Source organism: Taudactylus pleione, unplaced genomic scaffold (assembly GCF_031769625.1).
Source record: "Taudactylus pleione unplaced genomic scaffold, aTauple2 ptg000136l, whole genome shotgun sequence".
Lineage (NCBI taxonomy): Eukaryota > Metazoa > Chordata > Amphibia > Anura > Myobatrachidae > Taudactylus > Taudactylus pleione.
Window position 1 is genome coordinate 2,643,006 of NW_028284538.1, and position 72,089 is coordinate 2,715,094.

Here is a 72,089-nt window from a genome sequence, read left to right on the forward strand (position 1 = left end):
CTTTATTAAGGAATTTTTATTACTCTAGGAATTGGAGGACTTCCATATTACAATAAGATCTAAGAACTGTGGCAGATTTTCTTTAAATTTATTGGTCTCAGATTAGATTATTTGAATGGGAGAAATAATGTATTATTGTCTATTTGAACCTCAATGATTGTGTTATTTACTCATGCTATTTTTGTCCAATGGAATCAGCTGAAACCATTTTATGATAAATTTATTTAATTTATTAATTTTTAATATATGTTTTTTATTGATTAATAATGGGATACTAATTGTTGGTTAGCGCTTCTTCCTTTTTTAAATTTTTTTCAAAATGTAGCCCCGGTAGTTTACACCATCTGCAGATGGTGTAAACTACTTTAAGCCTATGGAGGCTCCAGGAGCAATGCCAGCTTTAAGCCTATGGAGGCTGCAATCTCCAGCCAGCTCCGGAAACTGACACTGAGCGCATGCGCAGTGTCAGCTTCCCCCAGAGAAGTCTTTCACTTCTGTCCATGTAAACAGCCGGCTGCAGCAGCATGGGCACTCGTCCTCTCTCCCCATCTCTTTCACACAGCCAATTTGCAATTTACACCTCTCAGGCTGCACAGGAGGAAGAATGAGGAGCTATCGCAACTCACGGATGGATAGTGAATGCTAACCCATACTTCGGGATTGACGAAACCTAGTACTGAGACACAGAGTCTAACGTGCTGACGGTATTCACCAGGGACTTCCGCAAGGAGGTTTGGATTTAGCTGCGTCCGACACGCAGGTTGCGGCCCTCAGACTTGGTTCCCTTGTATAGGTAAAGAAAAAAGAAAAGTACTCTCGTGTTTGGGGCACAGTATTCGCCTATATAGATATAAAACTTAACTTTTAATTAATAAATGATCATATAATAAATGGACTAACAAGACTAGACAACATGTAACAAAAGTAATCCTCAATATCCAATATGTACATAAGAAAGGTATCAATGACCGTTTTATATTGAATTACAGGGTAACTCATAAAAGCATTACAGTATGATTATGATAATCCATATAGTCAGACTTTAAATAGTAGGCAATAGTATATGCTGTCACTGCTTCTATATATAATCAAATTTTATACGTGAACATATATAGAAAGATACATAATAATTCGACAGATAATCTCTGGAATGAAAACTGAACCAAACATTCGCCGTGTCAGTATGAGATGACCAGTCAATTATATACCTGATCAATTGCTATTGTTCGTAAGAATTGAATATAAGAAACACTTGAAGTAAATGTCAAAAAATGACAATAATTGCATCTATTAAATGGTAAACATATATGTCACCACATATAGGTGTCAACACACAAGAAATAAGAAATAAAGTATAACAGGTATTACAGCTGATTAAATCAGAATGAAACAGTAATTGTCTCTTATTGTGAGTGAAAGGAGAGAACAACCTAAGTCAATGTATTTATGCATAGATATTAGATGGACTTCAAAGGAATCCACCACTAAAATCTCAACCTTGTACATGCAGTAGATACATTATGTCATCATGTGAGAAAAAATGTCAACAGATCAAGTATATAGTATATCCCATATCTAAAACAGATACAGTTGTTGGATAAAGATGACACAATAGAGATACCACTCACTTAAGGTAAGGGGATAGGTGGCTTCTGTATCCCATGTACCTAAGTATTGAATGGGATATGAGCGGACCCACCACATGTACCATGAGGGTATGATGTAATGTGATAAGAGGGCATGCACTGTCACCTGTGTATATCCACCTATAGCCAGGTATATACTGTATATGCTGGCTTACTGGTGGAGCACTAGGGGAGTGAAAGATGTCCAGAAGTGATATTTAGAAAAGGTGGATAATAGTAAGATGAATAAACATCCTTATCAGGTATAAGAAAAAAAATTGCTATAGTAATCAGCTGAAAGATATGATATAAGGCGGCACTAGTAGCACTGTAGAGGATAGTAAAAGAAGGAAACAGCACTGGTATCTGCAATTAGACCACCTTACCCTACTGCTATCAAGTGACAGCGCAGTAGGAACAGTAATGGTGCGTACACACTGGGCAATTAAAGTGGACGACTGAACGATATCGTTATCGTTCAGTCATCCACTTTATCGTCCATTTTTTACACCAAAGCGATGAACGATAATGACGATGCGTGTTCCCGCGGGTCGTTCATCATCATCGTTCATCGGGTTAACATGCAGGCTGCTGCATGTTATGGAATGGGGGAGAGAGCCCGGCGCTGAATGATATCGTTAATTATATCGTTCATCGGGTGTGCTCAATGTCATGAACGACATTGAGCACACCCTGCCGGGGACACACTAAACGATATCGCTCATGGAGCATATCGTCTAGTGTGTACGCACCATAAGTGAAGAGTGGTGCAGTCCGGATGTTCCTTGAAAATCACAGGGAAATACCTGTGTCTAGTGTGTGCGGTGATAGGTCCAGAGAGCGGGAGTCCCCACGTGCACTCCGGAGGCTCCCAGCAAACAAGCAGACGCGCGTTTCACCTACGGCTTCGTCAGAAAGCTCTGTGATCTAACGGGGTGTTGGTCTCTTTTGTTTATACATCTGGCCAATAGGATGCAGGGCTGGTGAGCAAGCCCATTTCTATTGGTAGTTGGCCTAATGATCACGTATCCTAGGAAACTGAGCTCTGTGAACTCTGTTCCAGGGGAAACTATATAAGGTAAACATCGTGAAGAAGGGCTTTTTCAAAGCTAATAAATGCTTTGTATCAGGATGGAATACAAGATATATATATATATATATATATATATATATATATATATATATATATAGAGTCTAAAAATAAATAATAAAACAAAAAGGGGGATAACACAATATAAATGAGTGCTATATTACAAAAATTGATTCTTGAACAGTATATTAAGTAAATATAAATGTAAATATATTTAATGAATATCTTAGAGGTGAACATGTATGGAATAATACAACACATTGATGATAAATGTAAAATAATAAGTCTGTGATGGTGCAATAAGAACAAAATAATAATACTGTATGTGTACAGTAGGTGAATGGATATGTCCTGATTTAATTGGTTAATGTATGTGTATAAATTGTGAAAACTACTGAAAAAATGTAGTAATTATATAAAATATGATAGTGTGAAATATACCAAAATAAGCTATAGAGAAATGTTTTTTTTCTTTTGTGTTATTAGGATGTGACGATGTGAGGTGAAAAAAATATGAATTGAGAAAAAATATATAAATAAAAGTAAAAAATTAAAAAGTGAAAGATAATAAAAATAAAATAATGTAAATAATTACTTAATTAAGAGATTGCTAACTTATTTAAAACTGAAAAGGATATGGTTGCATCAAATTAAATAGAAAGTACCCCTAATAATGATAAATAGAGAAGAATGAGGGATGTAAGGGATGTAAGGAAAGGGAAGGAATTTGTTCTAGGTCAAGTGATAAATGAAGATATGAACCATAGTATATAAATGAATTGCCACTAAGGGATGTCCCTAATCAAAGGAAGGCCATATAATTAACGTATTCATTTAAACCAAAGGGCTGCACTGTCTTTAATTTGAAGGTCCATTCACTTTCTTTCTGTAAGAGGACCTTAGTCAAATCACCTCCCCTGATGCCTAGTCTCACATGTTCTAATCCAAAGGCTCTAAGGTTTGTTGGAGAGCCGTCGTGTTGTTTCTGGAAGTGTCTTGCCACAGAGGTAAGTTTCTTCATTTTCTAGGAATCAGTGGTGGCATTTCTTATGTTACCAATATGTTTGAGTAATCTATTCTTGAAAGGTCTCGTAGTCATGCCTACATGTCTTTTAGGACAAGGGCATTCTAGACAATACACCACCCCAATAGCATTGCAATTGAAGAATTGCTTAATTTCTAAGGTGTTGTTGTATCTGTCTTTAATTGAAACCACTTTAGTCATGTGAGGGCAGGCTTTGCACTTTCCACATGGGAATGTGCCTTTTGTCACAGCTGCCAACACTTGAGACTCCTGGAGGGAGGCAGGCCTACTAGGCACAATAAACTGGGGTGGTCTTAGGAATGACCTTTCCATAACACTCAGTAGCACAGGATATAAGTAAAATAGAATTTATTCACAAAAGAATGATAATCAGCAAGGCCTCAAATAAAGTCTCAAACAGCACAGAGGTTCACATATGCAATGATAAGTATAGGAGAGAATCCCCAAATATATATATGCAGTCTTTAACATATAAGAACTAACGTGGTAGAGAACCCCGAGTCCAGAATGAGGCCAACACCTCAGGATGACACTAAGGACCTTTGCCAGGGTAGAACCTTGTAGTAATGGAAATCCGAAGCAGAGCGGACCCTGCAGAATAATACAGTTCCGGGACAGGGCCGAGCCCTGTGGTGCAGTGAGAGATGAAGCAAACTTGATCCTTGCGGGGTAGTGAAGTCAGAGCAAGGTTAAGCCCTGTAAGGTGATGAGATTCCAGGACAGGGTTGAGCCCTGCAGCGTGGCTAGAGTTCAGAGCGGGGTTGAGCCCCGTGACGCAGAGAGGATTGTAGCGGGATTGAGCCCCGTGATGCGGAGAAGATTGTAGCGGGGTTGAGCCCCGTGATGCAGAGAAGATTGTAGCGGGGTTGAGCCCCGTGATGTGGAGAAGATTGTAGCGGGGTTGAGCCCTGTGGTGTGGCTAGGGTTCGGAGCGGGGATGAGCCCCGTGATGCAGAGATGACACTGTAATGGTGCAGTTGGCAACTGTAACAAGGATGAGTTCAATATCCACAGGAATGGAAAGACAACAGGCAAAGTAAATAGTGCAGCAAAATGGTGAAACTGCAGTGATTGAGCAATAAGCAATACTTAGGCAATAGGAATGCTGGGCCCTGTAGTGCAGTGAGTGACTGGCATCAGAAGTTCATCTGGAATATAACAAAGTCCACAGCAATCCACAGGCACAGTGGGGATCTGGCAGGAGTCCAAGAAAAGACCTGAAAGCAACGTTGTACAGAAACTGAGACACAGTTCGTAACAGGCTTTATACTAGAGGTCTGTGATCCATAGGAAGTTTCAGAACATGTGACCCAATGGAATCAGGTTTGAAATAATGAGCAATCTAGAATCCCACAACCTGACGACACCTGGGAAACAGATGATCACTTTAACACTCTATCACCTGAATGAGGAGCATGCCAGCAAGCAGGATAGTTCCTCCAATGACCACAATGGAACTTTGGCAAAAGTAGTCTCTTTATGTACAGAAACAGTCGCAGTCCTGATCTTGCTGATTTTTCTAGGATTTGGATTGAAATGGCTTTTTGTTAGATTATCCCTCAGGTTTGTGGATCTCCGCCAGCTAAAGGCTGCCTGTTGAGCCAATTGGTCCTTCAGATCTGGATCCAATAACAGAATATGCCAGTGTGTGTTGAATATATCCTGTAATTGTCTCCATTTCTGGCAGAAGTTCCCCACGAATCGTATTTTGTTGGTATTACGGTCATCCTTTTTGCCAGGAAAGATAAGATTATCTCTCTCCATTTTACACACTTGGAATTGAGCATTTTTAATTGAGCATTTGCTATAACCTCTGTCTAATAATCTTTGGCATAGTTCCACACTTTTTTCAAGATATGTGTCCTTATTAGAGCAATTCCTCCGCAATCTCAGGAACTCTCCTTTGGGTATATTTCTTATAGTTGGAGGAAAGTGTGAGCTGTTGTGATGGAGGACACTGTTAGTGGCCGTATCTTTCCTGTAGAGTTCAGTCTTGATAATGCCTTCGTCTCCCATGATGATGTTAAGGTCCAAAAAATTTACCTTCTTGCTGCTAATATTCTTTGGCAATTTCAAATTGAGATTATTCTGGTTCAACGAGTCAATAAATTGGTGTAGTTCCGTTTCCGTTCCTTCCCAGATCATAAAGACATCATCAATATATCTTTGCCATGTTATATGACACGTGAAGATCCCATTCTCTTCAATGAAAATATACTCCCCTTCCCACCATCCCAAAAACAATTTTGCGTACGTGGGTGCACAAGCCACGCCCATCGCTGTCCCGCGTGTCTGAAGGAAGAATTTATTGTCAAAGGTAAAATAATTTCTTGCCAGAACAAATTCTAGTAATTCCAGTAAAAATTTATGGAATGTGTTAAAGCCTTCCATGGTGAGAAAGTACTTTACAGCTGCTATCCCATGTTGATGTTCGATGCTGGTATATAGTGATTCTACATCCAGTGTGACCAAAATGTGAGTGTCATTCAATTGGACATCATTGAGCTTTCTCAGTAGGTCAGCTGTATCTTGAAGGAAAGATGGGAGACTGATCACATGGTGTCTTAAATGTTTATCAAGAAAAATGCTAGCTTGTTCAAGTAAGCTCGAGATCCCTGAGACTATGGGTCTACCAGGTGGTCTAACCATGTCTTTATGAATCTTTGGCAATAGGTAAAAGGTGGGAGTTTTAGGGTGCTCTACCTGTAGGAATGCCTTTTCGTCCTTGGTAATGATGCCTTTATCGAATACCATTTTGATCAATCTGTTGTATAGCTAGAGGTAGTTATCAATGGGGTTGAATAAAAGTTGTTTGTAGCACGTGATGTAATTGAGTTGCCTATAAGCTTCTTCTGAGTACATTTCAACTGGCCAAATGACAATATTGCCCCCTTTATCAGAGGGCTTGATAACTACCTCGTTCCATTCCTTAAGCTGTCTCAGAGCTTTTCTCTCTTCTTGAGTAATTGTTATTAGAGGAGAAATTCTCTTTTTTACTGTAATACAGTTGATCCATGTCTTTCGATACAAGGTCCATAAATATTTTGACTTCTGGACATATAATCTCCTGAGGGGAAATGGTAGATCTCTTCTTACATAAATGTCTCCTCATTACAGGGGTAGAGCATGGGACTTCCTCATTGTCTTTTAGTAGGTCTTCCAAAGCTTCCATTTCTTCCTACGTGTAGGTTATGGAGGTGGGTATTTCGGAGGTTAAAGTATTCTCCTCCTTTTTCTTACTGCTAAAGAATTTCTTCAGGAATAACTTCCTGCCAAAGAGTCGCAGATCTTTTTCCCAATTGAACCTATTAAATGATATAGTAGGAGAAAACGAGAGTCCCTTACTGAGTAAGTGGATTTCAGTATCGGTGAGATCTTTATCGGATAAATTTATAATCTTCAGACTATCCTCACGGAGTAAAACTTCTTCTGTCGTGTTCTTGAGGATTGCCGCTGGGGTTGGGGAGATAGCCAGGATCTTTGGTCGACCTCTCTTTTTCTTGCTCCTCCACGTCCTCTTTTTGGATTCTGGTATATTTCTCTGGTTGTTGTACTTTCTTCTAAAAAAGTCAACTGTGAATTTAATGATGATTATGATATATTATCTTCAGTTCCAGAAGACTCAGCTTCTGAGGAGCTGTATGAAGTTTTATGTTGTCTAGACTGATCTCTCCTGGTGGTATTCCAGTTGAAAACTAATCCTGTAGAGAAGTCCCGTTTATCTCTCAAGAATTTTCCCTTTTTTCTTTCGATAATAGTTTGTTCATAAGATAATAAATCCTTTGTTTTTCTCAAAACATTTTTGGAAGTTCTTATCCATTTCCCACTGCTCTAATTTGCTGCCTAACTGCTCTATCTCTTTTTCAACCTCTTCAAGAATTAGCATATTTGCTTGATTAGTATAGTCAGGAGCTCACCTGAGCATTTGAGAAGAGCAGTTTCCCATTCTTCCTTTAGGTTTTTTGTAGCCAATCAAAGGTGGGAAACACCTTTTGGTCTTAAGCCTCTAGGCACTATCTTATGTTTGACATAATTTTCAAAAGTGGTTGCATCCCATTTGACTCTTATTTGTTTTTGTAGTAAAGAATTTAGTTTCCTAAAATCATCTTCCCAGTTGGTATTACATGCATGTTCAGAGACCACATTCGGGAATATATCATCTAGTTCTTCAGCTGTCCTACGTTTTGATATTAATTCATTTTTTAAGCTAAAGGCCATGCTTTTATGAATGTTTGATTTGGTATTAATCCGTGCGTCAGGGTGAAGAGATCTGGAATTCACCAGATAAGCAGGATTGTATGTATAGGGAAAAGGGGTATAGGGGAAACCCTAAGCACCGGTACCAAAGACAAAATTGATCATAATAATGTAATAGAAAATGGCAGATTAAACTCCACTATTATATAGAGATATCATTTAGAGGAGTATAATACTCAGTGTAAAGCAAAAGGGAGGTGCACCCTTGAGAGTAAAATGTAGCAGTAAAGAAGGAAGAAAAGTACTCTCTTGTGTTTGGGGCACAGTATCCGCCTATATAAATATAAAACTTAACTTTTAATTAATAAATGATCATATAATAAATGGACTAACAAGACTAGACAACATGTAACAAAAGTAATCCTCAATATCCAATATGTACATAAGAAAGGTATCAATGACCATCTTATATTGGATTACAGGGTAACTCATAAAACCATTACAGTATGATTATGATAATTCATATAGTCAGACTTTAAATAGTAGGCAATAGTATATGCTGTCACAGCTTCTATATATAAGCAAATTTTATAGGTGAACATATACAGAAAGATACATAATAATTTGACAGATAATCTCTGGAATGAAAACTGAACCAAACATTCACCGTGTCAGTATGAGATGACCAGGCAATTATAATCCTGATCAATTTCTATTATGTGCAAGAATTGAATATAAGAAACACTTGAAGTAAATGTCAAAAAATGACAATAATTGCATAAGAGCTCCCAGAAATGCGTTGAAGCCATCAACACCATCTAAGGACTATAAGGACCACACATTCCGGTACTTACTGTTCCGACTGATTTTTTCCGATGTCCCCACTATCTCTGACAGACTGCAGCACAGAGACGGTGTGGATCTGTTGTAAGCCCTGCTTGGAATATATCCTGTTATGTCCTATTTTTATTCTACGTTTTACAAAGCTATGGATTTTATTAGTATGTTTTAATAAATTGCTTCCTGCTTCTATTGGGTATCTGCATTTCATACATGAAATAGATGCATCCCACAGAGCTACAGATTAAAGAAACTGTTACGGGCACTAAAGACAGAATACTAATATAAGTGTCTCCTTTTTAAGATTTATAACTGTGAGTGTGAAAATAATAGAGAGAAAAGGAAAGATACCTTAATGGACATTCGGGTGAGAATTTTAATGCAAGTCTCAGTCTTTCACCCCTCAGAACTAAAGGATACAAGCAGGATTGGATTCAACACATTTTGTGCAGTATACTCATATTTCTATTAGCTAGAGCTGGTTGATCTGTTTTTTTCTTTTATATCACTCATCTTGACTGGCCGACACGTACATTTGGATGAAATTCTCCAGATCCTGATTCACTTGCTCCGTCTGACCATTACCCTGGGGATGTAGGCTGACTCAAACACTTACATAATGCCCTCCAGAATTTGGATGTAAACTGCACCCCACAGTCCGAAACAATGTCCTTGGGGAACCCATGCAGGTTGAAGATCTCCTTCAAAGCATCTGCTAGCCTTGAAGCTAAGGGTATGCCTCTTAATGCAATGAAATAAACCAATTAAGAGAATCTGTCAACCACTACCCAGATAGTATTGAAACCTTGACAGGGCAGCAGATCGGTGGCAAAGTCATTGGAAATATGGGTCCCAGGATGATCAAGCACTGGCAATTGATGCAGGGGACCTGAAGGCGAATGAGGTGAAATCTTATGTTGAACACAGGTAAAACAGGCTGCCACAAAGTCCTTAACATCCTGACAGACCGTTGGCCACCAATACGCCCTAAGGATTAACTTCAGGGTTCTCTTCATACCTGCATGATTGGTGAAATGCGAACCATGTGCCCATTGTAGCAGTTTTGCATTAGAGCTCAGGTGTTACAAATACCTTTCCAGGGGAATTTTGACCTTGGTATTTACTGCCACAAAGTAGGATGGGCTTATCATCTCGAACTTCGTCCTCCTCAGCAGAACTGAACACCCGGGACAATGCGTCAGCTTTGATGTTTTTGCTGCCTGGCCGTTAAGTGATCACCAGATTGAAGCGGTCAAAGAACAGCGACCATCTGGATTGACGACAGTTCAGACAGTGAACGGTCTTGAGATAAGTAAGGTTCTTGTGGTCGGTGGAAACTGTCACAGGGAATTTCGCCCCTCCAACAGGTATCGCCATTCCTGCAGAGCCAGTTTGATGGCTAAGAATTCTTTATCACCGACGGCGTTGTTTTCTCTGGAGCTGAAAACTTCCGGGAAAAGAAACCACAAGAGTTCCATTTACCCTGCTCATCCTTCTGCAAAAGCACTACCCCGAACCCGACCGTGCGTCCACCTGTAGAAAGAAAGGCTTGTCAAAATTGATGGCTTCAGGATGGGAGCAGAGATGAAGCACTGCTTTAAGCGGTCGAATGCTTCCCCTGCCTCAGGAAGCCAAACCCGGGTGTCTTGACCCCGCTTAATGAGAGCGCTGATGGGAGATGCCACAGACAAATCGTTCCTGATAAACTGCCGGTAAAAGTTACAAAAACCCAGGAAACATTGTATTGCCTGTAACCCCACTGGATGGGGCCAGTTGACAATGGCGGAAAGCTTCTCCAGTCCGAAATAATGTAATCTAGCAACGCCAGATCCTTTTACTCGAAGGAGCAATTCTCTAAATTGCAGAAAAGCTGATTATTCCAAAATCGTAACATCATTTCACATACGTGATTGCGATGACTCACAATGTCCTTATAGAAGATCAGGATGTCATCCAGATACACCACTACCTACTTATATAACAGGTCTCGAAATATGCTGTGCATGTACTTCTGGAAAACAGTAGGTGTATTGCCTCAACCAAAAGGCATGACCAAGTACTCATAATGACCATCCCGTGTGTTGAAAGCCATCTTCCACTCATCCCCTTCTCGGATCCTGATTAGGTTGTAGGCCAGACGGAAATCTAACTTGGAAAACACACCCCCTTTATGCGATCAAAGAGTTCCAAAATTAGGGGTAGTGGGTACCGGTCCTTAATGGTGATGGCGTTCAGACCCCGGTAATCAATACATGGTCTCAGCCCACCATTTTTTTTCTTAACAAAGAATAGACCAGCTCCTGCAGTTGATTTAGACTCTCTGATGAACTTGAGCTCAAGGTTCTCCTTGATGTATTCAGACACTGCTTGGGTCTCGGAAAGTGAGAGGGGAAACACTCTTCCAGAAGGTGACATATTCCCAGGTAGTAAATCTACATAGCATTCCCACTCCCGATGAGCTGGGAGTGTCTCAGTGGCTTTATTGCTGAATACATCCTTGAAGGATTGGTATGGAGCTGGAAGAGGGTCCTCTGGAGAGATGGATAAACTCTGGATGACACGGTGTGGAGGTTTGATATTTGGCAAGCACATCTGACGGCACTGAATTCCCCACAACAGGATTTGTGGTCTACTCCAATCTAATGTGGGAGCATGCATGCGTAGCCACGGAAGCCGCAGGATAGGACTCTCAGCCGATATCAACTCTCGATAGAGAGCGCCCACTTGCATAGTAACTTCTGTCATCCAGGAGTGGATAATAGTTCTGGGAAGCTTATTTCTGTCTACTCCAATGATAGAGTGACATCTGTAGCGGCACACTATGAATTCCCAACTCCTGAACCTTCTTTGCTGTAATAAAGTTACATTCGGTGCTGGAATCCAAGACGGCCTCGAGAGTCTACATGGTCTTTTCCAATAACAGAATCACTTCATTTGAGAACTGGGAAGGACTACTTTCCTTTGTGGTGTGATAAAATGCACCTAATTTGACCACCCCTCAATCAGTTAGGACCTCTCATTTTCCAGGACGCTTGGTACAAGGAGGTGACCCGGTTCGCCACAGTACAGACGCAGCTTATTTTTAAACTTTCTTTCCTTGGAAGGGAGACTAGACTTCCTGATCGAAGTTGTGAAACGTGGGGCAAGCTTGAAGCTAATGCGTCTAGACTGTTCACTCTCTTAGGCTCTTCCTCTGTGGTGAAAATCTATTTGGATGCACAAAGATATTAGGTCATCCAGGGATGTTGGCAGATCTCTGTATGCCAGTACGTCCTTTATTTGCTCTGAAAGTCTTTACATGAAGGTAGCAACCAGGGCATCGTTGTTCCAACTTAACAAGCAAGAGTTTGGAATTGCACCACATATTGACCAGTAGTCAAGCTACCTTGCTTCAGTTGCAGATGACCCGATGCTGCGGAGGATACTCGTCTGGGTTTGTCAAATACTTTACGAAAAGCTGCTATAAACTTAGAGCTATTATTAACCAGAGGGTCATTTCGTTCCCACAGCAGGAAAGCCCACGCTAGGGCCTGTACCTGGAGAATGTCTCAGCAAGTAATGCATACACCTGTGCTCCTGTTGGGTGACCTGGAAAATGTATCAGTGAGTAATGAGTATACCTGTGCACCTGCTAGGCAACCTGGATAATGTGTCAGTGAGTAATGAGCACACCTGTGCACTTGCTAGGTGACCTGGAGAATGTGTCAGTGAGTAGTGAGTACACCTGTGCACCTGTTGGGTGACCTGGAGAATGTGTAAGTGACCAATGAATACAGCTGCGCACAGCTAATGACCTAGAAAATGTGTCAGTGAGTTATTAATACACCTGTGCCACTGCTGGGTGACCCAGAAAATGTGTCAGTGAGTAATGAATACACCTGTGCACCTGCTAGATGACTTGGAAAATGTGTCAGTGAGTAATGAGTACACCTGCTAGGTGATCTGGAGAATGGGTCAGTGAGTAGTGAGTACACCTGTGCATCTGCTGGGTGACCTGGAGAATGTGTCAGTGAGTAATGAGTACACCTGTGCACCTGCTAGGTGACCTGGAGAACGTGTCTGTGAGTAATGAGTACACCTGATTGAGAACTACTGCCTTACAGCCCCCATACACTAGGCGATGGATTGCCCCATCCTGTGTTTGTATCAGAAATGCCGATCCGCCGGTCGGAAATGCTAATCGCCCATCGATGTTCCATGATCCGTTGGTGGATCAGTGAAATTCTCCATGTTAAATTTCACAGATTTGCAAATCATGATCATATTTTGATCGTGAGCGGCAAATCTGTGATGCAACATGATGGATTTCTACGATCCTCCGATCCGATAGAAAAATTTGCACTCATTTCCAGTCAATTTTGACCAACTCAGAATATTGTTTTCATCCAGCACAAACACGTGGCAATTCAGCCCCCAACATGGCACAAAAGGAAACATATGTTTTCATTACTCAATAGGCCTGAGGGAGACGGAGTTTGTGTGTCGTTGAAGGCAGGGAAAGGAAGGGTCGATTAGTAGTAAATTTAATTACATTTTTTTTATTCCAAAGCAAATTTTTGAGGGAGGAGGGGAGGCATCTGGAGATTGCCTCATTGCGACAATCCGTCGCTGGTGTATGGGGGCCATATGACTCTTCCATTGCAGCTTGGGGGACTGATTCAGAGGTGCGCACTATTGCTGATGTGACTGTGCCTTTTTATGCAGAGTGACTGCGTCTTTATGCTAATGACGCCGCTGATGGACTTGCTATTGATATGCCCATCGGCTGCTGTGCTAATCCACTGCTTTGAGCATTAAGTTGAACCATCATTCGCACCATCAGAGATTGCACCAGCCCAATCGGTGTTGCCCTCATAGCCACAACTACATGCACAGCACAAAAGGCAGGGGACATGTCTGAGCTGCTGCATGTGCAACAGATTGTACAGGCTTTTGACTTGTAAAATCTGCCGATTGCCCACGGCTTTACCTGTGAAATGTAAAACGGCAATAATATTAATTACAGAACTTGCCTGGTTGTGCATCTGATATTATTGCCGTTTTAAATCCTACAGTCAAAACTACAGACAATGGGCCAAATTTAATAGGGTGAGAGTTTAGAAAATGTGAGAGTTCACATTAAAAAAAACACCCGATTTAACTATTATCCAGATATTTTTCCCATTTTGAAGATACAACTCGACCAATATAATAGTGTGAGAGATTACTGCTAAACTCACATTTTCTGAACTCTCACCCTATTACATTTGGCCTAATGAGTAGATTTAAAAAAGGAGCTGTTTCGTAAATATACCCCTAATAGTATTGGTTTGTATAACATCATAACATCACCTAACATGAAAAAGTCCTTTGCGCGATACAGAAAAATTATCGGCTGCTCTTGTGCATATGCTGATTTGTACAGAATCTCCCAAAGTCTCTACTAGTCCCTACAATACATCACATTTATTAATCTCATACACAATGTAAAATTAAGAAACATTCATAATATAACCGGTTCATAAAAGTAAAAGAATATGATATTTTTGGAGTCAGATGGATTAGTCCTGTGGAAATGTCTAATATAATATAGAGACAGTGTATCTCGATCTTCTTTGTGCTGATGCCATCATAGGCAGTAATGACAGAATGTTAAGTTTTAATGAAAATGATCTCGGCGGGGCACAAAAAAGCTAGTAAATATCTATATAAAAACAACAAAAAGTTGTGGCCCTAGCTATAGCAAACGCATGCATCTGGGTCTCAATATCCAGACTTAGGGGGGTATTTATCAAAGCTGGGAGAGAGATAAAATTGTAAAAAATAAATTACCTACCAATCAACTCCTAAGCTGATTGGTTAGTACTTTATCTTGCACAATTTTATCTCTCTCCCAGGCTTTGATAAATACCCCCCTTAGTTTAAGGAATGTAATACCCCTTTTACACCAGAGAAAAAACCTGGGTTTTTGCTGGGTCTACCCGGGTCGCAGCTCAGTGTAAAAGGGTCCCTGAAAAATAACCCAGGTCAAGTGACCCTGCAATCCAACCCAGGTAGCTACCAGGGTTGGACCCAGGATGGACCCAGATAATGGTGCAGTGTAAACGGTGCAACCCGGGTTATCTGACCTGGATCATGCCTAAAATGAGCGGATTGGTGGTTGTGGAGCATTCACCTCCCACTTTTTATGACCTCACAGGTTTAGCAGGGCATACAGGGCTGACCTGGGAGTAACCCAGGGCTACAAGTAATCAGTGTGAACAGGGCTGACCTGGGAGTAACCCAGATCAAAGGTGCAGTGTAAATTCGGACCTGGGTTTTTGGTGGAAAAGAGGTATAACAATCTGCAATAATGCCGGGGTGGACCTTGAATATACCACACTCAGTCAATAGATTAATTAATATGACGCACAGGTAGCGTCGTGCAGTAATGAATGTCCAGCGACAGACTATTCGAATGCTGTAGTAACAGCCGAAGATAATAGGAATTTGAGTGCTGGTAGCTATAAAGAGGAGCACTGACCTGGCGGCTTGTTTAAAACGTGCAGCGGTGGTCTGTTAGCACTTGGGACTCGCGCGGAAACACACTGATTCCGCGTGAACGGCGGAATCGCTGTTTTATTTTTTACTCCGCAAGCTGCGAGGTTCAGGCCGACTGCGGGGACTCATGCGCGGGGTAATCCCTGCTGATTGAATAGCTCTGGCTCGACAATTTAGCTGCGGGGTTGAATACCCACCTTTGGGAGTTTCCGTACAAATCAGCATATGCACAAGCGCAGCCGATAATCATTTTTCCTTTACTCTTCTGTGAAGGTTAGCACACCTTCTTGACATTAACGGCAGCTGTACATATGCAGGTCTAATGGTGCTCAAGCGCCTACGATAGCGCTTTTTACTTTAATATTCTATCTTTTGCGCGATACAGTCTGATAATAATTGTGGCACTGCCACGTTTATTAATACATAGCCCATAAAGCGAGTACAAGACAATTTCAGCTGGTGACACATTTATTAGACTCCCAGATACTGCTAGCAGACAGTAATAGTTATATGTAAGAAACCTGCAGCATTTGTATTAACTAGTGCACTGGTCCTCAGGAACCCAAACGGTGCATGTTTTCCAGATCTCTTTACAGAAACGCAAGTGAAATAATTATCTTCACCTGTGAATATTTTAAAATGTGTCAGTGAGTAATGAACACATCTGAGCATCTGCTGGGTGACCTGGAAAATGTGAAGTGTTTGGCCCCCATACATCAGCAATCGATTGTGGCAATTCTGCAATTTGCAATCGATTGTGTATAAAAATCTGCAATGTATGGGCTTCACAGATTGCAGATTGCAACCAAAAAGTGATCGGAATTGTTAAATCAGATTGTCCAACATATTGGATGTCACAGACGGATTGGGGCTGTAGATTGCTAGTGTATGGACATGATCAGCAGATTTGCAGACCGTTATCAGTAAAATGATGGAGCCTTTCAAGATTGGCAGATCTGTGTTTGCTGCAATCGATCTGCAAATTACTGAAAACGATCTGTAATGTATGGGCGCAGATTGCTAGATTGGGAAATCCTAAAATCGGGCAATAAATCTTCAAATTGTTTAATTGTGGTTTTCAGATTGCTGATGTATGGGGGCCTTTAGGTAAGGAGCCTGTGCAGTGAAGGGAATAAGCTGCTGCTGTGGGGCAGGCATTTGAGGAAGAACCCGGAGGTCTGTGGTGCACACAGATGGCCATGTGGAGAAGAATCTGTTGTGGAGGGGTCATGTCAGAACAAAATCTACACATGTGCAGTGCAGCTTTCTTATTATTGGAGTTGTACGCAAACCATGGGGTTATGCTGTCCTGTTATATTAATAACGGTGGTGGGAGCTACAGTGTCGTTATAGCACAGGTGGAACAGACTCGGGTATCACGTCATTTATTATACTACAGGTGGAGTCGTCTCCAGTGCCCGGGAATTATGTCCTGTGCTTGGTGAATGAAGTCTTTTTATTATTATGCTACAGGTGGAGGATGTAGATGGTAGATGTAGATGGTAGATGTAGATGGTGTAATGTTATTGTAATACAGATGGAGCAGGCTCTAATGTCCAGTTATAATACATATGGCGCAGGCTCTGGTGTCCTGTTGTAACACAGATGGAGCATCCTCTGGTGTCCTGTTGTAACACAGATGGAGCATCCTCTGGTGTCCTGTTGTAACACAGATGGAGCATCCTCTGGTGTCCTGTTGTAACACAGATGGAGCATCCTCTGGTGTCCTATTTTGAAACAGATGGAACAGGCTCTGGTGTCATGTTACTGTAATACAGATGGAGCAGGCTCTGATGTACTGTTCGGCGGAACTATTTAACGATTGGTTAGTGCATACAACTTACCAATCGTTCGCCCGATGTGCCTGGCCAGTAGAGTAATTTGAATATGTCCACCCACTTGTGACGCCATATTCAATTACTTCTGCTGGCGACTATCGGGTGGTCGGCCATACAGACAGCCAGATTAAACAATTGAGATACGTTCAGAGTCCCAACAGCAGGAATTCCAGTGTTCAGAATGTTGACGCCAGAATCCCGACACTTATCAGAATCCCGGCACCGGCATTCTGACCGCCGGGATCTCAAAGCTAAGTATCAGAGTTATTCACTAAGGGGGGAGGGTGAGGTTGGGTTTTGGCACTGGGGAGAGAGGGTCGGGTCATACTTGCCTACCCTCCTGGGACCTGTGATAGGCTCCCGATTTTTCGGGTAACCACCCGCACCTAGTAAAGTGGGCAGAATGGGGAGAATATTCCCAGGTTTCAGTCCGGGCGTAGGGGGCGGGGACTTATGACGTGATTCTATGAGAATTGCGGGTACTTCCGTATCTTCCTGGCCCCTGGTTACGCTACTTGCGTATCGTCACTATTCGGTGAAGATAAGTAAGTAGCGTGAACTTCAGGAAATACTATTCGGACACTTGCGGGCTCGCTACGCTCGCCACGCTGTGGGCGCGGTGGCTCGCTTCGCTTGCCACATGGATATATTCCCCCTCCATGCCCACTTGGATGTAGACGTTGGATGGTAGGGAATGACGGACACTGGCTTATAAGCTTGTGTCAAACGTAATTTCCTACCATCTAACGTCATTCCCTACCATCCAAGTGGGAATGGAGGGGGAATAAATCCATGTGGCGAGCGAAGCGAGCCACCGTGCCCGCAGCGTGGCGAGCGCAGCGAGCCCGCAAGGGTCAGAATAGTATTTCCTGAAGTTTACGCTACTTACGTATCTTCAACCCACATCCAGCAGGGGGCTGCAAAGATACGGAAGTACCGAATTGCGTAATTTGTCCCGCCCCCTAATTAAATATGCGGCGTTCATGGCAAATTCCCATGAGGGGAGTGGCTTCATTTTGTGACTCATCCAGCCCCGCCCCCAACACCGTCCACCTGCTTCTCCTCCCCGGACTTCTCCCAGGAAGGGAATATCAGAAGTCGGTAAGTATGGGTTAGGTTTTGATTACTTACCTAGAGCTGCCAGGATTGTAACCTGGTCAGGATGCCCGCGTCTGTATTCTGACCGCCGGGATCCCGAGCGCCAGCATCCTGTACCCATCCTGAAATGATATATCTGCTAAATATATCGTCACCACCCACAGCCTATACGAGCGTGCAGGATGATGGTCGCGATGGTCTTGACCATCGCCAGTGCGATCAGAAGCCTGCGGTTCAGTTTCTCAACCGCAAGGCCAGGAGTGATTTTGGCTCTATCAGTGGGGCCGGCTTCTGACGCCCCCGGCACGCCCACCAAAGGGGGCGTGCTGTCAGTCAACATCGACAGCACGTCCCCTTTGATCAGACACGAGCGAAGGAAAGTCCTTCACTCGTCGCGTCTCGCGCATGCGCACGGCGGAGCACCTATTTTGAGCTCCTATCTCCGTCGTGCGCATGCGCAGTGCACACCATCGACCCACTTGCGAGCGGACAGCCGCTCGCGAGTGGGTCTGAATCAGGCCCTACGTTGTTCACAGACATATCGGGTGCGCACACCTGCCAACGCATCATCGATATATCATTTGTTGCTTGAACGATAAATCGTTATGGTGTGTATCCAGCATTACATTATCCTATTGTCTTATTTCAGCAGCAACAAACAGCTCGTTTTCCCACCACACACTGACAGCAGCCCCGCCTCGCTCTCACTACCCCGCCCCCAGGCCTCAAACGCGCCTAGGCCCCTGTTGCCGGGGCGACCCGATGCGCCAGACACGTAAACGGTGACGCGGCGGGGACGCAGCGGGCGCACTGGGCGTGTGCGCGGACTTCCGGTTACGTCACGAATTCTCCTCCAGGACCGAGGAGGCACCGGGAGCAGCGGGATGAGTCGGAGAGAGGCGCCGGGGGAGATGGGGAGCCGCCATTGACCGGAGCGGCAGACTAGCTGGAGATCTAGCGGATAGGGATTCACCTTGTGGGGGCGCCAGAGACAGGTGAGCGGGGGAGGAGGAGGGGACAGGGCGCCACACAATGGGCTGCAGCCCAGGAGTTGCACGTACGTGTGTGGCCATACCCTCCTGCGCAGCAAACAGCTGGCACATACACCAGGAGCAATAGGACAGGGCACTTATAAGGGCTAATCCATGTCTGTGTCACTCTGGTGCAGTGGGTAAGGACCACAGGAGCCCGGATGAGCACAGTATCTACCTACCTTGCCACTTGTCACTGACACCAGTGGAGTCACCCAGCAGCAGCGGCTGATGGTGGCCCCAGTGGCATTGTCATGGCTGTTTCTGGCTGCAGAAAACAAAGAGTGGCCCGCAGGGTCTAGCTGGGATCTGACAGTGTCCGCCAGGCCTGCGGTGGTGTGAGCAGTCACATGAGAAGGCGATAATAGTAATAATCCTGTAAAGTCAGCCATAGGCCCGTCAGCAATGTGTGCCCGGGCGTGTGGGGTGACAAACTGGGTGGCCATTGGGGCGTCCAGGCTGGTTACCTACGGCTTTTTCCGGGGCCTGACGTTGCTGCATGAGGGTAAGGGCATGCGCCGGCTCTCCGTTTGCCAACATGCATAATAATAATAATGTTAGTACATTTACGGTGTTATCCAGACATTAGCAGTCGTTTTTCTGAATCGTATCCAGTAATATGGGCATGTGTTCCAGTGGGGTTGGGAGACGTTACCGTATGTTGGTAGCACTATTTGTATTAAAATGTCTTATTAAAACGGCACAAGTACTGTTAACCCCATATGGAATTTTAAGGTTGGGAATTAGAGGAATATTAACAAACAAACATTAAAGAAAAGGGGGAAAAGGAGCAATACGTGCTTAGAATAAATTATACATTACTTGTGTTGATATCATTTTTTAGACTTTAAGATGTAAAAGTCCATAAATGGTTAAAATAATGCACATGCTCAATGTACCTCTCAAAGCCACGAGAAAAACTGTGAGGAAATAAGAATAAGAAGCTTATTATATGCTCAGTATTCGAGTAAAGCTTTGTTACTTTTAACACCCGGATAGTTTTGCCATTCTGACTTCATGAAAATTCAATTTAAAACCATTATGAAACACTGACAGCTGTCAATTTGACATCAATCAGCAATACCTGAACATTTCAACTAACATGTTGGTTACTTCCACAGCACATAGTAGAGCAGTGTTGGCTAACCTTGACACTCCAGCTGTTATGGAACTACATAACCCAGCATGCACTGCTACAGTTTTGCTATTAGGGCATGCTAAAACTGTGGCAGGGCATGCTGGGATATATAGTTCCACAACAGCTGGAGTGTCAAGGTTAGCCAACACTGTAGTAGACAGTTACATAGTCGGATAAATATACCTTTCTTATTAAAAATGTGTTTTTTACCACTCCTTGCCATCCAGCATTTGAAACGTATTTTGGTTTTTCACCCCTTCAGGTGCCCATATACGGTGCGATAAAGCAGCCGATCCGACGGATTGGTACGATATTGCTGCTCTATTGTACCGTGTATGGGCATGATATCGGACAGAGCGTGCACCCTTGGGGTCATACATCGCAGTTCCAGATCTTACTGCAGGTTCAGTTGATCTGGGGATGTGATGTGCGATCCCATGCAGCGCTATGGGGGGGCTTATCGGGCGGTCGGCCACCCGATCGCAGTGTGTGGGTGGACCGCCCGATATGTCGGCCGTCGGATCCCCCGTCTCGTTGTAAGGTGCGTATCGCAACGTGTATGGGCACCTTAACTAATAAAGTGGTACAAATCTGTTACTAAATTAATATGGCATGCATGGCCAGTGTTCCCAACATATGGTCCGTTATAGCTTTACTCCCTGGCATTTGGTTTACCATATCCCTTCCCCCAATCCTAGTCATTCTTCAAGCCTATCTCTCAATATTTTGTTACTGATGGCTGTGTTTTAGTATTAATGTTGGCATACACAATACAGTATGTTGGCAAACCTAATGCTGTGAGTATGATCATTAATTAGTGATTTTAATGCTCTTCCCATTCTACTTGCATACTGTAATCCAGACAGACCTGCAACTGAATGAATACAGTGACAAATGTTAGGGTGCATACACACCTGTACGATATCGGCCCGATTTAGCCAAATCGGAACGACAAATCGGGCATATCGTGCAGTGTATGCCCAATTTGCGCGTACCCACGGTCGCATGCGATATCGTGCGATTGGCTGTGCTGCTCAGTCAATCATACGATATCGCATGTGAGCCTGTACAAGTTAATGAAGGACGGAACAGTGTGTACCGGCAATCATGCGATGTCCAGGGTGAAGGCAAATCGCCCTGAACATTGGCACGATTGCCGGTCGTTTAGGTGTGTACCCAGCCTTACAGCTTCTGTAGGGGTTGATTCCTTTAGTTCTTATGTACCTCCCAAGCTGATATTGCTTTTTCTGGTCATTAGCCTTGACATTTCAGGAGCTACGCTTTGGATGCACAATCTATTAATCCATTAAGAAGCTTTAACATCTATGAGTGTAGATGCCAATCCATAAGTGAAATATCCTTTTTATGGATTAATTCCAAGTACTTTTTATTCTTGTTTTTTTTTTTTTTTTTTTTAATAAGCTATTAGCTGTGACATTGCTGCAAGTGCATATGCCTGAGAGCTGCTAAACATTATTTATGGACTATAATATTTGTCACCTTAATTTTATTGTATGCAAAATACGTACGTGGCAGGCGATTTGTTTTGGGTGAGTCAGTGATTGCGAAGGATCTAGACCTACCTGTTGTTCGAAGACTGAGCAATGCTGCATCAGATATGTATAACTGTCATTTCTCGATTTTAGAGGATATGTATTATTTGAACCTTTTGGTTAGTGAAGCTAGTTCTTGATCATGCAGTTAAATGTAAGGCGCAATCTCATAAAACATATGGTATTGGGAAAAGTACAAAGAAATTGCATCACTAGTAATAAGGGGTACATAAATATGGAAATTCCTTTGGTTTTTTTTGTGGTTTTTTTTGGCCCATACAGGGGTAAACGTTTTTAGCAGACTGCACTGATGAAGACTCTGTGTACAAAGTGTTAAAGTGCTCTCCATACCCTTTGTTTGTCTATTCAATGTGTGAGGGCTATTTTGTTTCTGCGTCATTCCGCTGTACAGTATTTTATATATCACTAGCTGAAGTACCCAGCGTTGTTTGGGTTTAAAGCTTCAAGTTATTAAGTTGGGCATCCCAGACCAGTTGACACCCCTCTGTGAAGTTTTCATCCAAATTCATCCAGTGGAAAGCCCAGAACAGGCTCCCCGTGTCAAAGTTCTGCCCAGCGTACACCAACGGGAGGTCTGACCGGGACCATAAACCCCCTAAAATCTGGCCAGATTCCAACTTGACCACCACCGTGTTGGTTTCATCCCAGTCAGTGCAGGGGTGCCAAATGCAAAACCAGACAAACAAACAGACCTATTAATTTTATATATAAGATGAGCAGTTCTGGGCTTTTATATGTATAGTCTTCTGGTCCTGGGTTACGGAGGCAGGCCATACCTACAATCAGGACAAATCCAAAAGTGGAGTGGCTTGTACCAGTTGTTTTAGGTTAATTTAACCAATGTTTTCCAAACTTCGTCCTCAAAGCACCCGAACGGTATCGGTTTTAAGGCTATCCATGCTTATGCACAGTTGATCTGATTCGTACATTAGTCAGTTTGGATACACCATCTGTGCATAAGCATGGCTATCCGTATAACCTGGTCTGTTAGGGTGCCTTGGGGACCAAGTTTGAGAAAACGTGGCTAAAGATGTTCTTCAATGGTTTCAGGACCAGCCTACCTACTTCATGACCTCTACAAGAAGGCGCATCTGGCCGACAGTGTAGCAGTTATTTTCAAGGGGCCATTAATGCAGTCTAGTAGCTTATGAAATATTCAGCAACATTGAAATAAATTCTCCAAACCTATGATCTCTGAGTAGAGTGATCAAACCTGAATTTCTTACTTTGTAAAAATATTTCTCCAAGGCTTTGTTGTTTACACGTATCTTATACAAAAATTACAAGTGATTGGTTTTAAATCATTAGTAGTATACAGTGGTATACACTCAGTATTTACCCCAGGTGCCAGTTTAATAATAAACCTATCAGTATATTTTTGCACTGTGGGAGGAGTGTATTTGGGTATTAGGCAGAAGGGGCTCCCTGTGTATGGCGGAGGTGTGTATGTGAAAATCAAAATTGATGTTTGTAAATGGGTTTGAGGTCTCTGTGAAATATTTCCTATAGAAAATGGATTAGGACAGAACCGTTATTTGCAAATTCAAGGACTTCAACTCCCTTTTGCTTTCCAAATTATGCAACAAACCTTTGGTGGTATCGCACTAAATCTTATGAAAGAAGACATTTGACAGTATTCGGAATTGGTACTCCCATCCTGGTTGTCCAAACTGGATCTTTGCAATGTAGTGCAAAGTATTTTTTTTTTTATTTGTGTGTGTTAATATAAATAGGTGTGTGTATGTGTGTGTGTGTGTGTGTGTGTATATAGGTTATTCATATACAGACTGGTGGCAGCAGCTCCTTCACCCACCGCTCACACCAATGTCACTGTGTGCCCTGTGCACAGACTATGTAGCCTATTGTATTCAAGTAAACGTTGATTGCAACTATATTTATATTAATAGTGCTTTCCGACCATTTTTTTTTAAATTCGGTTGTATCTATTATAATAGTTTCCCTGAAAATAGTCTAACTATAAACAAACATTAAACAATCCTAATCCTTAAATATATATTTATAAATAATACATTTGAGTTCAGTCACAGCTGGAAAATGCAGCTTCCACTATTGATGTTATTGATTCAATACCACCTTCAAAATTGTTTAGTTGCAATATACTACAATTATAGCAATTCATCAGTCTCATCTATGGTTCAACATTTGAGGACCTCATTTACATCTACTGAGGAGATGTGAAGAGGCTTATAAGAACTTTTGAAATAACATCAATAGTGGAAGCTACATTTTCCATTTGAGATTAAAGTAGACTGAAGTCAAATTTATTATCTATATTATTTTTATTAGGATTGTTTATTGCATGTTTAGGTGTGTATTATATTGTCAGTGATTAATAAATGTGCATTACGCTTTTAAACTGTGATAATTGTTTAATAAGTGGTTTTGTCCATGGAATTTCCAAATATTATGGGGCATATTCGGTTAGGTGCGAAAAGTCCCTTTTTGCCGATATCGCTGGTTTCCATGCGAAAAAGTATCGCGCTCGTCCCCACTTATCCCCGTATTCCATTAGAAATCAGCGAAAACGGGACCCGGCGAAACTCTTAACCTGCGAAAAGTACTATAAGATTTGGGGAAATCAGCCTGACACCCCCCGAAAGATGCACTGACATTGGGGATCACTATAGATACCTTCAGCAGGGCTATTTGGGGTACTTGATCTCAATAGCTTCTAATTAGGGGTGAAGGGGTGAAGAATAGCGTTTAGCAGTTTTGTATTGCTGAAAATAAGTAATCTCAGCAAATTTGGGGTACATGAAAATGGGAGCTAGCATATTTTAAAGTTATTAGATCAAAATGGGGATAGCGCCATCTGTTCACAATATACAAAATGCATTTATGTATACGAAAATAATAATAAAACCCAGTATCGTCCCTCGTTCTACATAAGGATATATAAACAAATGAAAATAAAAAATGGTGAGAGACCTCTGTATATTAATAGTAATAGATGATTAAAATATAAACATCATATATTAATAATATGAATAGAAACTCGTTGTTGCAATACCTTAAGTGTGCACAACTTGCAAATGATAGATGACACCAAACCTCAGAAGTATAGCTCCGTTGTACACTCTATATCAATAAAGGTGCATACACACGTAATGATTTTTTGAACGATTTGTCGTTAACGACATCGTTATCATTAAAAAAATCGTTCAGTTTCTGAATTATAACGATGAACGAAAATCGTTCAAGCGCGCTCTCGTTTTGTAGTTATCGTTCATCGTCCATTCCAGACTGTCCAACATAACGATTTTCATTAAGGGAAGGAACGTTTTTCGTTCATCGTAAAAATCGTTTATTACACTTCAAAAAATCGTTCACTTTTTCAAGGGAAAATCTGACAGAAAATCGTTGGTTACAAAATCGTTACGTGTGTATGCAACTTAGTTGTAGGCAGGCAGAAACATGTACTCTCCGTATAGCATAGCCTTCCACATTAGCCGTAGGCTGATGTTCAAATGGGCTATAGCCAAAGCCTTTTATATAGATGTTAGTTTCATGCAAGTATCTTCCAAGCTGTTAGTAACAGTATAAACCGCCGTAATCCAACGGTCCCCCAATTACAGGCACAGTCCTATTGTGTATGTTGTTTGCTGTGCATATCTAATTTGCCTTGATTATAGAGTTTGTCAACTGCTCAAAAGAGGGGTGTAAATAAATACCACTAACTGATACTTCTTACCCCACCTGCGTGCGAACCTCTGGAAAGAGACTTGCTGCTTACTGTGGACCCCTGGAGATTAATGCTGAGAGATGGAGTGGCTCATCTCTCTAGCATCTACTATCAAGCCTCATTCAAAGTGGCTTAAATCATGATACACTTTCATCTTCACTGTGGGAATGCAGAGATATCCGCCCAGACATAGTACTTCACTTGCGAAAGACACCATTAAATGTGTGGGTATTGTGGCATATACAGGGAACGGAAGCGGCTGTCTCAGTTTGTGTGTGTGTGTATATGTATGTATGGAGTTATCTAGGTAAGTCTACCATAACTCTTATTCTACTGTTTATTACTGAAATATAAGCTCTATAATGTAATATTTAGCTAAATAAGGTTATCGTGTGTGTCTCACTCCTCTGCAGTGGGTTGACATGTTAGTTCTTTACACAGCTTGAAGACTGGTGTAATTGCAAGGACCACATGGGCATCTGTGACTTGTGGGTGGGGAAGGGGTTTATCAAACCTCGGCTAGCTGTTGCCTACACCACCAAGCAAGGAGATACTGAGTGTTCGGGACATGTTGGAGGTGTCTCATCCTTTGTTGGTTGGAGCTCTGGGTCCCTGTAATATCGCCCATATACATTCCCATGGTGGATATCTAGGAGGCGGACTTTCTCAGTTGTCACACTGTTCATCCAGCAGAATGGGAACTACACCTGCATGTGGTCCAGGAGGTAGTGAACATTTGGAACTGGCCTGACATAGACTTCATGGCCTCCAGTCTAAATAAAAAGCTTCCTTTGTCAGGAACCGGCTCACGGGACCCCCAAGCGGCCTTTGTGGATGCCATGATGACTCCTTGGTTCTTTCGCGGGGGTAACTGTTTCAACCTTTGTCCATGCTGCCCAGGGTTCTTCAGCAGTCATCTTAAAAGCCCCAGACTGGCATCAACCACAGTGGTATTCTCTCTTTAAGAGCGTGTTGGCTGAAGTTCCTTACAGTCTGCCTTTTCAGCCAGACTTACTGTGTCAAGGGCCATGTCTGCACCCAAGTTTGCCTCAGCTGGCTGTAATGGCATGGCTCTTGAGACCCAGATCTTGAGGGCTCTTGGATTATCCCGGTCCATGCTTCATGTTCGCAACCCGGTTTCTTAAAGAATTTATCATCGAGTCTGGAATTTGCAATTGGTGCGAGCAACAGGATTTCTTGGCTGCTACCTTTCGTTTACCACGGCTCTTGTCCTTCCTTCAGGATGCGTTGACCTAGGGCCTCTACGTTTCCTCCATCAAGGGTCAGGTTTAGGCCCTCTCCATCCTGTTCCAGAGGCGCTTGACCACCATTTCAGAGGTTCATTTCTTCAGGTTGTTTTTAGTAAATAGCCATCTTATGTTCCACCTGTCCCTCCGTGGGATCTGAACTTGGTGATGGCGTCTCTCAGAAAGCACCTTTTCGAACCGCTGGAATCGGTAGAATTCCGGTATCGCGCCTTCAAAGTTGTTTTCCTTCTGGCTGTCGCATCTGCCAAATGTGTCGCTGAATTGGTTGCCATGTCCTGCAAACCTCCCCTGGTCAATTTCCATTCGGATTGGGTGGTTAAAGGGACCAAACCTTCTCTTCTACCTAAGGTAGTGTCTAAATTTAATCTCATCCACGAGCTTCTTCATTCGCAATCTATTCCACTTTGGAGTTGTTGGATGTGGTTTGTACTCTGCGGATATACCAGGATCATAAGTCTTCTATTCATAGTATGGTTTCTTTGTGGGTTTCGGTTGTTGCCATAAAGTTAGATTGGTCAGCAGCCAATAGTATCATTGCCCGGTTGGTCACCTTGGCCATCCACCTGTTTTATCTGTCCGTGGACTTGACTGTTCCGTTTTTGTCGGGTTCATTCTGCTCGTGCAGTTGGGGCTTTTTGGGTCCTGCGCCACGGGGGCCTAGATGGAGAAGTTTGTGCAGAGCAGTGACCTGGTCCTCTGTGCACACCTTCACAAAGTGTTTTTCTGTTTCCATACTTTGGCGGTCATTTTAGCTACTGCTGCACGCTGAGACTGTCTGCATCCCGGCTCTGACACAGAAGTCAGGCCGGTACAGCGGTTTTCACAGCATTTACTACTATAACAGCACTATTCAATCAGCGCTGCCAGGGTCGTAGCATATCTCCCTATATGCCCCTTTCCATTTCTTTACAGTCTCTGTATTGATCTCACTGTCCTTTCACGTGTGTGTGTGACAGTGAATTGCTAGTCATGTCTACCAAGGGTTCTAAGTCTGCACAAAAATCATTCTCCTGCAAGAATTGTGCAGAGAAATTCACACAGGGGCAGTCTAATACTTCCCTGCTGTGTGACAAGTGTGTTTCTCAGTCTGACTGTTGTCTCACCAATTCAGCCTATATGGTCTGATCAATTAACATCAGTTATGTCTAACCTGTCTACAGAGTTGGAAGCTGCTCGCAGAGAGAGGAAGGTGATCAGACAGACGTCTTCCGTCTCAGAACCATATTGGGCTCATTCTTTATCCAGGTCTTTTGAGGGGCTCACAAAGGTGATGTCCCAGGCCCCTCCTGCAACCGCGTCTTCTAATGTCCCTAATAAGAGACTGATTCAGAATCCCTTAAATTGGGATGAATCGGAGGAGGAAGAAATGCAGGATCCAGAGGAGGGCGAGGTTCAAGAACCAGATGAGATTCAGATTTTTGAAGAGTGAGAACCTGAAACTCAGGGCGTAGTAGCATTAATTACTGCAGTATGCCAAGTTTTACATGTGGAGGACTTAGAGGTGGCTGCTAGACCGTCTATCTTTAGTAAAAGACAAAGACAGGCTGACACTTTTCCAGCGTCGGAGGAATTGGATGAAATCCTAACCTCGGCGTGGAAACACCCAGATAAGTTTCAAATATCAAAGAAACTTTTCTCTTATTACCCCTTTCCCACAGAAAGCAGGAAATTATGTGAGACTCCTCCAGCAGTGGATCCCTCAGTGTCCCGTCTTTCTAAAAAGACAGTGCTTCCGGTACTAGGGGCAGTTTCCCTTAAAGAATCCTCTGACAGGAAGTTGGAAAACACGTTAAAATCTATATATACAGTTGCAGAGGTATCCCTTCGTCCAGCACTAGTTAGCTGTTGGGTAAACAAGGCTGTAGAAGCTTGGGCTACGCAGCTTTCAGAGGGTCTTAAGACCGGAGCACAAACCGAGGATCTCATTCAGCTGGCCGAACAGATTGCTCAATCGGCTTCTTTCCTTGGGACATATGTAGTCTTTCTGCTAGATCCTCGGCTTTAGCTATCTCAGCTAGAAGAGCTCTTTGGCTGCTACAATGGCAAGCAGATGCAGAATCTAAAAGAGCAGTAGAGGCTCTTCCTTTTACTGGGGTTGTTCTGTTTGGAACAGAGTTAGATAAGTGGATTTACCACCTGTGGCCTGTGAGATCAACCTATCTACCATCCGCTGCTGCAGGGTCGTCCTTTCATGCCCCAGGAAGGTTTAGAGGTCGTTCCAGAGGAGCTCCGGCTTTCTCCCGCGGTTCCAGAGGCCGTGGTAGAGCTTCTGCATCCTCTTCCCAGCAGGACAAGGCTGCACTGCATGACGCTCTCCCTTCTCACTTGGGGGATCCCAGGGTGGGAGCTCGTTTTCTGAGCTTCAAAGAAGTGTGGATCAAATCTTGTCCGGACACCTGGGTCCGGGACATCATTACTCAGGGACTGAAGTTGGACTTCAAAATCCAACCACCTTCTCGTTTTTTCAGGACCGGTTTACCACTGGCATCAGAAAAGCGGGTGGTAATTCAGAAAGCAATACAAAAACTGCTATTGTCTCAGGTGGTAGTGACTGTTTCGACCCATCAGAGAGGTCAGGGTTTTTATTCCAGCTTGTTTATGTTGCCCAAGCTGGACGGATCAATGAGACTCATTCTCAACCTCAGGGATCTCAACCCCAATCTACGAGTGTTCAAGTTCAAGATGGAGTCCCTCCAGTCTGTTATAGCAGGACTTGAGAAGGACGAGTTTCTTGTGTCCTTAGACATAAAAGATGCCTATCTCCACATCCCCATCTGGCCTCCTCATCAGACATTTCTTCGGTTTGCGGTGCTAGACTCTGCAATTTCAGGCCTTACCTTTCGGTCTTTCATCGGCACCAAGAGTGTTCACGAAGGTCATGGCCGTTATGATGGCCCTGCTTCGGCTTCAGGGGGTTATAATTGTTCCGTATTTGGACGATCTCCTGATCAAGGCCCCATCAGTAGCTCGTTTGTTACTGGATATTCAATTAACTCAGAGTCTGCTCTTACAACATGGGTGGATTCTCAATTTCCAAAAATCCTCTCTAATACCAACACAACGCCTGCTATTCCTGGGCATGAACTTGGACACTGTAGAACAAACGGTATTCCTACCTCAAGACAAGGTCTCCTCCATTCAGCACATGGTGCGTCTGATACTGCGACATCGCAGAGTGTCTGTACATCTGTGTAATCGCCTTCTGGGGAAGATGGTAGCGACCTTCGAGGTGATTCAATACGTGAGATTTCATGCCCGGCCATTTCAATTGGACCTCCTCTCCCAGTGGTCAGGATCTCACCTCTTTCTCCACCAGCGAGTTCTACTGTCCCCCAAAACTCGAACATTTCTCATTTGGTGGATGAATCCCTCTCACCTATTGGCAGGAAGACTGTTTGCAGTGTGGGATTGGATTCTCCTCACCACGGACGCAAGTCTGAGAGGGTGGGGGGCAGTGACTCTGGGAAGACAATTTCAGGATCACTGGACTCAGCGGGAGGCAAGACTGCCTATAAACATCCTAGAGTTACGGGCAGTGTTTTATGCGCTCCAGCTGGTGCATCCTCTGTTGCAAGGTCAGGCAATCAGAGTACAGTCGGACAATGCCATGGGTGTGGCATATATAAACAGGCAGGGCGGCACCAAAAGCCGGGCCGCCATGAGAGAGGTAAGCCGAATTCTGCTTTGGGCAGAGGAATTTGCAATGGCGATTTCAGTGATCTTCATCCCAGGAGTAGAAAATTGGGAGGCAGACTACCTCAGTCGGCAGGACATTCATCCGGGGGAATGGTCGCTCAATCCACAAGTATTTCACCAACTGACTCTGCGTTGAGGTTGACCTTAGGCCGACCTCATGGCGTCGAGGTTGAACCACCAATTGCCAGTTTACTGCTCCCGAACGAGGGACCCGCAGGCAGTCACAGTGGATGCACTGACAACACCGTGGCCGTTTCACTACGTATATCTGTTCCCTCCTTTCCACTCCTCCCTCGATTGCTTCAAAGAATCAAACGAGGAAAAAGTCAAAGTGCAACTACTAGTAGCTCCAGATTGGCCCAGACGAGCGTGGTACTCCCACATACGGAGTCTGTTGGTAGACGAGCCGTGGCTGCTTCCTCTACAAGAAGACCTTCTTAAGGGTCCGTTTATTTATCAAGGACTTAAAGCGGCTTTGTTTGACGGCGTGGCTATTGAACGGGCCATCCTCAGGAAGAAGGGTATCCCATCCAGTGTGATTCCTACCATGATTCGGACTCGAAAGGAGGTCACGTTTAAACATGGAAGACTTACGTAGCTTGTGTGTGAACGCCCACAGTTCACCTCCGTCAGATTTACAGGCTGGGTTAACAGCAGGCCTTCGTCTTGGTTCCTTTTAAAGGTGCAGGTATCTGCACTGTCCATTTTCTTTTAGAGAGAATTGGCCTTTTTGCCGATATCCAGACCTTTTCTACAGGGAGCAGTCAGAATTCAGCCTCCTTTTGTGCCTCCAACGGCACCATGGGACTTTGATTTGGTCCTGTCTTTTCTCCAGTTTGACATCTTTGAGCCATTACAGAGGATGGAGATAAAGTATTTAACCTGGAAGATTGTTCTTCTTCTTTTGGCGCTTGCCTCAGCGAGGCACGTGTCTGAGCTGGGTGCTCTATCCCTTCGTCCGCCTTATCTCATTTTCCACGAGGCTAGGGCGGAGCTGTGTACGCAGATGTATCTGCTTTTCATATAAACCAACCAATTGTGGTCCCAGTGTTTAAGGATGAGTCTCCAGCCTCTAAATCCTTAGATGTTGTTAGAGCGCTCCGGATTTATGTCGACAACTGCTTCTTTCCGAAAGTCGGATGCACTTTTTGTTCGGTTTGATCTGGCGCGACCAGGTTGGCCGGCTTCAAAGCAAACTATTTCTAGATGGATTCGTCTGACTATCACACAGGCTTATATGGTGGCTTCAAGACAGCCTCCTGTTTCCATTACGGCGCATTCAACGTGCTCGGTAGGTCCTTCATGGGCGGCTGCTCGTGGGGTCTCCTTAAACAATCTTTGTCGAGCGGCCACTTGGTCAGGCAGGCATACTTTTATAAAGTTCTATCGTTTTGATACTTTTGCGGCCTCTGTTTCAGAGTTTGGCCGTGCAGTTTTGCAGAGTTCTCAGCACTCTTCCGCCCGGGATATGAGCTCTGGGACGTCCCCATTGTACTGAGACTCCAGTGTCCCCTAGTGGATGAAGGCGAAATCAGGATTTTGGTAATTACCGATAAATCCCTTTCTCCGATTCCACAGGGGACACTGGACGCCCACCCTGCGCTGTTCCACCTGCATAAGTTATTGTTTTCCAGGTTCGGACGGTTGTTGGTTTTTTTTTATCCAGGGTCTGCTTGAAATGTTGTTTCTTTTATAACACTATTTACTTCTTTGTACATGAATGCTGTAGCTTTTCTATCTCCTTTCTCCTTATGTTCCAGCTCCCCTCGGGCACAGTTTGTTTAGACTGACCTGTAGAGGGGGGAGGAGCTAGCTACCATTCAAATTTTTAAAGGTTCCAGCTCCCGGTTAACCCACATCTATAACTCACTGTACTGAGACTACAGTGTCCCCTGTGGAATTGGAGAAAGGGATTTATCGGTAAGTACTTCAAAATGGGGCTCTAGTGTGGCTGAGTACCCACAAATGGCTGGGCTTACAAAGAAAAAATATATTTTTTGTTGGACATTTGTGAGATGAAAAAAACATACAAAAACCCTTTGTTACCTTTACTTGTACTGTGTGCATGTTTAAACAAAGGACCGAAGCCACAGCACTGTTAGATATATATATATTTTTAATTTATTTTTATTTATTTTTTTAAATGTAAGCAATGTTGGTGCTCTTGGTGGTGGGATAGCATAGCTTCATTTCACAGTTCTAGGCGAAGTGGCGCCACGTAGCTGCCACACTATAGAATCAGCTGGCTCCATGGGGAATTTGCAGTGGTGCCTGGGAGACTAAGGCCATGTACACACTAGAACGATATCTTTACGATTTGTCATATTGGAACGACAAATCATGAAGATCGCTTAGTGTGTACCCAGAATTGCGCGCTCCCACGGGTTGCATATAAGATAATCTGGTTGGCCGTGCTGCGAGGTCAATCAGACGATATTTTGTGCGGGGCTGTGCAGTTTAAAGAAGGACGGAATGAGGTGTCCATTAAATCAGTGTGCATGGGCAGTCTTGGATGATCCGAGACGAAGAGAATTCTTCCCGACTATCGGCTAGACTGCCAGTTGTTTAGATGTGTACCCAGCCTAAGCTAGAAAGGGAGCACACTGGAGCCGCGAGGGCTTCAACTAATGTTAGAAAACCATTGCAAGAGCGGCTTGACCATAGAACTTGAACAGCTAAGATGTGGTTCCTTCCCATGCAGAACACCTGCCTTACGTACCAAATCACAACTCAAAGGTCCACTTTAGTTAATTAAATGGGGGTCGAGGTTGTTGTTTTGTTTAATAAATATAGATTTAACTCCTTTTTATGTATGTAGGAGGAAAATGTATTTATTGTCATATCTAATAAACATGATTAGCACTATTGTGAATTCTTTCCAGATTTCTTTTAAAAATGTCAAAGAAGCAAATTTGTTCATGCATTTGATGGAATCTGTTTAGTTCACTTACGTTAAACCACCATGTCCTTTCATGTCACTGCATAGCACGTGGTAGTTTTATTTACCTCTGTTGTGACTCATTTCTTTGGTAGCTTTCAACTAAGAGTAATACTGTTTGGATGAAGCCACAGGGGTGACCGCTCACGCAACTATGAGCCGGGGCAAGCGTGACAGCAACTTCTCCGTCTTCGAGATAGGAGACTCCACTTTCACCGTTCTGAAGCGCTACCAAAACCTGAAGCCTATTGGGTCTGGAGCACAGGGGATAGTATGGTGAGAATGCCATTTTTCTTGTTTTGTTGCTTTTTTTTTTTTTTTTTCCCCTCTAAATTGCTATTTGTTTTATGAAGGTTCATAAATAATATTATATTATAATGTAGTTTTCCCAGATAAAGTATCTGCAGTAGAGATGAGTGAAAGTTCTTTAGCAAAATCTTCACCTCCTTCCATCTTTGACATTTTGCTATTTTTAGATATAAAAATGGTAGTCTGTGTACATGTTGCTTTCATTGGGTGAAAAGATCACACTGTTTTTACCAAACAGGATTAATAAAAAAAAAACATTAAAATACTATAAAAATATAAGCTGATAGTGACAGGTGTCGCTATCCTAACACTGTCGGGATGCCTGTGTCAGGATGCTGACCGCCGGATTCCTGTACCCGACCTCGCACATTGAGGATAGGTTTTATGCTTATATGAAGATTGGAGCTTTTAGGAGGAGTTGGAGACATTGTGAGTGCATGGGTTGCCTGATGGCGAGTTCCAGAGAAAAGGTGCAACACAAGAGAAATCCTGGAGCCATGTGTGAGACAAGGTCACCAGATAGGGACGGGAGGAGTAAAGCAGAAGTCCATGTAGATTATGGGGTTAATGTATTAAGCAGTGGTGAAGTTGCCCATGGCAACCAATACAAAATAGACTGGCGTATAGTATAATCTACGGAGACCATATAACAGGAGAAAAGAAATTGCAGGGAGGCGCATTCCCAAACTGGGCATGCAAAGCATGACGTAATTGGAGATGGTGAAAGAATGTCGAATTGGGAATGTGAAACTTTCATTTATCTGGTCAAAAGTTTTTATCTAGTGTATCTTGATAGACATGGCCCAAGTTTCACCTTCAAAGCTGCCAAGTTCAGGGAGTCTAACAGTGTCCCATAGCAGAGTATCTGGATCATAACCCTTAGTTCCAAGTAGACCCCTTACTGCTAACTAAACTTCCATTCACTTGGTTCAGAATAGGGGTATATTTCTTGGCACATTTACCCACAATGAGAAACGGTAGCAGGGAGAATTAGGAACCAGTTTGTACAATATAAAGTGCCATCATTTAGTATTCTTATTATTCTTCTAGATGACCAATATACTATTTTCTGTGCTTTCCGCAGTGCTGCATACGATGCAGTTCTAGAGCGACATGTTGCCATCAAAAAGCTGAGCCGGCCCTTCCAGAACCAAACCCACGCCAAGAGAGCGTATCGAGAGCTTGTGCTCATGAAATGTGTCAATCACAAGAATGTAAGTTCTATAGGTAACAGCAAGCAATACTGGAAGCTTTCAATTGATGTCATCTATTCCTCTGTTTCAGGAGACAATTTAGTTCTGACGGTTGTGCTGGCGCCTTGCAAATACAATAGTTGCAGATTTTCTTCTCGTGCCCCATAGAGGCGGGCAGGAAAATCTGCGTTGAGGGCTACCATGCATTGCTCACAGTTGAATTGTCCCTATAATTTCTATTTTATTTTTCAAACCACTTTGGGAAGCATTATGCAATCTCTCTGCCATCTTTCCCAATATATAGTATCAATATTGGATTTTTATTTTTTATGTTTCCTCAGATAATTGGACTCTTAAATGTCTTTACACCACAGAAATCTCTGGAAGAATTTCAAGACCTGTAAGTTTCACAGCTGATTTTGAATTTCCTAATTGTAATTGATATTGCTCTGTTTTGTGTTGATTTTGATATCATATATTTGTTCCACGTTTGGTTGTTAAATACACAGTGCCTTGTAAATACAATAGTAATACCAGAACTAGTGTTCTACCTCTTGTCTAGTGAGCATAAAAGCAGATCCCACATTGCAATTTTTTGGCGACCCATAGGGCTGTTGCTTTTGGTTCCCCTTTCCATGTTTAAGGATAGCAACATTATTGTGTATTTAAATTTAACCCAAATCTTTCTTTGATGACCATCTACATCTTTAATAGTGCTTGTATGATGTCTGCACTGATGGGTATTCTCTTTACAGGTACATTGTGATGGAACTAATGGATGCCAACTTATGCCAAGTAATACAGATGGAACTGGATCATGAGCGAATGTCCTACCTACTGTACCAGATGCTGTGTGGCATTAAACACCTACACTCTGCAGGGATCATCCACCGGGTGAGTCACATCCTTGTGATAAAGTTTTATTGTTTTCTTCTTTTTCCCCCTAAAATTCATATGCCAATATACACACCTTCCATTGAACCCCGACAAGATGCTTATAGACGTTCTATTGAAACAGCTGCCAGCATGTCTCTATGTCCCTTGCTTGTAGTGCTCAGGCGGACAGACTGTGAAGCCTACTGCTTCCGCCTTTGCCCTCCTTTGATTCAGTTCCTTGCCACTCAGTGGGGGGAATTCAGTTGTTCTTCTCGCACCCGCCACTAGATGGCGCCCACCTGCAGCAATTCAATTGTTCTGCGGTTTGAGCACTTATAGCCGTGGCTAACTGCTGAACACATTCCTGCTTGCAGCCTCTTGAGGTGGCGAGCAACAGTGTGCCATAAGTCTATGGTCTAACATGGACATTAGATGGGGTTTAGCCGCTCTGCGCATGAAAAGTAATGGACGCCCGATCAGAGCAACAATTGAATTGCTTTGAAAGGTGCCCAATAAAAACAATTGAATTCCCCCACAATGAGCAGAACAATGGGTTCCCCATTGACAAAGCTGTGTTTCCACATTGGAGCTGCCAAGTCTATTGTCTCTATCGGACGTGTTACCTCCCTCACCCATCCTGCAGCTGTGTATCCAGCAACCAAGTGAGATCAGGTTACCTGGGTGATTGGAGAAAGGTGGTGACCATGCTCTCTGCAGGAGGGACTGTTCAGTTTGTCCTATACCACTTATCACTGTCTGGGGGGCTGTGCCCATCTGAGTAGACGCATCACCCAGACATGTGTTCCTAACTTGTGTCTTGTTGTGGGTCTTTTAGGCACCAGCTTTCCAGGTATTACATTTTCATTTGACCAAGGGGTTTATCTTCTTTCATGGAAGAAAGACTTTCAAGCCAGACTTTCTGACTCCAGATTGGGCATAGTGCTTCTGTTACATGGTTCTTCATTTCTCACAGCTATGTCTTATCAATATCGTCCGGTAAATCTTGATGCAAAGCTGACGTCAGACAAGGTTTCCAGACCACGCTGTGAGCCAAAAAGATTGTCTTCCTAGATATGTCGGGCTGGATGGCTTACATTTACCAGTCTCTCACTCACAACTGGCACTAATGCTTTTAGCTTTTCTGTTCTCCTTTTCAGTTTGTCTGAACAAGGGCATGGTCCATCCCTTTCCAGTCCAGCTTCCTGTCCAGGCAGTGGCATTTCAGCTTCCTGTTCTGGGACATGTTGCTCTAGGGTATTACTGAATTCTATAGTGTTTAGCGGCTCTTCTGTGTTATAGGTGTGTTTCCCTTAGGCTTGCTACCGCAAACTAAATGTGATAGTGCAGCTGATGTATAATGATCCATTCGACTTTTGGTAGAGCTTGAGTTACATGTATGTAAATAATGTAGCCCATGAGAAAGTCACGCAAAAAAAATGAGGAACATGTCTGTTGAACTGTCCTTTTAAGGATCTTAAGGCAGCTAATGTACTTGCTTAGATGAGTTTATAACTGTTGGAGCCTAGGCTAAAAGCCAGCTATCCTATTGCATATATATTAACCCGTTCACCTGCCTGTCGAGATTTCTCATTAGATTAGCTAAACTATTATCTTAGTATAATTTTGCAGTTGGATATAGGACCTGTTTACAGATAATATTTGTAATATCTATCCCACTGACAATGTGCTGGCCTGATCCGTTATTTCTGCACATCTCTTTTGCTGTGTCTTGTTATAAAGGTAATGTTTTGAACTAACCTATTAGTCTGATTTTTAAGATCGGAGGGAAAGAATTATTTCGTTTTTTTCATTTATTAAATATTATTTTTAATCTGAATAAGTATCATTTTATATTTTAATCTGATTCTACAGCTGTTTGATTGAAACACCTTGGAAAGGATCCCCCTTCTTCCTGTGATCTGTGCTGTATTGAATCAATTGTTTAGCTTAACGCTGGTACAGCTGCTTCCTTGGTCAGGTTAGGGAGCCAGACAGAACGAGACCCCACAGCCACGGAAGACGATTGGTTGGGCTCAGGGAATCTGAAATTTCCCTCACGTGCAGGGTAATTCTTGATTGATTTTATTGTAACTTAAGTGCATCTTCTCTATAAAGAAGACGTGCAGGGAATGCATTGGGATTACAGAATAATCCAGTACTGTATGTTTTTACTGAGCCTCGAGTGAGGGGTAAGGCTGCTCAGTAGAGTTTGCTGTAATTGCACTGAACATGTTAAATCGTTCAAATGCTGTCCAGTCCTGTCATCCTACATCCCCTGCTAGTCTCACTACAGGAGTGGGTCAAGTTGCCAATATTCTGCTTGCTGACAAAGAGCCGCCTTGGATTCAAACCCTTTCTCGGTCGCTTCAGGGTCTGGTGCAGGTGTTTGCTTCTTTCCAACAGATGATAGAATAGGACCGCTCGTCCAAGCGCAAGTATCCCAGACACTTTAAGCCATGTTCTGGATACGACTCGACTCAGAGGTTTCCTCAGACCAGGAGAATAACGTTTGTCGATTTGGACATGGAGACCTCTATGCAGGAGGACTCCTGACCACAGGTGGATGTTAAAGCCCTGGGCAAAGGCGGAGAACATGGACCAAGCCTCTAAGTCAGATGCCCTTGTTTTTGTGCACCTCTGCTCAGTTAGAGGATTTCCTGGTGGAGGCGTGGGCTCACCCCAGTAAGCGTTTCTTGATTTCTAAGCACATTTTCAAAATGTATCCTTTTCCAGCTACTGACAGAGCTAATTAGGAATCGCCTCCTCTGCTGGATGCTGATGTGACAGGAAGGGTAGAGCATCTAACCAACCTTATCTTGAACACAGCCTCCCTCAAGGATCCTACAGATAGGAAGCTGGAAAATTTTCTTAAAGTAATCTTCTCTAATGCAGGGGCAGTTGTCTGTCCGTCCCTTGTGTCTGCCTGGGCTGCGAAGGCCTTGGGATGCTGGACAGATTAGGGGTTCACAGAAACGAGAGAGTTACCATCTCTGGAGTACCATGTCAGAAAAGCCAGTACTCCTCTGAGGAAACAGCCAGATGACTATAGGCAGAGAAACGCGTTAGGACATCTTACTTCTTTACACCATACGGACAATTTGCCTTACGAGACAACACAGACTGAAACCAGTTGTCTCACTGTCGGCTTCCACATATCCCGACACAGCGGGATCAGAATGGCAGCGGATCGGCCTCCCCAGCCCTGTCTGACCGTGCACAGAGTGAGACAGAGGAGAGCATTTACAGCCAAGACCGGGTTATCAGGTTTCCTCTACATGGCCACCCTTCAGAGCGGCAATCCGGACACTGCCCTCTGCACACTTTGGGACGAGACCGGGAGGACCATCGTTCAGGTATATACTGATGAGAATATCACACTGCAAATCAGTTAAGTACCCTTGATTTTTCAGTGTGACTGTCACCATTCTACTATTGGCCAACACCCTTTTCAACCACTGGTTCTTTCTGAACGATTTATCACCAAAGTGCAGGGAATCACTAAAGAATGCACTGGTCTATGGATTGAACATTCATCTTACCGTGTCTGGCTTGATGATATGCCATTTGAGAACTGCATTATCCCCCTTTTTAAGTGATCGATCACTACATTAATTTTTGGGACATGGCTTACAATATATATTTTTTTGCACTATTGCCACATCATGTTTGCACAACAATATGTATCTTTGAGGCTTACACCACTGTGCATTTTATGTCTATTGTATTTCAATCCAATTTTAAACTTTATTTTAATATTATTCAATTTCTTATTAAATATTTAAGAATTCTATTTGCGCTCCCATTCTTGTATCTCTCTTTTCCAATTAGGGGTCAGCCACCCCTTTTGGTGAGCTGTATTTAGATTTCTTTACTCTTACCACAGCGCCATTTATTTTTGCAATACTCCTCTTGATGAGCCTGCCATTGACTCAGGTGTACTTGCTTCTGAGGTAACTGCATCAACTGTCGCATCTAGAAGAGCTTTGTGACTCTAATTGGTGAACGGCCTCCAAAAAGGCTCACTAAGCTCTTCCCTTCTCAGGTGAGGTTCTGTTTTCTTCTGGCCTCCTGCTTTGGCCCTGTACCCCGTCTCAGAGAGGTGTAGGATTTTGTGCTAACCTGTTTCTGGTCCAGAAACTGGATGATCGTTTTGCCCCATTCTCAACATGATTCACTGAACAGGTATTGTCCCCAGGTTCCGCATGGAATCTCTACATTCCATAGTTTTGGCCCTGGAACCGGGGAATTTCAAAGTGTCCTTGGACATCCAGGATGCCTGCTTACACATTCTCATCAGGGAATGTCATTAGCGCTTTCTCAGGGTTCTCAAGGTTCAGGTCCTATTGAGGCAGAAGCGGGTGTCCTTTCAGTCTTGCATGCAGGTCTTAGGCACGCTAGTCTCCACATTCGAGATGGTGGAGTTTGCTCAATTTCACTCCTGTCCTCTGCAACTGGAGGTTGTGTCCAGATGGAACCTCATCTGAGACCTTCTTGATGATTCTATCAAGAGAAGCACATCACTCCTTAATGTGGTGGCTCCACCGCTCTCATTGGGCCAAGGGCCACTCTTTCTGCATTCAGGACCGCATCAGTTTTTGGGGGTGGGGGGCGGAGACTTGTCATCAGACCTTTCAGGGGCGGTGGATGGCTTAGGAGAGCCTACTTCCCATCAGCATCCTGGAGATTCGAGCCATCTACAAAGCTTTGTCAGGCTAAGTCCCTTCTGCACAAGCCAGCCAAAGTGCAATTAGACAACGCGACCGCTGTCGCCTAAATAATTTGTCTCCCAGTTGAAGCACCATGAAGGAAGTGCAAAGGATTCTTCTGTGGGCAGAGTGTTATCTACCGTCTCTGTGGACGGCATCCATTCCGGGAATCCAAAATTGGAAGACAGATCCCTGTGTCCCCTTGGAGGAAAGAGAAAAGGGGATTTTTTTGTCCTTACCTGTAAAATCATTTTCTCCGACTACATGGGGGACACGGCATGCCCCTGTCGCTCCTGGCTTGCAGGGTTTTCCTATATAGTTACCAGTTCTTCTTCTCTCCTCTGTGTGTAAGTTACGTATGTGCCGGACTTCCTTGTCCTTACTCTTCCTCCATTCATTTGGCTTGTTAACTTAACTGGTTCTTTAGTGTTGGAGGTGGGGTAGAGGGGAGAGGAAGGCTGTGCTGCTGGGAAAAATAAAGTAACTGTTTAGTGCCCAGGCTCTAGCTCATCATTTATACCCAGTATAATCCCTGTGTCCCTCATGTAGTCTGAGAAAAGGATTTTACAAGTAAGGACAAAAATCCCCTTTTTATGCTGGAAAGGTTGATGTGACAAGTTTGCTTTAAAGAAGCTTATGTATTGTATCATATATTATTTTTGAGTCATTAATTTGTGCTGTAAAACCGGGAACTATAACCGAAATGACAAAATACACGAAGCAACTTCTGAACAGTTTAGGTGCAAGAATAATTTTCTTTATCTTTTACCATAGGACTTAAAACCAAGTAATATTGTAGTAAAATCTGACTGCACCCTTAAGATCCTGGACTTTGGCCTTGCTCGGACAGCAGGAACAAGCTTCATGATGACCCCTTACGTTGTCACACGTTACTACAGAGCTCCTGAAGTGATCCTAGGAATGGGATACAAGGAAAACGGTCAGTCCCCCCACCACACGCACACACCTTTTTAGTTTTCCCATCCTGGGTCACTTTTATGTTTCCATGCCAGAGTTCATACGTGTGAGCAGGCTGTTTCATCAGTGGAGGCATTCTTTTTAACTTGTTGCTTATTTATGATGTTGAACAAAGGCCTATTGTTACACCTTCATATTGTTCTAGGTCATTGTGTATACCCCATTGATCTAGAACCCATCGTGCTGTTTGTACATAATTACTTGGTCGTAGAGACAGTGTTGATATAGCACAACGTAGGGTTTCCTTTTACCTAACATGCAAGAGTTGGGTGTCTTAAACGGAGCAACCTTTGTAAATTATAATGCGGGAACTAAGCCGTAAAGTACAACTCATTTTTAGTGGATACTGAAACAATCCATAACCTGTTCCTAGCTTTCCATATTTGCCCACGGTCTAGTTGACTTGGAGATATTTTCATTGCTTGAAGCTGCCATTGTCGAGCTGACGAGCCAGCATTATTAACAGTAAGGCTCTGTACGGCAGAAGCAGCTGCAATGCACTATATTTCATGATCATATCCATAGCGCTTAGAGTGTTGGTGGTATATGAAGATTCCAGCAGGATGCCACACCTGAAACACAGCACTGATCTCTCCATTAACCCCCTGTATGGACCAGTAGCAAAAAAGGTTAATGTTCAGCTAACCCCTCTGCATTGCCCTGGGCTCCTCTTGTCTATTTTTTCATGCTGACCTCTCACCTTTTCCAGGTTCTGCCGCACTTGGCTGTTCACTTATTTTCACTGACACTTCTTTCTCTCTCGCTTCTGCTTTTTTTTTTTTTTTCTCCTTCCACCATCTATTCCCCTCCTCCTTCCCCCCCTTGCGCTGTCACTCTAAAAGTGGACTTGTGGTCGGTGGGGTGCATTATGGGAGAAATGATATGCCACAAGATTCTCTTCCCGGGAAGGGACTGTATCCTTGCGCACTTAAAAATAAAATATATGGTTGTGACAGCTGGGAGCGAAAGTGAATAATTTCCTGTGCGTGATTCGGTTCATCCCTTCTTCATATACCAATGTATACTAATATTTTTATATAACTGTTGCCTCCCGGGACCAAAGAGTGATCTTGAGAGACAATTGACTTATTATTATTATCATTATGACCCAAATTTTAATTTGCAACCCAAATCAATCATTTAATGCTTCCCCAGAGGTGGTTGATATAAATAACATAATAGACCACCTACTACTGACATGCATTTGTTCTCTCTGCCTTTTGGATTTGCAAATATGATCACATAAAACTATTAATTATATATATATATATTTATTTATTTTAATTTTACTACTCGTCTGCACTATGCCATTGTGAGATCATATGGACAAAGAGATCACTATTCACTTTGATCCCTGGAGATTTAAGTAATTATAAACTAGATAACCTGATAAAAGTGGAGACGAGCTTGGATTGGAAAGCAAAATAAATTAAATTTTTTTTTTTTTATTTTTTTTAAGATTTCAAAAATTAAAAATAAATAAAAAATATTCACAGGTTATATGATAAAGTATCAGCATGATAAAATAAGTGTTCTTTCTAGCACCCTGCATCTGTCACAGCCGTGTAGTTCCTCTTTCTCTGCTCCGGTGCTTCTAGCACACTCTGGTCTGTATCTCAGCAGTTTGTTGCATCAGCTGAGTGTGTTAGAAGCACCATAGCAGAGAGCGACAGGCAGGAAAGGGGGACTGTAAGGATTGTGACAGGTGCTGGGTGGTAGAATGAACACTAAATTTAAAATTTAAATCACAATAATAAGCATGCTAATACATAATTTTAGGTGCGCATTCATACCCCCCAACAGGGGATTAAATATTTACATATAAATCCTTACCCTACATTGTCTCTTATGGAGTGTGAGCAGCTATGAGCATCTGTGACAGAGTGAGTGGTCATTTTAGTTGACTAAAAGTACACAAGAGATAACTAAAAAAAACAATACTTAATGTATTGTCTCCTGAATGCTTAGAGGTTCATAAATGTGGTGGCCATTCCCACTGTCACGGCGGCAACCAGCTAAGGCCGAAGGCACACGGTAAATTACAAGATTTGTTTTCATGCACTAATATAACACACCAGAATCTTTTGGATTTGTTTTCCTTTAACATATAAGAATATATACAGTTCTCTCCACTGGTGTTAATCATTGCAATAAACAAGTGCTGAATTCATTGGGCCGAATCCAATTGGCCCCGATTTAGAACTAGCCGCGATGCAATGCCCGGGGATATTCAGTTACAGCCCGCCGCAAGCTACGCTTAACGCAGATTTCTGTTCCCCCTCCTCCTAAGGCTCGAGAAGAAATCCACGTTAAGTTGGGCGTTTTGCCCTTATCACGGTTGCCGCAAATGCTTTAAGCCATAACTCTGGGTACTTATCTCGGAATCTGTGGGTTAACGCACGTTAGCCGCAGACTTACCACTTGAGGAAATGGGCTTGTAAGTGGCTCCGAGGTTAATTGAATCCAGCCCATTGTGTTAAGATACGTGTCTTCCCCTATAACCTTTTTTCTCAATCTTGTAAAAGAGAAAAGGGGCCATATGGTACTCCTCAGCACCACTGGTAAATGAGCACGCGCAGTCTGCAAGAGGGAGAGGAGAGAAAAATGTTTGCATTTCTGTGTTGCTGCATCAGCGAATGTTAATTCATTGATAAATATTCACTTTAGAAACTGATTTTCAGCTTTAAAAGTAAAACCACTGCCGTAAGCTGCATGGAGCGTCCATTGTTAATTGACTGCAAACTTCAGCCGTGGTAGTTAGATACACATAGGCATGTTCCATGTGAGTGTAGGCGCTTTTTTTTTTTTTTCTTTTGTAACCTACTTAGTGGATAGAAACTTTGATATATTCCCGATGAACAGTTTATTTCATTTACAGTATAGATGTGTGAGAATGTATAGTACATATTGTATCTACCGTATTAGTTTGTCCTAAATGCATTACCTGACAGCATATCAAATACTACTTTACAGTCTGCAATGAGACCTCTAGCACACGGGGGTTCTCAATCTGCAAGTTCCCCCAATAGGCCATGTTTTCAGGATTTCTTTATTCTCATGCACAGGTGAGTTAATTCATTTTTACTTGCCCGTAATTAATCCACTAGTCAGAAATCCTGAAAACATGACCTCTTGGCTTGAGAGTTGAAGTAAAAAAATAAATAAATAACCCCTGTACTAGCCAATTCCTCTGAGATTTTGTAATTTACAGAATATTTTTGGGGCATTTTTTTCTCAACCTCCAGTAGTTTTACTTTTTGTATTTTATTTTTGAAAAATATTTGTGTTACTCAACCTCTTAGGGGGCAAGTAACTATTCACCAATATTCAGCGATGGCGCTTTCCCAAGAATTAGGCCAAACATTGCATATTATCCTGCAGACCTCTGAGGGAGAACATACAATGTCGATGGCCTTGAGATACCAATATTGTGACAACACTCTGCTGCCATCGCTGCTAATTGATTTGCCCTTTAAGAATGAAGTAGAATAACATGACCTGGCAAAGTCAGACATTCTTATAATTACTCTGTAATCATTGTCCATCAAATGAAGTCTACCAACTTGCACATGAATAAGAAGTAAAGGTTCAACAAAAAATTTCTCTTAGTAATATCAGTACACCTAAAGAGGCTGTTTTTTTTTTTTTTTGCAGTTTTATAACTTGTTAGACATCCGGTGACAAAAAGCAGTTTAACACGGTTGACGTCTGCAGCCAAGTGACAGAGCTTTTAGTGTAAATGATGCATTTTATTTGGTCACTCTCCCCCTTCCCCCTCTATCTAGTGCTCCGTATAAGGCTGCTCCCTGCTAATTGCCTTACGTTCTGTTTTCAGTTGACATTTGGTCAGTGGGGTGCATCTTGGGAGAGATGATCAAAGGTGGTGTGTTATTCCCTGGCTCAGACCGTATCCTTCCCATTGGCTCTTACAAATCACTGTTCCCCCATCCCCCGCCCTCCCCAAACCTAGAGGATACTATGGTGTACCACTGGGGGGCTTATACCAAATAACTGTGTAGACTCACTTCATCCTATACACAAGCTATTTAATGGTGATGCCATAGTAAGTAAAAGGGAAGATGAGCTGTAATTGTATGTATTTGTGTAGTCAGCATTTCCGTGTTCTTGCTTGCTGCAAGAGGCTCTGAGTGTGCTAAAACTCAGCCGCAGTGTTAGCTTGTCGCACCAGCATGAGTGAGCTCACTTGGTACAACACGTTGAAATACAAAAAATTTTGGACGTTGATAAAAATGTGCCTGGTCACTCGCTTGCTGTTAACCTTTTAATGACAAATTCACTATAAAAAAAATGAAAGGTATGCTATATTTTAAGTTATTCCGTAATTTGATTATTTCTATTTTATTTGTGGATACAGGCTGATAGCACCAGTATAGACATCTACTCAGGGTACTAATAGCAAGCCTATGTGAAACAATTATCACCCAAGACAATGACCAATTCTTTGTATGAGCTGTAATTGTCACTATACAATACTACTGCATACTGACACAGAATGCAAATAATCCTATGCTATTTCCATAACTATTTGGAAACTCCTTATTAAGCAAGATGATTGACTGGTAGTGTTCATTCTAACACCCTGCACCTGTCACAACCCGTGCAGTTCCTCTTTCCTGCCTGAGGTGTCTCACTCTGCTCTGGTGCTTCTAGCACACAACAGACGGATGATACAAACCAGTGTGTGCTAGAAGCACCAGAGCAGACAGCGACCCCCCAGGCAGGAAAGAGGAACTGCATGGGCTGTGACAGGTGCAGGGTGCTAGAATGATCACTAGACTGGTATGGTCATTGGAGGAGAATAGAGGAATATGGAGGCATTTAGAATTGCAGGATGATCTTCCCTAGCAAAAGCTGGAAAAGATCATTCTCTGTTACCCTGTGAAGAAATATCTTTCTCAATATGTTTTGGATATTACTGCGCGTTAGAGATGGGAATGGACATGGACTGTAAGACATTTGGGATGATGTGGAGCTAGGATTTGGTGAAGCCAGCTGGACATTTCTCCACACAAAGAATCTCTTCCTTTTGGAAAACTTGGCATTTATGGAATGGTTTATATGTTTGCAGAGAAGATAAATCCTGTGCCCAGCCTCCTATGTGTTAGTGTCAGATAAAGATTAACTGGACCATCAGTCTGTCATGGCTAATTTTCATGGTAGACATGTATCACAAACATGTCTTACATTCATTTCCCCATTCTTTATTCAAATCCACCAATACAATTACTTCATGTTAAACTCCCCCCTTCCTGTGCTTTAATCTAGTGGTATCTGACCAATCTCAGAGCAAGCCTTATGGGAAAACTAACCATGGTCAGGGCAACTCGCAAACAATAGGCAGAGATAGAAGTGAGCACAATAAATCACAATGGAAACTAAAGTCTTAAAGCTAGAACCCCAGGAACGGTTTACTAGGCATGAGATTGAGAAAAGACAAAGTATTACTAAAATTATAAGGATGAGCCACAATCGGACAGGTCCAATGTAGGTACTCTTCACCCTCTTAGTAATGTTCCATACCCACTGGAGTTAAAATTGAGTGTTTGAGGCTGCATTAGGGGCTAGGATTAGGCTGCGGTAGGGGCTAGGATTAGGCTGCGGTAGGGGCTAGGAGTAGGCTGCGGGGGGGGAGAGGTTTAGGATTAGGCTGCGGGAGGGGATGGTTAGGCTGCGGTAGGCGTTAGGATTAGGCTGCGGGAGGGGGGGTTAGGGTTAGGCTGTGGGGGGGAGAGGATTAGGATGCGGTAGGGGATAGGATTAAGCTGTGGGGGGGAGAGGGCTAGGATTAGGCTGTGAGGGGGAGAGGGTTAGGATTAGGCTGCAGTAGGGGCTAGGATTAGGCTGCGGGAGGGGATGGTTAGGCTGCGGTAGGCGTTAGGATTAGGCTGCGGGAGGGGAGGGTTAGGATTAGGCTGCGGTATGGGATAGGATTAGGCTGTGGGGGGAGAGGGCTAGGATTAGGCTGTGGGGGGGGAGAGGGTTAGGTTGCGGGAAAGGTGGATTAGGGTTAGTATACTTACAAAATTCTGTTGGGGTGCCGCTGTCTGTATCAAACTCAAGATGGATAAATATAGTCGGCTATTGAAGTAAAACAGAAAAAACAAAACCTATAAATGTAAGACTCATCAGTGAGTTAACAACACATCATGGAGGACTTCAGCAGGTCCTCTATCACTCCCCAAAACGGGTTGGGTATGGGATCCCGGCGGTCAGGGTAAATCTTCTGCTTTACTTCAATAGCCGACTATATTTATCCTTTCTGAAAGTTGTTTCGAAGCTATAATGTAATCACTTGATGACATCCATGTATCTCAAAAATCTTTTTTAAAGCACATTTTGGTTCCATTGTTGTCCTGAATTGCCAGTTATCTGCTATGTAAGGCTTATAAAATGTATTTTCGCTATATATATGTTGTAAAAATAAAGTGTCAAGTTATCGTTTGTGAGCCTTATGGGTGCCATCGCTAATTATTCTCCCCCAGCGTGAATCCCTTTTCTTCTTTCTCTCTGCAGCAATCAGTAGCTGCCGTTATTAATTAGCTGATGGTGTGGTCCGGAGGTGCTTCACTAACACAGAAAGCATTGAGTGCCTAGCAGTGTTCCGGACCAAATTAGCAGAAATACACTGTGCTGAATGATTGACAAGGGCAGGGCCAATAACCGGAACTCAGGATCTCAGCGGTCAGAATCCTGACGCCGGCATCCCAACAGGGTTAGCATACCTACACTTGTCTGTCTGTAACCCAACTCTCCCCCTCTCCCTACCATATCCCTCCCTCCCTAGTGCCCGAACCTTACCTCCCCCTAGTGCCTAACCCCACTGGTTAACTTTTGAGATTCCGGCGCTCAGAATTCCAGCGCCGGGAATCCCAACACCTGGTGAAGACTGATGTATAACCTTAAAATCTGTATAGATATTTTTGTGTTTATACAGTCGAACTATGTCATTTTTTTCTTTTTAACAAAGCTACAAAGGATTGTCAGCTCATTTCCGAGCAATGTAGTTACACTCCATGGCTTATATATACAAACTAGAATTTGGGGATTTGCTCATCCTTTATTCATTTGTCCCTTTTTTCAGTTGTCTGGTGTCATTATTAGCAAAACGATGCACATTTTGCCCCAAGCCCTGGAACTCCATTAGATCTAGATGAGTAACTACACATTTGTATTCTTCATAGTCTGCTGACAAAGCTAGGTAAGTTTTTTTAGGTAGATTATGTGAAAGGAACTATGGAAATAATTGTAGAGTTTATTATTATAATTTTTTATATAAATTGTTCCATGTAATCTAGATTACTCCCCATGAAATAAAAATATATTTGTTCTAAAATGTTATGGAACTAGGTCTATTTGTCACAATGAAAAGAAAAACATATCACCCGTAAAAGGAAAAAGGAAATAAGCTTCAGACATTTAGTGGATACAGAAGTGAGGAGTTGTGCAGAGCAAAGTGTGAGGGCTGAGCTGCTTTACAGGCAGAAAATTCATGTAAGTACCTTACCCTGTGCTGTACGGGTGTCCTTTATGCACTGGTAGAAGCGTGAGTATGGGGGATTCAGCCCACACCTGCTGTCACTTGCAGCCATGAGTCATTGCGTGGTTGTTTTTATGACGCAGACTGTGAACGCTTTGTCGGTCCATAAAGTGACTAAAACACCTTTCCCCCCCTCCCCAGAAGACCTCTACACCAAAATCATTGAAACAAGTCGGTGAATAATGGATGACTTAATAAATTACACTAAAGATGGGGAGGGGGTTGTTTCTTTTTCCATTTCCAAATTTGACTAAACCCCTAGTTTGTGTGGTATGTTTTTCACATTCTGCACCCTCTCTTATCCAGACAAAGTATATCATCTATTAGACTGGCACCGGTTTGCATTTGAAGTCCTTATAACAAAATTCTACTCCAGCATCAGCTTCATCCTACAGTTATTGGTACAGCTCCTCTAAATAACTTGCCAAAGTTTGAGAAGGGTAAATGTCAGACATAGGCTGGGTAGTGCCGAGATGCATTACCCCATGCTCCTCAGGCTTGCTAACTCGTAGTTCTCTAGGACACAGGTTCTCAAACTCAGTCCTCAGGACCCCGAACAGTGCATGTTTTCCAGGTCTCCTCACAGAATCACAAGTGAAATAATTAGCTCCACCTGTGGATTGTATAATATGTGTCAGTGAGTAATGAAATCACTTGTGCAACTCCTGGGTGACCTGGAAAACGTGAACTGTGTGGGGTCCTGAGGACCGAGTTTGAGAACCACTGCTCTAGGGTGTAGAGTGACAATCAAGAGCACAGGCTTTTTTTTTTACTGTGCTACATAATAAGAGGAGCGCACATTATAATGTAATTCTGGCAGTTTTGCAGCCGGCTTTCATTGTGATCTGCAGCTTTGTAATACGCACCAGGTCCAGTGCTGTTGGTGTTCTGTGGCTGCACTTGCATGGGTTTGTTGCTTTTTGCCTTGCCACCTGTTTCCAAGTTTTTCTTGAGCTCCAACCTCAGATATTGATCAGTGGAACAAAGTGATTGAGCAGCTGGGAACGCCCTGTCCAGAATTCATGAAGAAGCTACAGCCTACAGTGAGGACGTATGTGGAAAACAGGCCCAAATATGCGGGCTACAGCTTCGAGAAGCTGTTCCCCGATGTCCTGTTTCCGGCAGACTCTGAGCACAACAAATTAAAAGGTAAGAGGCATTTTTACGTTTTCCTTTTAAGGGATGAAAAGGTACACGGAAGGCATGATGAACGGAAACTGGAGCTGTATTATCAAACGTGAGGAGCCTCCCGGGCATGCATCAGATCTATGAATACATGTAACGCACAGCACTGCCTTGGAAAAACAGATCAGAAATGAAATGTTTATATCTGCAAACATCATCTAGGTCAAGCACTAGTCTGAGATTAAGAACTTTGTATTGCCTGGTGCTAATCCAGTCCTTACCATGTATGACTAGACTGTGACACCCACAGTCACATGGCATGTGATGTAATGAGCAGAAAGGCTTTGGAACATTACGCTGTGCTCTACCATTGCTATCACATGACAGGCTGTGAGTCTCTTGTCTATGTATGACTAGCAGCCATCCTGCCGTAGACACCTCTCTGGAGAGATTTTGAAAAGCTCTGAATCATGCATCAAAGGTACTTCTATTTAAAGATAGATAATTATGTGCTATTCAGAACTCTGTTCCACCATGCACCACATTCCAAACACGTAGTGATAATTTTATATGTAATCTGCAATGTATATATATCAATGTATGTCCACAGTCTCCTGCTTCCATGTGGCAGTAGCAAAACTAACCCGATTCTGCTTAGTGTCATAAGGAAATTCTGGGGAGGGGGAATATTGATGGGAGTCTGTATTTGTCACTTGGCGGATGGGAGCGTCACATCTTGGTTTCTATATTTGAGCACAGACTGTGCATCGGAGAGAAGTAATTGCTGTTTTTCCACCACAGGACAGCAAAAATGAATCTGCAAAACATTAATTAGGGTGAATTTAAATAACTTGAGCCAACATCCTCTTTACCATTCAGTGTCACTATTGTATGTTTGTGTGTGAGAGACACCTTTTGAAGGTGGTTATTGTACTGCCTGGAAAAGCCTACTTGCGTTGTTTGGGAAACCGTTTCAGCTATGCACCTTGGATTGTAAGCTCATTTTAGCAGACTGGTCATTACGTCCTGTGTTATGGTCCCCTCACTGAAGAGCAACGTGTATATAATAATCTTCTCTCTCATGCAGCCAGCCAAGCCAGAGATCTGCTATCCAAGATGTTGGTTATCGATGCCTCAAAGAGGATCTCTGTTGATGAGGCTTTGCTGCACCCTTACATCAATGTCTGGTACGACTCGCTAGAGGCTGAAGCGGTAAGTTGTCCTCATTTTATCACTCGCCTTCCAAGTCCATGGAGCTTATCGGTGGACTCCTAATATCATTATTTTTCTTATACAGCTGTCCTTGTAGGTTTGATTTAGAAAGATCTGTCTTCTGGATATCATTTTATACATCAATAGCATTCTTTATATCTTCTTATTTTAACCTAAAAGCAATTATTCTCTGTGCTAAAGAGATATGCTTTGGAAGGCACCATGGAGTTCTGTGACTCTCCAAACCTCCAGCAACGTCACAATGTACAGAGTGGTGCCTGTTCTATCACTTGTACTGTTTGTAAACTATAAGCTGCCATTATGTCCAGTTATTCTCATCTGTATATTGGTGGTTCACATTGACTCTTGATTTTTACAAACAGCCTCCACCAAAGATCCCAGACAAACAACTGGATGAGCGAGAACACACAATAGAGGAATGGAAAGGTAAAAAAACACCAATATACATACTTGTAGGAGATGTATTGCACCAATTCCCAGCTTTGTATGTACAGTACAAACATCAGTATGCCTATAGGGGCATTATATTGGAACATCATATACTTGGTCCAGTTATTGTTGAGCAAAACAAGATGGGGTTAGACACGCTGCCTCCAATCTCTCCGCCAACATATGGTGACCAAGTGGTTTTGTGAATGAGTGACCATGGAGCAGGTTGCACTATCCTAGAACAAAGTAGAAACCAAATGTCATGTTAACAAAAAATAGCTAAAACAATGACACAACTTGTTAAAAAAACTAAACAAAATTGTAATAAAAATTTTTTTTATATGGAACTGCGTATTTTTACAATTCTAAAGCTAGAATGTTTAGCATTAAAACTAATGGTGCATCAGGGCTTGTAGAAATGTTTCACAGCATGGAAACAATGTAAATTACATAATTATACTCTACCAAGGAGAGACAATGCACTTTGAACCATTTGCTTTATATATGTTTTGTGTGTTTTTTTTGTTTGTTTTTTTAAACACTTTTATTAATGCTACTGTATAGTGTCAGTGTTACATTCATCCATTTACTGATTCCCATGTAAGGTGCTTTGTGTATATGTTTGTCTATTGGCTTAAGAAGCTGTACATTACACCAGGTGAAGTACACCTAGTTATTTATTGCAGCAATGTATCTGTATATGGAAAAAGGGTTCCGACCTGGAGAACTGACCGTAAGCTGATTTTGCCATCTCGTCCTTTGCAGAGCTAATATACAAGGAAGTCCTGGATTGGGAAGATAGAGCTAGGAACGGTGTGATTCGGGGGCAGCCTGCACCTTTAGGTTGGTTTCCTTTGCACAGAGATGGGGATTTGAGCATACTGTAACTAAAAGGAAAACCCGTTTACCAGTTATGCAGCATGTTAATATGTCAGCAGTTCTAGCTAACCCTTCTATTGGTAAGCCCAGGAGAAGAGACCAAGGCGTATATGTGATAACCAGTGGGCTTCCAAAGACTCTGATTATCAGCAGCTTTGACCGCTGGATTTAGAGCTTCAATGAATACAGAACAGGTCCGATTTAGCATTTATTACTATTTCTGCTTTAAATTCAGGTCACAACTGCAGAGAATGCTCAGAAACCCCACTTTAGCAAATATACCCCCAAGGGTTTTTATTAATGGTGAACTGAAAAATGCTGTTTATATCAAAATTTGAGTATTCATGTTATTCAGTGATGTTCCATAAAACTTTGTCCATCTTTATATTTCAATGTTTTTGTTTTTTTCCTTATTTTATGTTTGTGTTTTCAGTACTTTGATATAAATAGAGGAAACAAAACTACAGTGTAGAATTTTTTCAGCAAACTTAGAGAATTGGTTACAGGTTGGGTATACTTGTAAAGTATCGAACAGCTACACACCTTGTATTTTTAACCAGTGAACATAAAATGTGTGAAAGTGTCTAACTTTCTGCTGTTCTCAGTTGATGGGAAAGTAATCTAGAAAAAATACATTTTAAAATGCAGCTTTTTTTAGTTTGTTTTTAAATATATATAGTTCAAATGTCATTGATCATATTAGCAAGATGGAACAAACATTGCAGTGTATACAATATGCGGGTGGGGGATACGGTAGTGGGTTAGACTGGGTGCTATAGGATGTGTTAGCTGTGAAGGGTGTCTTGTAGGTAGCATATATAATATGCGGGAGGGGGATACGGTTGTAGGTTAGCCTGGGTGCTATAGAATGTGATTGCCTATAAGACACCCTTTACTGCTATGTATACAGCCATGGCCAAAAGTTTTGAGAATGACACAAGTATTGGTTTTCACAAAGTTTGCTGCTTCGGTGTTTTTAGACCTTTGTGTCAGATGTTACTATGGTATACTGAAGTAAAATTACAAGCATTTCATAAGTGTCAAAGGCTTTTATTGACAGTTACATTAAGTTTATGCAAAGAGTCAACATTTGCAGTGTAGACCCTTCTTTTTCAAGACCTCTGCAACTCGCCCTGGCATGCTGTCAATCAAATTCTGGGCAGCATACTGACTGATGGCCGCCCATTCTTGCCTTATCAACGCTTGGAGTTTGTCAGAATTTGTGGGTTTTTGTTTGTCCACCCGCCTCTTGAGGATTGACCACAAGTTCTCAATGGGATTAAGGTCTGGGGGGCTTCCTGGCCTTGGACCCAAATTTTGATGTTTTGTTCCCCGAGCCTCCTGGTTATAACTTTTGCCTTATGGCAAGGTGCTCCGTCATGCTGGAAAAGGCATTGTTTGTCACCAAACTGTTCTTGGATGGTTGGGAGAATGTCCTCTTGGAGGATGTTTTGGTGCCATTCTTTATTCATGGCTGTGTTCTTAGGCAAAATTGTGAGTGAGCCCACTCCCTTGGCTGAGAAGCAACCCCACACATGAATGGTTTCAGGATGCTTTACCTACACATAAACTTAATGTAATTGTCAATAAAAGCCTTTGACACTTATGAAATGCTTGTAACTTTACTTCAGTATACCATAGTAACATCTGACAAAAAGGTCTAAAAATACTGAAGCTGCAAACTTTGAAAACCAATACTTGAGTCATACTCAAAACATTTGCCCATGGCTGTACAATATATGGGTGGGGGATACAGTTATAGGTTAATCTGGGTGCTGTAGAATGTGATAGCTGTGAAGGATATCTTGTAGGCAGTGTATACAATATACGGGAGGAGGATACGGCTGTAGGTTTATCTGGGTGCTGTAGAATGTGTTATCTGTGAAGTGTCTTCTAGTTTGGAGGAACTTTTACTGCAACTAACTCCCCTCTCTGCTTTCTCATAGCACAGGTGCAGCAGTAACTGATGGCTCCCAGCCTCAAACCTCCTCCTCGTCGGCTGATGCTTCCTCCATGTCCACAGACCCAACGCTGCCCTCAGACACTGACAGCAGCCTTGAAACCTCAGCGGGGGCCCTGGGCTGCTGTCGATGATTCAGTAGGGAACTATAGGGAGATATGGCAGGGAAGGGAGGAGAGGTGTAGAGGGACCTCTAGGGTAGCACAAGATGATGGCAGGAACACGCCACTTGTATTATTGTAGAGTAAATATTATTAACCCCTTAGCTACCAGAAACTTTCGATTGCTCTGCAGTCGTGGGTTAGGGGGCAAGGTCTAAAAGTTGACTGAGGCACCTTTTATGCGCTGGAGAGGTGCCACAAAATCCAATGTACTTCTTGCCAGGAGTAGGTTTAAAAAAAAAAAAGGTGTAGTTTCAGTTTTTATTTTTTTATTATTATTATTTTATTTTTTTTCTCTTTTTGTGTGCTGTAATTTGAACACTTAAGTGCTGGAGGGTTTGAAAAGCTGCCATAAATATGTATTGTATTTTTATTTCCATTGTGCGAGGAGAGGTTGGGGGAGAGGGGGCTTAGCGCTCCAACTTTTTGAGAAAAGGTCACTTTGGTCCTGAATGTCTTGAAATTTTTACTTTTTATTTGATTTTAATGTTTTTTGTTTCTTTGCTGGTGCTGCTCATGTTTTCTTTTTATCTTTTAGAATTTTACAGATCTCTTCCGTTTTCTAATAATTTAAAGATATTTTTTTTTTTTTTAAATTGTAAGCGGTTTTTCCTCACTTGCATTCATGCCTCTAGTGCCAGTAAACCAAAGGGAGGCGCTGCTTCTACCCACTTTCTGTTGTGTAATATTGCCTGTGCTTTTGAGGTGTTGGTGCATCAGACCTTGCAGAACCTGGAAAGTCGTGACATCTATTGTTCTGTGAGTGTCCACGGGAGCATCAGGTTCGGCATGTTCACCAAGGCCAAACCTCCTTCCAACTACGGTTGTTGAATGGGTCATGGATTCACATGACAAGTGTTTCTCCCCAGAACATCTGAATGTGCATTACAGTACAAATTGTAAACATCAGCAGTGCTTTTTTTTTTTTTTTTTTTAGTGTTAATGTCAGGACCTCCCTTACATACGATCTCTCTGTGTGGTTTACAGACTGTTTGGCCTCTGTGTATTCTCAATGGCCAACGCTCCAATGAAAAGAATGTTTAACCGACAACCAGTGCAGTGCTCATACTGATAGATGACAAATATACCCCCTCTGGTGCTAGGGAGACCTCCAGCATGCTATATAACAATCTGGAGGCTGGGGGCAGCATGGGGTTGATGTTGGGCAAATAAAAAAAAATTCAACTTATTTTTATTCCTCTCAGGAACCTGAACAAATTGTTGGATGGAAGCAGCCATTTTGTTTTTGTGTGTGGAAATGCAGGTTATTTATTTTACCTTTTTTTTCCTTTTTCTTTTTTATTCTTCAGGGTTGGGTAAGGATTCTAACGATGATGTTGCTTTGAATAGGGTTAATAGAGATGAGGGCTTGAGTGAACTGTGAGAATGAATGCACCCTCCCTGTCACAGCTACAGTATATGTAGATCACATTTTGCATTTCCCACGGCCGGCCGGCCTGCCTGCCATGGAGGAGCAATCATAACCTTGCTAGAGCCCTTTTTTTTTTTCTTCCTGCCTAGATGCACCATATCACTGCTTGTTATTTCCTCTTCTGTTTACGTTCGCAGTGCAGATCAATCATGCAGCCCAGTGTGCGTTACCCCTGCTGATGACAGCTGTGGGAACCCACAGACACTAGAGCAGCACGGCCATTTATATGATCACCGACTCATAATAAAAGATCAATGTTGGGTAAAATGCATCTGTGTCTTTATATATTTTTTTTTGGTAAAGACTATATTTTATAACTTCTAGTTCCAGGAGCATTCTGATTACTTGTTACTTCCTGAACCTCTCCTGATGTTATTACTTAAGCGAATGCATCTTGAACTCTCTTAAATCAACACATTTCGTAATTTTGTACACGTATTTGTAATTTGTCATTTGTAAATGCATATTTTATTAAATACATGGAGCTAATATGCACAGGTAGAGCAAACCACTGCCGGGCTCAATTAACGATGTCGTTAACGATGTTAAGCATACACACTGACCGATATCGTTCAATGACGGCACCCTCCCTCATCCCCGTACTTGCAGAACCTGAAGGTATAGTCTGGTTACCCTGTAAGTACTGAAGTGCGCATCAATAACAATGTTGTGCATACACAATAGACAATATTGAACATGTTGAACGATATTGTTATCGTTCAACTTATCGTCTAGTATGTATGCGGCATTAGACTCTCCACCTGTTACTGCGGCTTGTGAGAACAGAGGTCCCGGAAAGCTACACATAGCATCCCAAGGTCCCTTGTAAGAATAGGAGAGGTGTAAGCCTTGGAGAGTGATAAAGTTGAGAGAGATAAAGTACCAACTAATCAGCTCCTAACTGTCATGTTACAGACTGTTTTAAAAAATGGCAGTTAGGAGCTGTTTGGTTGGTACTTAATGTGGAAAGAAATAATCACTTTTCAAAGCTTAATACACCTTCCCCAATATCACTTATTTACTTGATAAAGCAATTTCATGAAGCCCAATAAATGAAACCCACAAATAAGGGTATAAAATAAAAATATTGTAACCGTATCAAATCATGTAACCAGTACATATGCTTACACTACAAAGCACAACTACATCACTCATCGCTAGTTATTAATTACACACAGAAATGATTGTTGGGCACAGTGCTATAGTAAGGAAATATGGCACCTGTTGTAAGACTGAAATGTAGTCATATTGACACAGTCTGATATTGCTGTCAAATATATTAAATATATCGCACTCACAGATCCTTAATAATTGTAAGCAGTGTGTGCGATTATTTCTGCCATCTAATGGTTTCTATCACCCCAGCCCTGATGAAGGTCACTAGGTGGTAAAACACTGGCGCACACACCGCTTGTTGCTCTTGTGTATTAAACTTCACTTTTTATTGAAGGCCTTTTCAAGGGAATGGGATTGAAATGCTGGCGGCTGTTTAGCCGGTGGTTTAAATCCCGACAGCAGGAAATCCTGACATCGGCAGGTAAGTGATCTAACCCTCCCCCCCCCCTCCTCCCGCTAGCATTAACACTCCCTTAGGGGTGCCTAACCCTAAGCTCCCGGGGTGGTGCCAAACCCTAACCCTCCCCCACTGCGGTTAACAGGATAGGCACCCCGGACTTGCCTCGTTCGGGCACGCGTAGTCCTGGATTCCGCCATCGGGATTATGATAGGCAGCGGCTATCATAAATCCTTTGCTGGCATTCTGCAGTCGGGATTGTGACCAACTACATCCCTGTTTGAGTGCATATAATACATCAATGATTCTCAGTCTCAAACCTCACTTTTCCCAACAGGACATGTGTTTAGGACTTGTCTGTGGAAGCAGGTGGGATAATTACTCACCCAGCAACATAGAATTAACTCAACTGTGCCTGATTAAAGAGATCCACAAAACATGACCTGTTGGTGGTACTTGAGGACTGGAGTTGAGAACCCCTGTAACACATTAAACACAGTTTTTATATTTCTGAATCCTGTGAGCCAACTCCTCCCTTCTCCCAACATCCTGGTCCCCCAAACAAGTTTTCCACCCTCTCTCTACAGCAGGGGTATTCAACATGCGACTGTGTGCCAGCTGCTACCACATTTTTTAGCACTCCCTAACGGCAAGACTGGCAGGGCATGCTGGGATGTGTAGTTCTAGCAGCAACTGGAGGGTCCAATGATGACTACCCCTGCTCTCTACAGTATCCGATTTCCTTTTCTCTACTATCCTGCAAATTTACAATTTCCTGCCTCCACAACATACCATTTGGGTTGTTTTTGTTTTGTTTTTTAATGGAAGTTTAAGTGCATGTAATCGTTAAGTAAAACTCAAACCCAGCTAATGACCTATACATATCAGGTGTTTTCATGTGCATTAAACTTGCACAGTGGTGCATTATTTTGAGGCATCTTGTTCCATTTCAGTGTCTGTCACCTTTTTCAGCTCTTATCCCTGCTTGTGTCCTTTGATATATGCTGGCAATATATAACTTCTAATTGCCAAGACTGGCAGCAATGTAAGATGACAATTATTGGGTCTCAAACCTGATGAGTGATAAATTGGCCCCTCATTTTGTTACTGCGATAGAGATGCAGTCCCCATAATGCTCATATAGAATCAGTGCAGAATAGCAAAGCCATAGCGGGACTTGGAGGCTGTATCACTGGGACCGCGCACCTCTGTAAAAGAACCAGTACAGCTGTGAAACTAAATGATAATGTAGTTGGTTTAATTTGATTAAATTACTTGTAGGAACAATTAATTTGGATGTGCCAAGTTTATTTAAGATGGATTTATTGTATAACTTGCTGTTTTTGTAATCTGTATGAAACCTCTGGACCTGGACACTCATTTGTATGTGGGGTTATATCTGTCTAATGTAAAATTTTATATGAAATCACCAATATGAAGGCACGGGGCTAAGTGATTTTGTACAGGACACAGAAGTGACTGGTGACTATAAAACCATAATGATTTACTCTAGTCAGTATGTCAGACCTATAAATGTCTACGTGTGCTCTCTGGAAGATGGTGCACAAAGTACCGCAATCACTAATTACCATAATTAAACAACAAAACATGACTCCATGGTCCAAGTTTTGCTCTGTGCTACAGCCAGCTTGTTCCAAACACACAGCGGACTTGGCAGCACCCATATTATATAGGTACCAATGGGAAATTCACTGAGATGGGTCACTAGCAGTATCCGTGCCTTTATAAAACTGGCAAGCAGTATTAGGAGAGAGCATTGTGTCTTTCCAGTATTTATTGTACCTGCTGGATATAGAGTGCATTATATCATAACTTAAGGTGCCTACACAATAGACGATGTGCTCACAATGCAATATCGTGAACAATTTCCATTGAACTCTCCCTGGCACTCCAGGACACGATATGGTGCTAAAAAGTGTCCAATATGACCAACGATCTATCGTGCGTCCTTAATGATTTTACAGTGCGTTGTGTACGAGATAGGCAGATCTCACGATACGACGGACTAACCCGTGGGTACGTGCATTGTTATCATGAGTGGACACTTAGATCATGCAAATCTTGTTTCAGATAATCTGCAAAATATCATCTAGTGTGTACGCACCTTAGTCTCCACCCAAAGCTTGACATGTAGGGTCAACAAGGGATGATTCTGACAATGTGCTGAATGCATTTTGTGCCAAAAAGGGTGATTTGGGTGACACTCATGGGTCCAGCTCTGCAAGGGAAACATAGGTGCCAGAATAGTAGTATATGCGACTGATTTATGTGGCTTAACAGTATTTGTAATAAATGCTATTACAGTAACCAATTTGTAAATAGTAATATAGTAATATAATGAAATGTATACAGTACATAAGAAATATATGGGCAGATTCAATTAGAAGGGCTTGTAGCAGTGCCCGGGGATATTCATTTGCAGCCTGTGGTAAGCTCGAAGGCTGCACTTACTGCAGGTTTCTGTTTGCACCCTCCTGAGGTCCAGAATTCAGCGGTAAATAGATATTTTGGCCCTTACCGTGGCGTATTAACCCATAGCTCCAGAAACTTAACCTGGAAGCTTTGGGTTACCGCTCATTAGCTGTGGGTTTATCCTGGGAGTAAATGGGCTTATACTTGAATAGCTCTAGGTGTTAAAGTTCAAGGCTACCTGCCTGTGGTAAGCACCCCAGCTAACTGAAACTGCCCCATACCCAAAAACAATCATACCCTATATTGCTAGCATGGAATTGGGAAGTCACAGGAAGATGCACATCAGAATTTACTGCACAGGACTCCTCATTCAGGATATCCTGGCCACAACTGAAGTCTGCTCCTGCCCCTTTTTCGACTTATATACACCTGATGGTACCTCACAGTGACCAGTCAGTTATACCATGCATACCCTATATACCCAGCCTACACACATGGGACTCCCGGGCTAATTACCTGCTATTTTCATTTATTAAATCAACTGCCTGTGGTTGCCCAGCAATTGGTAAGGCACAGAGATGCTCTGTCATACCCAGCACTCAGATTGCCTACCATTATAGTACAGTGCATTATATACAGCTGGGGATATTTAGCAATGCTTAGAGAAAGTACCAACCAATCAGCTCCTATCATTTCTCAAACACAGCCTTTAAATGACAGAAGCTGATTGGTTGATTTGATATATATCCCTGTCAGCACTCCGCATTTACAGGCCCTCTTCTGGCCTGAAGAGATCAATATATATCTGATACATTCTTCACCATGGAGAGAGAATAGTTCAACCATTAGAGTGACAGCTTTCCTATTTGTCTTTGCTGCTGAACTATAATGAGTAATACCTGATGCTGAAAGTCTAATAGCAATACTATATATCTTATCCAGCAAGACCGTAAACATTGCACTTTCAACCACTTGTGTATTGTTTCTATATTGTATATCACAGGAGATACATTGTTTTAATTTCTAAACATTCATTTTATGATTGTGGATCATATAGACCTCTGAATTGGGTCACACATACGTTGGTGGTTCAATAAGTAATTCAACAAGACCTCTTGTGTGTAATGTTCTCTGTCTATTTCATTCTCATTTCCCGCCAAGCCAGGTAGACTACTGCTTCCCTGACATGCACCTCATATCAGTCATACTATCCCAACATCAGTTGTAAGATGGCGGGGTTGGAGGAAACATGGTCACACATTGAGGTGCATAGTGTGATCAAAGGGCACATCCGCAGCCGAGATTCATTGCCAACTTGTTGAGGTGTACGGTGATGATATGTCATGTCATGGGAACATGTTTGGATTTGGTGCATTGCCTCTGATAACGTCAGGACAGATGCTCAAGATGAGCAGTGATCCGGCCGACCAAGCACGTCCACCACAGATAATTTGCGCTGCATTGAAAGTCTGATTCAGGAGGATAGATGTGTTTGAGTTAGTGAGATTGCTGATGAACTGAACATCTCAGTGGGTACTGTGCACAAGATTGTTCATGAGCAACTGGGGTACCGAAGCAACTCAGAGGTTCACATAGCCAATAGGATGGGGTTGTCTTTCATGCACTTGATGCGGTACCGTGAGGAGGGAGTGCAGTTCCTGCCAGTGTCACAGGCAATGAAACGTGGGTGCATCATGTGACGCCAAACACTAAGCAAGCATCCATGACATGGAAACATGCATCGTACCCACCTTCAAAGAAATTCAAAACCACTCCATCAGCAAAGAAAGTCATAGTGACCTTGTTTTGGGACCACAAGGACGTGCTTCTTGTCTGTTTCCTCACCAAGGGCGATACTGTGAATGCTGTCCGCTATTGTGACACATTGAAGTGGTTGCGGAGGGCAATTCTTCTAAAACAAACTGGGTTTCTGCGTACAGGCATCATATTGCTGCACCATAACGCCAGGCCATACTCAGCCAACCACATGTGTGAGTTATAGCACTGCCATTGGGGGGTACTGGACTGTCTTCCTGACCTGGGACTGAGTGATTTCCATCCTTTTGTCTATTAAAGAAGCATCTGGGTGGAAGGCTATTCGCAACTGACAGTGAAGTTCAGCAAGCAGTCATGTCATAGCTCCAGGCACTCAACATTAATTTCTATGATGGGATAGATGCCGTTGGTAAAAAGGCTTAGACAAGTATGGGGATTATGTGGAAAAATAACCTGTAACAAGGCCATACTATTGATTATACATATATGTATGAGAGGTTACATTATTTATTGAACCATTCTCGTGTGTGTGTGTGTGTATATATATATATATATAAATATATAATGGCACAGTCATGCCCTTATATTAAGGCTGCATCTAAATAAATGGAAATCTCCATAGAGAATTCTGGAGGGGGGGGGCATGGTGTCTTAGGGGCTACAACTCAAAAGCTGTTGGATGTACGGAGCTGAAATTTGGCATGGCCGGGTAGAACTGTAGCTCGATGCTTCATGCCAAATTTCAGGGCAAAAATGTAAAAAATGAGGATTTGGGAGTAATCTAAAGCTCCAACTGTCACTTTTTTCTGACATTCTCAATTAGGACCACTTTCTACTTCAGGGTCCATAGGGTATCCACAGGATACCTTGGGGTATAGGTGTGACGTCAGTCGCAGGGCACCAAAGAGTTAAGCTTTCAGCCTCCCAGGATGCACTAGGTCCCCCTCCTATACCCCGCCCCCGGGCCAAGGCACCTCAGTTTTGTTTGGTGCCCGGCCGGCGTCGGGTGCACCTGTCGGAGTGGGGGCTAGAAGAGCAGATGAAGCTTTCTTCAGTGCAGCTGTGGCTGCACATCTGGATGTACAGCATGGACAGTCAGTCCTGACGTCCATGCTGTCTTCCCTACACCCCCGCCGGTACCAGAACGCCGGTACCGATCCGGGGATGCTGGTGAGCATCTGGGGTCACAGCTAGCGGTGACCCCAGATGTTCCGGACCATGGCCGGATCCAAGGGGGACAAAGGTAAGCAGCGGGGTCCTGCGGTGGGTCCTCGCTGGTCACATGGTCCTAAGTCCCCAGGCAGGGGGCTCCCTGGGGACTGGCTGCAGCGTGGAGCCAGGTACTGAACCTGCGCTTTCCACTACCCCCTGGGACAGCGGACCGCAGCAGAGCGGTAGCGCTGCGGCGTCCCAGGGGTTAAATGCATGCCAGGGGAGCGCGCCTTCCCTGTCTCACAGCCGGCGCCTCCCCCGCTGCACACAGCCCTCTCTGCACTGTGCTGACTGGTCCTGTGTCAGCGCTCCTCCCCCAGGCCAGCTTCTCTCTGCTCCTCGGCGGCCATCTTCTCTGCAACGCATGGTGAACGCTGCTGGAAGTCTGGAAGGAAGCATCGTGGTCTGGGTCCCCCCGCATACCTCTCCTCCGCTGTGGCTCAGGTCTGTGTATGCAGCGCTGTGTCCTACCAGGCCCTGTGTCTGTGTAGTTGAGTGATCAGCGCTGTTAGTGCAGGAATTGTTATTTCTCTGCATTGTATGTGACTGTGCTAGCGCTGCCTGTAACTTTTCTTCTCTAAACTGTCAGCTTTATTACTGTCCCTGTTCTTTCTGCTAAAGCCCTTGCGGTGCGGTGCTGCAGGGTGGTCTCTCGCCTATTTAATACTTAATTAGTGAGAGAGGTCACATACGTGGTGCCATCATGTCTGAAAGTGATTTTCCCCTCCGGCTACAGTGTACCACGTGCAAAGTACCGTTAGCGGAGGGGGAGGGTAGCGCGGAGGGCCTTTGCCGGCAGTGTTTGTCCATGGCGCGGCCTATTACGGTTACAGCACCGGTACAGGAGCCGCCCTGGGCTTGTTTCGCTCAGGCGTTAACAGCTTTAGTGGGCCAGTTAGCTCCGCAGCCCGCGTTTACTCCGATGGGTTTGTCCCAGCAGTCTGTGGTGTCGTCACCCATGCAGGGGTTCCCACGACAATTGGTGGTACCCCACAGTCTCCCTATTTCCCCGCTCCCGGGTTCTCAGGAGCCAGCGTGGGTTAACTCCCTGACGAGTTCTGTACAGCACTTGTCGGATGTGTTGCAAGGGGAGTCTGTGATGCGGCCTTATAAAAGGCCGGTGGCGTCTCTGTCCGCTCCTTATGAGGATGACGAAGGGACGTCTGATGATGGGGAGATTCTGGATCCTTACGATCAGGAACCTCTCCATACTAAGGACGCTGATGCTAAGTCCAAAGTATATATTCCTGGACTTATTCGGGCGGTCCGCACAGCCTTGGTGATTGAGGACGAAGTTCCCCCAGCGGCTAAATCTAAGTATGCCTTTTTCAAAGATGTGAAGGGCGATGCCACAGTCTTTCCTCTTTCGGGTCAGTTGGTGGACCATTTAGAGGAGGCGTGGAAACAACCTGGCAAAAGATACCAGCCGCAGAGACGCCTGGCGGTGGCTTATCCGTTCGCGGATAATTATTTTGCTAAGTGGGAATCCCCTCCACAGGTGGATTATCACGTGACCCGTCTTGTCCGTAGTGCCACATTGCCGATGCCATCCATGTCCTCCCTTAAGGATGCTACGGACCGCAAGGTAGAAATCTGCCTGAAGTCCGCTTATTCCCTTGCAGGGGGGGCAGCACGGCCGGCTATGGCCATTTGCTGGGTTGCCAGAGCGATGGAGCGCTGGGCGGATTCATTAGAGGCTTCTTTTGAATCCGACTGTCCGGCCGAACAGGCGGAGTTGATTGGCAATCTCCGTGATTCGGCCACCTACATCAACGAGGCGGCTCTAGACATTAGTACTCTGGTGTCTAGAATTTCTTCAGCAGCGGTAGCTGCTCGTCGCACCTTGTGGCTGCGATCCTGGAAGGCGGACGCAGATTCCAAGAAAGGTCTGGAAGCGTTGTCGTTTACCGGAGAAGTTCTCTTCGGTCCGGATCTGGATAAGATTGTGGCCACGCTGGCGGCAGCCAAATCTGCTTGTCTCCCGTCGGCCGCTGCTCCTTCTGGTTCTGGACCATCGTCCTTTCGGTCATCTAGGGCCCAGGGCAGGCCCAAACCACAGTCGTTTCCTCGACAGGCTGGCCCTAAGAAATCGGTCAAGCCCCGGAAACAGGCATGGAGTACCAGACGTCCGGCCCCCAAGCCAGATGACAAGCCTGCGGCCTGACGGTACGGGTCTCCCCTTGGGGGATCCCAGGGTGGGAGGCCGCCTGCTGCAGTTCTCCCGGTGTTGGTCGTTCACTACGACAGACACTTGGGTTCTGGAGGTGGTCTCCCACGGGTACGCCCTCTCCTTCCGGCACAGACTCCCGGCTCGATTCTTCACCACGGGTCTACCATCAGACCGGAACAAGGCTACGGAGCTGCGGAAGGTATTGCACACTATGCTCCAGGCTGGAGTTATAGTGCCTGTTCCATTCTCCCAGAGGGGCCAGGGTTTCTATTCAAATCTATTTTTGGTACAGAAACCCAATGGGTCATATCGTCCGATTCTCAACCTCAAAGCACTCAACAAGTCTTTGCGGGTCCCGAAGTTTCGGATGGAGACCCTACGGTCCATCATTCTGGCGCTGGAACCTGGGGACTACATGGTGTCATTGGACATACAGGACGCTTACCTGCATGTCCCTATTCTTTTGCGCCATCAAGAGTTCCTTCGGTTTGCAATCCGCAGCGACCACTTCCAGTTTCGGGCGTTACCTTTTGGCCTGGCGACAGCACCACGTGTTTTCACCAAGGTGATGGCGGTCATGGCGGCTTCTCTGCGGCTGCAAGGAGTCCGCATGTTGCCATACTTGGACGACCTGTTATTGGTGGCAGGATCTCCAGAGCTCCTGTTACACCACTTGGACCTGACCATTGCACTGCTGCAACGGCACGGCTGGCTAATCAACTGGCAGAAGTCCACTCTAATCCCGTCTCGGAGGATTCTGCATCTTGGAGCCTTATTGGACTCGGGACAGCAAAGGATCTTCGTGACGGAGGACAAGATCTCTGCTTTACAGTCAAGGGTGCGCAGTTGTCTGCACAGCCGCCGGGTGTCCTTACACTCGGCGATGAGGTTACTGGGCTCCATGGTGTCGGTGTTCGACATGGTGGAATACGCCCAGTTTCACTCCAGACCTCTGCAGCACCTGATCCTGTCCAAGTGGAACGGGCTGCCTCAGTCTCTGAAGTTCCAGACGATTGTGCTCACCCCGGAGGTTCGCCTGTCCCTTGCGTGGTGGTTAAAGACGACCCACCTCAACAAGGGACGTCCGTTCTGGGTTCCAAATTGGGTCCTGTTGACAACGGACGCCAGTCTTCGGGGCTGGGGAGCAGTTTCGGGTCCACACTTGTTCCAGGGCAGGTGGACGCCAACAGAAGCGGAGCTTCCACTAAATATCTTGGAACTCCGTGCGGTCTTCAATGCTCTCCTGCAGGCACAGCGGTTTCTCCAGGGTCACCCGGTGCAGGTCCAGTCGGACAATGCTACCACCGTGGCCTACATAAACAGGCAAGGAGGAACTCGCAGTCGGGCGGCTCTCGTAGAGGTCTCTCGGATCCTGGTTTGGGCGGAGCGCAATCTTCCGGCCATATCAGCGGTCTTCATCCCGGGAGTGCTAAATTGGGAGGCGGACTTTCTAAGTCGCCAGGACGTTCATCCAGGGGAATGGTCCCTGCACCCGGACGTTTTTCAACTACTGGTGGACAGGTGGGATCTTCCAGAAATCGACCTCATGGCGTCCCGGCACAACAACAAGTTGCCGGTGTACGGGTCTCGCACAAGAGACGAAGGGGCGTCTCTGGTGGATGCTCTGTCCGTCCGGTGGACGTTCAGGTTCGCATACCTGTTCCCTCCGGTCTCCCTTCTTCCACGGGTAATCCGGAAATTCAAACAGGAAGGAGGGACGCTCCTGTTGATAGCTCCCGCGTGGCCCAGACGGCACTGGTTCTCAGACCTTCAGGGTCTGTCCGTGGACAGTCCTCTGCGGTTGCCGCTATGACCGGACCTTCTGTCTCAGGGTCCTTGTCTTCACCCGGACCTGACTCGGCTGTCTTTGGCGGCGTGGCTGTTGAGACGGCCATGCTGAGGTCCCGGGGGTTTTCCAGGTCTGTGGTGCGTACCATGTTACGAGCTCGGAAACAGTCTTCCGCGAGGATATACCATCGCGTGTGGCTTACGTTCTTCCAGTGGTGTCGACCGAGAGGTTATGCACCGCGGGAGTTTCGTCTGTCTCGGATTCTCGCCTTCCTGCAAGCGGGACTAGATCATGGGCTTCGCCTTGCTTCTTTGAAGGTACAGGTTTCGGCCCTATCTGTCTGGTTTCACCGTTAGGATTGCTACAATCCCGGATGTGCGCACCTTTATGCCAGGTGTTCTCCGTATTCAGCCGCCCTTTGTTCCACCTGTGGCGCCTTGGGATTTGGCTGTGGTCCTGAGGGCTCTCCAAGGACCGCCGTTTGAACCACTGGGCTCAGTGGATATTAAATGGCTAACAGCTAAGACTGTTTTCCTTCTGGCCGTTGCTTCGGCCAGACGTGTTTCTGAGTTAGGGGCTCTTTCTTGTAGACCCCCTTTCTTGGTTTTTCATGGGAACAGGGCAGTGCTCCGCACTCGGCCCGAGTTTCTTCCCAAAGTTGTTTCCCAGTTTCATGTTAACGAGGAAATAGTTGTTCCGGCCTTTAACTCACCGGGTCTTTCCGTGGGTGAGGCCTCTTTGGATGTTGTGCGGGCCTTAAGGACTTATGTTGACCGCACTTCTTCGTTTAGGAAGTCGGACGCTTTGTTGTCCTCTATGGCTTCTGTAAAAAGGGTTGGCCTGCTTCAAAGCAAACTTTGGCAGCCTGGATCCGTATGGCTATTTCTGAAGCTTATCTTCATGAAGGCCTACCGGTCCCTCCTTCTCTGAAGGCTCATTCCACTAGGTCTGTGGGTCCTTCGTGGGCAGCTCGACGTGGTGCCTCGGCAGTTCAGATCTGCAAGGCTGCTACGTGGTCTTCTGTCCATACCTTCGTGAGGTATTACAGGTTTGACACCTTCGCCTCTCAGGATGCTTCCTTCGGGCGGCGGATTCTCCTTTCTGCACAGGAGCGTCCCCACCCTTAAAGGATACTCCTTTGGGACATCCCCAAGGTATCCTGTGGATACCCTATGGACCCTGAAGTAGAAAATATGAGATATGGTAAGAACTTACCCTTGTTATCTCTATTTCTACGAAGTCCATAGGGTTCCACAGGACTCCCGCCCTGTCGCACCTGTGCTGCAGATGGGCTTTGCTCTGGTCACCGGTTTTCCGTCTCCCTCTGGTGAGAATGTGATTCTTGTATGTGTCCAGATCTTTGTTCTCTCTCTTCCTTCTCCTCCTCCGGCCTTGGGCTTGGTAACTAACTGAGGTGCCTTGGCCCGGGGGCGGGGTATAGGAGGGGGACCTAGTGCATCCTGGGAGGCTGAAAGCTTAACTCTTTGGTGCCCTGCGACTGACGTCACACCTATACCCCAAGGTATCCTGTGGAACCCTATGGACTTCGTAGAAATAGAGATAACAAGGGTAAGTTCTTACCATATCTCATATTTTTCTGCTGTACTCTATGGGGGATTTTTGGGAAGGCATAACTCAGGGTAGGGGACGAATGTAAACTTTGGGTTTGTTTTATTAGGTAGCTATTGTTCCAGAGTAGGGCCTTTTGGGGTTCAGGTAATTGAGAAAGTTACAGTTTTTAAACTATTACCTCACAAATCTGCCATTTTACAGATAGGACTTTTCAACTTGTTGTGCAGCCTCAGTAGGAGCCTCCAGCAGGTGTAGTCACTGTGTCTTCACTTGGGTGTACAAAGATGGCTGCCTTTTAGCCTGCATCCCGTCAACAGCACTGTAGCCACTATTGAGAAAGCACTGTTTGGTAGAGGGCGGTACTAATCACTCCCATGCCAGCGCTGGGATCAAATGTCAGATCCCAGCAGAGGCAGACAGCAGCATTTATTATACAGTGGCTGCTGGCTGTTAGGTCAGCCGGTCAGCCAGTCAGCCCTCCTGGATGTAGCGGCGGTGTATTGCACCAGGGCCCGGCGGCTATATAATGTCAAACTGACACATCTTTGTGTGCCAGTATGCTGCTGCCCTGCCGCTCCATGACATAAAGGATGTGGTCCATCTGGAGGAGATGGAGCAAGTGCATGGAGAGGTCTCCCCTCCTCTGCTTCCTGTGTGGCTTGGACTGGCTGGGTGCCTAAGGGGAGTCGGTGGCGGTGCTGCCAGGTAACTACAAGCTCATCCTACCGGCAGCTCCTGTGTGCCACTGCCTTCTTGCAGTCTAGCCTAGGGGTGCCATCACAGCAGCCCAGCACATTCTACTGTGTGCTGGGCTGCTAAGCAACAGCAGTCTCCTATGCCTGTGGGGGGAGCGATCACACTGATCATGCCCCCCCACTGGCAATGCGCCAGGCTGAGGGGGCTCACAACGCCCCCCTCCCCAGCGCGCAGCACGGCTTTGCGGCTCTGCAAAAAAAAAGTTTCTTTTTTCCCTAAGGGGGCGCGGCCATGCCTTTCGTGATTAGGCCATGCCCCCTTAACCCGGGCCACTGTCGCTCTTGGCGTCCTGGACTAGCCAGCCTGGCTGCTCTGCTGTAGGCACAATCCCCCGAGGCAATTGTAAGTACAATTATGTCTGCCTCACTGCTGTCATATACTACCTCCACAGTCGCCCACTGTCTCTCATTTGCCTCTACCCTAAGTTATAACCTCTCCATCACCATCTCTCTTTTGTCACCCACTGCCTCCAAGGCATTACCCACTCCCCATCAACCTCTGCTTCTCTCCTTCATCTTCTCCCTTTCTGGTCACCCACTGCCTCTCTGTCTCCCACTATCTCTCCTCAGCACCTCTCCTGTCACCCTCTGCCTCTCCCTGTGACCCACTGGCTCTCCATCTACCACTCTCTCTCCCCATCACCCATTGCCTCACTCTGCCGCTCCCCTGCATCACTATCTCCACATCATCATCTCCTGTCACCCACTGTCTTTCTGTCATCCTCTATGTCATCCAGTACTTCACCCTGGTGTCACCCACTGCCTCCCCTTGTCACCCATTCTCTGGCGTCACCCACTGCCTCCCTTTGTCACTCATTCCCTGGCATCACCCTCTGCCTCACTGTCAACCTCTTTTCATCCCTGTCACCCACTGCCTCACACTCTCCACTGCATCACTATCTCACCATCACCCTCTCCTGTCACCCTCTGCCTCGCCAAAGGCATAACCCTCTCGTGAGGAGGACGCAATGAGCTCCTGAAGAAAGAAGACGCCAGTAGTCCTAGTGGGTGGCGGCCATGAAAAATAGCTGACACAGGCTGCCGCCCACTAGGTGAAGACGCCGAAGCCCTGGTGGGTTGACGCCCCCCAGACAAAGACGCCGAAACCCTGGCGCCTTTCTGTCTCCCCCATCCACACCACTCATCCCAACTGCACAGCTCTATCTTCTGCCCAGACTTCAGTTGCATAGACTGTATGTGTGTATTCCAATTAGCACACAATTCTGTGAATTAGCAGCTCCACCATTTTGTGAGTGACAGTAATCTCACTCTGTGAGAGTGCTGAATCTGCAGTTAACCACATGGTGTCATGGCATACCATATCTGTATTACGCAATGAACACGTCCATTAAGGCTGATGCCTTAATCGTAATTTCATTGCTTTATGAAGTTTGAGTTGCAGAAATTCAATAGGTTTTGTGAAATTTCAGATCATGTCTAAGAAGCCTTAATGGGACATGTGAAACCGTAAGTTTTTTTTGTCTATGGAATATATAAGACGAACATTAACATATAATATAATAAATCCTTCCTGAAGTATCCAATCAATATTCTTATCGCAGGGAAAAAAGATTAGGGCGAAAATATAGCCTATCTCTCTGAAGAGATGGTGAAGGCTGGCAGCCGCAGACAAGGTAAGTGTGGAAAAACAATAAACACAAAGCAGGTATCCCTTACCAATGGTGACCATACATATCCCTGTTGTTTAACAATAAGCTTAGGTAGAAATGTAATCACATAATAAATCCACTTATTTCTAAATGATGGATAATAGTGCCTCTGTGTCTAAATATCATGGGCCAAAGATTTTTGGAGGCTCTATTAATTCTAGTGCTAGCATTACTAAAGTGATTTGTCCAAGTGAGAGCTGGGGGCTTATTGATTATAGCCTTCCCATATAACAAATCTGCTCTATTTAAACTCATAACTTTCTGCTTACTACACTCCAGATCATATGGATGATAACCTCTCTCTATGAACTTCAAAATCATTGCATCCATCTGTTCTGCTAAAATAGGATCAGATGTAATTCGCATAACGCGCAATTGCGAGTATGGTAAGCCGTGCTTCAATGGCAATGGATGACAACTCTCATGTAAAAGGTTGTTTCTATCTGTAGATTTGGTATACAGGCTGGTCGCAATTGTCCCTAGATTGATCGATATTAATACATCCAAGTAATTTATCTGTGCATCGCTGATGTTATAGGTGAGTTTAAACAGAGTCTGACTCATGTTGTGTTGATCAATTATTTCAATTAAATCCTCTTTTGGACCCCTCCAAAAAATCAGGAGGTCGTCGATATAATGTGTGTAATACACCTTCCTGGACGCTACCTCTGGACAAGAAAAAAAGATTTAATTCTCTATTGTAAACATATAGTTGGCGTTCGATGGGGCCACATTCGACCCCATCGCACAACCAACCATC

General features: G+C 44.0%; 1 protein-coding gene across 3 annotated transcripts; it reads left to right on the forward strand.

The window, feature by feature from the left end:
- Positions 1-18,991: 18,991 nt before the first annotated feature.
- Positions 18,992-56,708, forward strand: MAPK8 (mitogen-activated protein kinase 8). Of its 3 annotated transcripts, none has more exons than XM_088473495.1 (12): positions 18,992-19,247; positions 33,696-33,876; positions 34,994-35,123; positions 35,444-35,502; positions 35,858-35,996; positions 41,459-41,624; positions 42,505-42,576; positions 50,187-50,369; positions 51,433-51,557; positions 51,941-52,004; positions 52,773-52,850; positions 54,838-56,708. In XM_088473495.1, the coding sequence occupies exons 2-12, from the start codon at positions 33,755-33,757 to the stop codon at positions 54,978-54,980; spliced, it is 1,281 nt and encodes a 426-aa protein (XP_088329621.1). In that variant the 5' UTR covers positions 18,992-19,247; positions 33,696-33,754; the 3' UTR covers positions 54,981-56,708. The 3 variants fall into 3 exon arrangements, with proteins under 3 accessions (XP_088329621.1, XP_088329620.1, XP_088329622.1); XM_088473494.1 differs by lacking the exon at positions 42,505-42,576 and adding an exon at positions 45,498-45,569 and having other exon boundaries at positions 18,993-19,247; XM_088473496.1 differs by lacking the exon at positions 42,505-42,576 and adding an exon at positions 45,498-45,569 and having other exon boundaries at positions 18,994-19,247; positions 54,833-54,943.
- Positions 56,709-72,089: the final 15,381 nt, after the last annotated feature.

Excerpts from the sequence above, each read along its gene's own strand:
- MAPK8 (XM_088473495.1), top strand. The coding sequence starts at position 33,755 with ATGAGCCGGGGCAAGCGTGACAGCAACTTCTCCGTCTTCGAGATAGGA. Across the intron at positions 35,997-41,458 it reads CTGCAGGGATCATCCACCGG|GACTTAAAACCAAGTAATAT; the intron begins GTGAGTCACATC and ends CTTTTACCATAG. Across the intron at positions 50,370-51,432 it reads TGAGCACAACAAATTAAAAG|CCAGCCAAGCCAGAGATCTG; the intron begins GTAAGAGGCATT and ends TCTCTCATGCAG.